The sequence below is a fragment of the Vipera berus genome (assembly GCF_964194415.1).
Source record: "Vipera berus genome assembly, chromosome: W".
Lineage (NCBI taxonomy): Eukaryota > Metazoa > Chordata > Lepidosauria > Squamata > Viperidae > Vipera > Vipera berus.
In genome coordinates, this window is record NC_138210.1 from 39867359 (window position 1) to 39939447 (window position 72089).

General features: G+C 45.5%; 1 protein-coding gene across 2 annotated transcripts; it reads right to left on the minus strand.

The window, feature by feature from the left end:
* Positions 1–14038: 14038 nt before the first annotated feature.
* On the minus strand, positions 14039–49061 carry LOC308675968 (eukaryotic translation initiation factor 1b). 2 transcript variants are annotated; one of them, XM_081341658.1, is made up of 5 exons: positions 48841–49061; positions 44200–44363; positions 18609–18710; positions 16881–16991; positions 14039–14395 (listed from the first exon to the last, which is right to left on the minus strand). In XM_081341658.1, exons 1-4 carry the CDS (start codon positions 48869–48871, stop codon positions 16890–16892), a joined length of 399 nt encoding a protein of 132 aa, XP_081197784.1. In that variant the 5' UTR covers positions 48872–49061; the 3' UTR covers positions 14039–14395; positions 16881–16889. The 2 variants fall into 2 exon arrangements, with proteins under 2 accessions (XP_081197784.1, XP_081197785.1); XM_081341659.1 differs by lacking the exon at positions 16881–16991.
* Between the last annotated feature and the right edge of the window lie 23028 nt (positions 49062–72089).

Below are 72089 nucleotides of genomic sequence, written 5' to 3' on the forward strand. Positions count from 1 at the left end.
CTCTGCTCTCCAACAGCTGCCGATAAAACTGTAATTTGATCCCCTCCAGCGCCGTTCTCCTCTATCTGTATTCCTTCAGCATCTTGAGGCTTTCCCTCGCCATTTCCCTTTACAGATTCCAGAAGTGGTAGAGGGGTTGCTTTTAAAACTTTACTGTAAAAATCACGTGCCTGAGTCACTGTAACCAGACGATGTCTTTTACCTTCGTGCATCACCACCATGCCCACTGGAATCTCCCATCTAAACTTGATGTCACATTTCTTAAGTTCCTGTGCTAGAAAGGCAAAATCTTTCCTTCTCCTTAAAATCTTTGGAGGAATCTCTTTTAAGACCAAAACGTCTTGCTCAGCAACCACAAACTTAGTATCATAAGCAACTTGAATAACTTCATCCCTAATTGCTCTCTTTGTAAAGTAAACCACCACATCTCTAGGTAGCTTCCTCTGCCTTGCAATCCATGAGTTCACACGAAAGATTTTATCTATACTTCCCTCAATTTCAGCTGCTGACTGACCCAGTACCACTTCCAAAGCCTCGGAGACCAGCTGCTTTAAATCTTCTTTAGGATTCTCTTTTAAGCCCCTGATTCTGATAGCAAACTCCATCTGATGGTACTGGACGAGGCTCAAGTCTCCATCCATTTTATCCCTTATATTTTCATTCTCTAGTACTTTTGCTTCTAATATAGAATTCTTTTGACTAAGATCCTCCACTTTTTCATCCAAGCGTTGCACACATACAGCCACACCTTCAATTGTAGACAAGATGTCTGCCCTCATTGCTCTAAACTTCTCTTCCATCTTCTCCTCCAGTTTCTCCTCCAGCTTTTCCATCATATCTGACATTAATTGTGAATGCTTTTCGAAGGCATCCTGTAAATCCTTAAGCGTCAATGCCGGAGCAGGTGCAGGAGGGAGCAAAGCTTGCAACGAAGTCTGTTGCACCGGGGAAGCCCCCGCACTCCGAAGAACTTTGGAGGCTTTCGTCGCCATCTTCCCTCACTTTCACTTGTTGCGCACTTTCACTTTAAAGCCATAAAATCCATTGAGCTAGAGAGTAAAGATAAAAGTCCACTTCACCTTGACCTCCTGTACCGCTCTGCCTGCGTCTTCATACTCAAGAGTCTTTCCTTCTGGCAGGGGTGGTTGCTAACGCTTGGCTCTGCTCCAAAAATCACGGAGCAGAGACGCTGCGCAGCCCGGAGCAAACCCAGGCTTCGGGGGGGCTCGATCCTTCAGCCGCCCAAACTTAAAGCTCAGGCGGCCCCGGAGAGCTCAACCCCTACCTGGGGACTCACCCCCTCCTCTTCTCCCGGGGAGGGGGCCTCCGAATCACCAAAACAGCTGATCGGCGCTGTTTTCAGTGATTCAACAAAGCTGCGGAGCGGACAGCCCGGAGATGGCTGTCTTCAGCGTCGCGTCGCCACCGGAAGCCAGCATGCTGTTAACTGTTGTTCTGGTTCGTGCTGTTGGACTTCAGCTGCAAGTAGCTTGGGCTAGACTGTTGTGGCCCCGATCCCCGCGCCTGTCCTAACCAAGGAAGAGGACTCTGAAGATGATGGGGAGGAACTGGCAAGGCCTCCCTCTCCGGGGCCCTCCTCTCTGGCAAGGCCTCCGTCTCCATCTGGAGGCCGAGAGGAACAGCCGGGGAGCAGCCAGGTTGGGAGGGTGCTCGAACAGCTGCAGCAGTCTAGCGAAGATGAGTCATGGCTAGACCCTTGAGAAAGACTCAGGGCCAAGCTCTGCAGCAACGTAGGTTGGGTAGGAGGGCCAGGGAGTAGCTGAGTCATTGAGCCACACCCCATAAGGTATAAAGGGGGTGTGGCTGCTCTCAGAACTTTGTGACGAACAATAGTTTAAACAACTTCTGGTCACATCTTTGGAACTCTGCTTCGTGTTTGAAACCCTGGTCTGCATTCTTGGCAACGCTTCTGTACATCTGCTACTGGACTGTTTACTTGGACGTTATCTCATTCCAGCTGAAGTTTGAGGTAACGAGCCTATTTTGCTGCCAAGGCCTTAACAGAAGGCAATTAACTAAAGTCTGTAGAATTAACTCTTGCTAGTCTTGTCTGTTTGTACTTCGGGAGGGGGGAACAGAACAACTTGTTCGTCACCACGACAAACAGACCATCTTTTTTTTTTTTTTTAATTGAAAAGTTTTAAAATACAGTTTTCCTTTAAAAAACCCCCCCTTCCCCCTCCCTCCTCCCCTCCCTACCTCCCCCCTATCTCCCCCCTCCCCCTCTCCCTCCTCCCTCCCCTGCCTCCCCCCCTACCTCCCCTCCTCCCCCCCTCCCCCCCCCCCCGACTTCCCAGAGCAAAATACAAGGTATATATCTAAAAAGCAATCATAAACAATCATATACTAACAATTATAAACTCTAAAATCCATCACTCTCTAGCTTATATAGAGTAAACCAATCCTTAATAATACTAAATATGTATAAAGAACTAAAATAAAAGAAAACTAGCGTCATTCCCATCTATGTTCTTCCACAATTCACTATTTCCTAAACATATTCTCATTTACACATCACAAACCCCTATCCCTATTAACCTCTCTAGCCAAAATAGGCTATAATAGATAATTCTTACACAGATTAACCCACATTAACCCACAAAACTTTCTTCCTCTTCCTCTGTAGTAAATTGCCCATTAATTCCAAATTAAAGATTCTGTTACCATACATATCATCCCAAAACTCTTAAAAACACAACTACCACTTGACTATCAGTATGTTGTGGAAGTTCCATAGATTTCTACTAGACCTATCTTCTTTTCTTTTTTGAGCGTTTTAAGGCAGCACGCGTCACCCTCTGTTCTCTAGGATCATCCAAAAGAGTTGCAGCTTGATCTCCTCCTGTACCATTCTCGTCTATCTGTCCATCTTCATCCTCTTGATGTTCTCCTTCTCCAGATCCCTCTGCAGCTTCCAAAAGTGTTGATGGGGTTGCTTTTAAGACATTGTTGTAAAAATCATGCGCTTGCTTCACAGTACCCAAACAGTACCTTTTGCCTTCATACATGAAGCTCAACCCAGCTGGAATCTCCCATCTGAACCTTATATCCCTTTGCTTGAGCTCTTGCACAAAAAATATAAAGTCCTTCCTTCTCTTTAAAATCTTTGGAGGAATTTCTTTTAAAACCAAAACTTCTTGACCAGCAATCACAACTTTAGTATCATAGGCAGCTTGTATAACTTCATCTCTAATTTCCCTTTTTACAAAATAAACCACCACATCTCTAGGCAACTTTCTCTGTTTAGCAATCCACGAGTTCACACGAAACACTTTGTCCATGCCTTGTTTTATTTCAGATGCTGGATGATTCAATACCACCTCAAAAGCCTCAGAAACCAGCTGCTTTAAATCTTCCTTAATATTCTCTTTTAGGCCTCTAATTCTAACAGCAAACTGCATCTGATAAAATTGGGCCAAACTCAGTTCGCTATCCATTTTGTCTTTAAAATCTTCAATTTCCAATACTTTTGCTTCTAATATAGCATTCTTTTGAGTCAGTTCTGCCACTTTGTCATCCAGCACCTCCACACATTTAGCTATTTTATGCACTGAGGACAAAATGTCTACCTTCATCTCTCCAAGTTTCTGTTCCATCCTTTCTTCCATTCTCTGCTCCAATTTCTCCAATTTCTCCTCCATCTGTGCAAATTTAACACCCATTGACTCCAAAATTAACTGGGTATGTTTTTCAAGATCCTTCGATGTCACTACATCTGGAGAATGCAACGCCTGCAGTAATGATTGTTGTTGCACCGGAGAATTTCCAGCACTCCGAAAAGTTCTAGGGGGAGGTTTAGACGCCATCTTTTACTTACAATTGTGTCGCACTTTCACTTTAAGTTTTAAGCAAAGTCCATCAAGCTCGAGAGTAAAATAAAATAATCCTTTTCATCTCTTCATCTTTCCCTCTTGTACTGCTCTGCCTGCTCTTTCCCTTTCATAGTCTCTCCTTCAAGCAGGGATGGTCGCAGACGCCTGGCTCTGCTCCATGAAGTCCGGAGCAGAGACGCTAGCCAGCTGGGAGCAGCCCAGGCTGCGGGGGAGTTCGATCCTTCAGCCGCCCAAGCTCCAAGCTCAGGCGGCCCCGGAGAACTCAACCCCTACCTGGGGGCTCACCCCCTCCTCTTCTCCCGAGGAGGGGGCTTCAAATTCGCCCGAACAGCTGATCGGCGCTGTTTCGGGCGAAAAATCACACAGCTGGGCGGCGGGCAGCCCGGGAAGGCTGTCTCCGGCGCCACGGAGCCACCGGAAGTCAGACCATCTTTTACTTAAGATGGACCAACAGCAGCAGCAGCAGCTGCAGCAGCTGCAGACAATCAACTTTTACAACAGCAGGTAGCCCAATTGTCTGCACAACTTGCTCTGCTGAATGCTCCTGCAATCCCTCCTCCCCGTCAGAAATGCCCGGTAGCAGTGCCGGATAAGTTTTCTGGACAGCCTGAGATGTTCTCGACCTTCATGGGACAGTGCCAATTGTTTATGTCTATGAGGCCGGAGGATTTCCCTGATGACCCAGCTAGGGTGGGGTTTGTAATTAGCTTTGTTTCTGCCTCTGCCGCCCGATGGGCCATGCCATTGTTAACTCAGAACAGCCCTTTGTTAACCGATTACCAGGGCTTCTGGCAACACATGAGGCTCATGTATGAGGACCCCATCCGCACTCAGACTGTAGCCAGACGCATCAAAGACCTCCGGCAAGGAAAACGCCCCCTGCAGGATTATATCTCTGACTTCCGGCTGTTGTCCCAGGACTCAGCTTGGAATGAGGCGGCATTGCTGGATGCTTTCCAAGACGGGCTTTCAGACGAGCTTCAGGACGAACTGGTCCGTGTAGAGGTTCCCCCGACGCTCGACGCCCTGGTGGTCCAGTGCCTTCACATTGATGCTCGCCTCCAATGTTGAAAGACCCGTCGGACCATCCAAGAGTTGCCCACGCTGCCATCTGCACCTGCACATCCACGTCCTGCACCAACCACGTCCCAGGTCATCCCATGTTTTGTGGCATCTGCTGAGGAGCCAATGGAGCTGGGAGCGGCCAGACCTCACTTGACAGCCCAGGAGAGGACTCGGAGACGCCAAGGGGGGGGTTGTGTTTGTATTGTGGGGAGCCCAGACATTTCGCTGCCTCCTGTCCCAGGAAGCATGGTGGGGCGCCAAAGTCTGGCCCTGGGTCTCGGGCTCAGACTGACCAGTTGGGAAACGGGGCAGGCCCGGTTTAGGGGAAACCCTAGGCCGGGCACGCACTACACCCCCGCCAGGAACAGCAGACGTGGACTCTGGACCCCCTCGACATCTGATTTTGGACACTCAGGTCTTTTTGTCTGACCGACTGGGGGGATCCAGGTGCATGCGCTGGTGGATTCGGGGGCCACGACCAATTTTATGGACCAGGCCTTTGCAGCCCATTTTGGCGTTCCCTTGACTCCGGTGGACCCTCCATTGAGGGTAGAGACCATTGATGGGCTTGTATTGGGCCCCATTAAGTCCACCACCCAACCTTTGCGCCTAGTCATTGGGGCACATGAGGAGGCGATTCAGTTTTATATGACGGCGAACCTCCATCTCCCTTTGGTCCAGGGTATGGCCTGGCTTTGGACCCACGACCCTCAGGTGGTGTGGTCACAGAACGCCATCTCTTTTCCTAGCCTGCAGTGCGTAGACGTCTGCCACACCCGTGCCGGCCAGGAAGTCTCCGCCCCTGCCATCTCCTTGCCTCCTGACCTGGTGGACTTCACGGCTGTGTTCAGCGAGGAGGCGGACCGTTTGCCCCCACACCGGTCCTACGATTGCCCCGTGGACCTTCTGCCTAGCGTGCCGCTGCCAGTGGGACGCCTGTACCCAATGTCGGAGCCCGAGTTTATCACTTTGCGGGAGTTTTTGGACAAGAACCTGGCCAGGGGGTTCATTCGGCCTTCGTCGTCCCCTCTCTCGGCCCCAGTCCTCTTCATCAAGAAGAAGACGGGGGATCTACGTTTGTGTTGCGATTACCGCCAACTGAACGCCATCACGGTGCGGAATCAGTACCCCCTGCCACTCATCCCGGAGCTGATGGAGAGGCTGCATGAGGCGACCATCTTCACCAAGCTTGATCTCCGAGGGGCCTATAATCTGGTACGGATACGAAAGGGGGATGAATGGAAGACGGCGTTTGGCACCCGATATGGTCATTTTGAATATACCGTTATGCCGTTCGGGCTGACCAACGCCCCCGCAGTCTTCCAACATCTGATGAACGATGTTTTTCGGGACATGTTGGACAGGTTTGTGGTGGTCTACCTGGATGACATCTTGATATACTCCTGGTCCAGGAAAAGCCATCTGCAGCATGTCCGCCTCGTCTTGCAGTGCCTTCAGGAGCATCAACTCTATGCGAAGCTGGAGAAATGCCTTTTCTTCCAGACTTCCATAGAGTTCCTTGGCCACATCATCTCTCCCGAAGGCATTGCCATGGACCTGAGTAAGGTGGAGGCCTTGTGTAGTTGGGAAACCCCGCGTCAAGTGAAGGATATCCAGCGCCTTCTGGGCTTCGCCAACTATTACTGGACCTTCATCCCGGGCTTCGCTACACTGACAGTTCCGCTAACCCAGCTCCTGAAGAAGAAGGTCCCGTTCCGGTGGGGTCCCCTGCAGCAACAGGCGTTCGAGGCCCTCAAGAAGGCTTTCATCACGGAACCCGTCCTTAGGCACCCCGATCCGAATCGTCCCTTCGTCATGGAGACGGACGCTTCCAACATGGCTCTTGGGGCAGTGTTGTTGCAGGCCCCGGTGGATGGCGGCACTCTTTTTCCCTGCACTTACTATTCGCAGAAACTCAATCCTACCGAGCGCAAATACACCATCTGGGAAAAAGAGTTGCTGGCTATCAAGGCCGTGTTCGAGGCTTGGCGGCATCATCTCGAGGGGGCCCGACACCAGGTGGAGGTCCAGACGGACCATCGAAACCTAGAATACCTGAAGACGGCCAGGAAGTTGAACCAGCGACAGATCCAGTGGTCTTTTGTTTTTCACCCAGTTCAACTTTCATGTGACCTACATCCCCAGCGGTCACAACCAGAGGGCAGATGCCCTGTCCCGCAAGCTGGAGTACCTCCGCACCAAGGACCCACTGCCCCCACAAATGGTGCTGCCCGCGGAATCCTTGGCTGCAGTCCATGAGCTGGTGGACCTGCGGGCTCAGGTGCGTGAGGCACAGCGCCTGGACAACTGGTCGCAACAGAGGAAGGCCGAGGTTGGTCCCGCGTCCCCGTGGACTTTGGAGGAGGGTTTGCTGAGATATCGGGGGCGACTCTATGTACCCACGGGGCCACTCCGAACCCTTGTGATGACACAGTGTCATGACAACCCTGCGGCGGGGCACTTTGGGTTTTTGAAGACCCTCAATTTGGTGACGCGGACCTTTTCGTGGCCTCGGGTACGGCACGATGTACATGCGTACGTGACGTCCTGCATGCCGTGCCAACAAGCAAAGGCCGCCACGGGCACACCTCCCGGCCTCCTCCAACCCCTGCCGACGCCAGAGAGACCATGGGGAGCAATCTCCATGGACTTCTTAATGGACTTGCCGCTGTCCTCAGGGTTTACCACCGTCCTAGTGGTGGTTGACATGTTAACCAAAATGGCACACTTTATTCCGCGTCATGGGCTGCCAACGGCCCGGACGACTGCCCGGTTGTTCCTGCAGCACGTCTTCCGTCTCCATGGCTTGCCAGACAGGGTAGTGTCGGATCGCGGTGTGCAATTCACGGCACAATTTTGGAAAAGCCTGATGGCCGCGTTGGAGGTGAAGGTGTGCTTGTCATCGGCACACCATCCCGAAACCGATGGGGGGACGGAGAAGGTAATCAGCATTCTGGAGCAGTACCTGCGCTATTTCATGAACCAACAGCAGGACAACTGGGCCGATTACCTCTCCCTAGCGGAGTTTGCCTTTAACAACTCCCAACACACCTCCACCCAGACCACCCCGTTCTATGCCAACGTGGGGTACCATCCGTGGCTCTTCCCTCTGGCTCCCTCAGATTCCCCGGTTCCCGAGACCCAGGACTTCCTGTCAGAGTTGCATGCAGTGCAACAATTGGTACGTCGCCAATTGATCTGGGCCAAGGAGGACTATAAACGGTTCGCCGACCGCTCCTGACGGGTGCCACCGCTGGCAGTCGGAGATCGAGTGTGGTTATCCACGAGGTATCTCCCAACCGACCGACCAGTAAAGAAACTGGATCATCGATACGTTGGCCCATTCCTGATCGAAGCGGTCATCAACCCTGTGGCCTACCGGTTGACCCTGCCGCGCTCCATGCGGATCCACCCGGTCTTCCACCGATCCCTGCTGGTCCCCAAAGCCCCTTCGTGTTCCCTCCGATGCCCGATGGTTCCTGCTCCACTGCCTACACCCGACCAGGATGGCTCAGCAGAGTATGAGGTGGCCAGTATTCGAGAGCCCCGTTGGCTTAAGGGGCGTTTTCAATATTTGGTTGAGTGGAGGGGGTACGGGCCTGAGGACCTCTCCTGGGTCGACACTTCCGCAGTTCGTGCCCCCGACCTCGTGCAGGCGTTTCACAAACAATTCCCATCTCGACCGCATCCCAACTGTCAGACCTGGGGAAAGGGCCCTGCGGTGGGGGATAGTGTTGTGGCCCCGACCCCCGTGCCTGTCCTAACCCAGGAAGAGGACTCTGAGGATGATGGGGAGGAACTGGCAAGGCCCTCCTCTGGCAAGGCCTCCCTCTCCGGGGCCCTCCTCTCTGGCAAGGCCTCCGTCTCCATCTGGAGGCCGAGAGGAACAGCTGGGGAGCAGCCAGGTTGGGAGGGTGCTCGAACAGCTGCAGCAGTCTAGCGAAGATGAGTCATGGCTAGACCCTTGAGAAAGACGCAGGGCCAAGCGTCTGCAGCAACGTAGGTTGGGTAGGAGGGCCAGGGAGTAGCTGAGTCATTGAGCCACACCCCATAAGGTATAAAGGGGGTGTGGCTGCTCTCAGAACTTTGTGACGAACAATGGTTTAAACAACTTCTGGTCACATCTTTGGAACTCTGCTTCGTGTTTGAAACCCTGGTCTGCATTCTTGGCAACGCTTCTGTACATCTGCTACTGGACTGTTTACTTGGACGTTATCTCATTCCAGCTGAAGTTTGAGGTAACGAGCCTATTTTGCTGCCAAGGCCTTATCAGAAGGCAATTAACTAAAGTCTGTAGAATTAACTCTTGCTAGTCTTGTCTGTTTGTACTCCGGGAGGGGGGAACAGAACATAGACGCTGGTGTGCAGCTAACCATTCTCCTGTCAGGTTAGAGGGCTTCCCCCGGATTGAATGGAAGCGCTGTCATTCCATCATAATCGGGGAACCCCTCTTTTTTGTCACCTCTCCAGGTGACTTTAGACCCATTTAGGGTCCCCTGGCAGGATGAAATCAGCCGTGGTGTGCGGAGCTCCGCAATCACCAGCTGTCCACTACGGCGCAAAAACTGGAAGTCTCGTCCCTAGTCCTTCTTTTCATTGAACTAGACATACCCAATTCTAGCAACCGTTCTTTATATGTTTTAGCCTCCAGTCCCCTGATCATTTTTGTTGCTCTTCTCTGTACTCTTCCTAGAGTCTCAAGATCTTTTTTACATTGTGGTGACCAAAAGTAGATGCATATATATTTGAATATAAAATGAGCTGAATGTGCAAATCACAGCTACAGAAGGTTATGTCAATCTGTGCAAGATGCCACACCTGTAATGAAGAACCTACTGATTTGCTCCTGACTCTGGTTACACAAGAGTCCTGAAAATCAAACACCTGAAGACATCCATAAGGCTCCTGATACAACTCTGTGTTATTCACACTTTTTTTCTGCTGTCTTTGACTGCAGCTATGTATATGTAATTCAATAACCTAGAAAATGAAATCCCAAACTATTTTTAGTCAGTTTTCCAGAAATTGTGGGGTCCTTGGTGCTTTCTGAGTTCGGTGGTTTTCTGGCAGATTTCAAAATAAGTTACTCTCTTAAAATTGAGGGGGAAAGTACATGTAGTCCTCAATTTCCGACTGCAATTGAGAGTAAATTTCTGTTGCAAAGCAAGGCAGTTTTTATGTGACTCGTGCCTAATTTTACAACTTTTTCCCACGGTTGTTAAATGAATCACCACTGTTATCATGTGGTCATTAAGCATGTCTGGCTTCTCCCATTGACTCTGCTTGTCAGAAACCAGCTGCGAATGTTGCAAATGGCGATCACATGACCCTGGGATGCTGCACCCGTCGTAAAGACATGCCATTTGCCAAGCACCTGAATTTTGATCATGTGATTGTGGGGCTGCTTTTTGACAGTTGTGTGAGGACTGGTCATAATCCACTTTTTCAGTACCATTATAACTGAATGGTTGCTAAACAAATGGTTGTAAGTCGAGGCTACTTGTGTAGGAATAAAAATACTGATAAGTCCTTGAATTATGACCAATTCAGCCCAAAATTTTTGTTCCTAAGTGAGACATTAGTTAATTGTCTTATTTTGCCCATTTCTTAATTTTGTTAGTTTTTTACCATTTTAGAACTTTTCTTTCCTCAACTGTCAAGTGAATTGGTGTAGTTGTTGATTTCGCTGTCAGAGGCCTTCTGGAAAGGCCTCTGCAGCTGAGATTTGAGCTACAGATTGAATCTGTACCTCGGTTCTTGGCTACGGTGAAATGCAGGCCGAGGGGCACTGTGCGCATCAATCCGGAGCTCCATTCTCTGCTGCAGAGGCATTTCCTGAAGGCCTCAGATGGCAAAAAGCAGGCCGGGGGGCACCGCAAAAGTGGGCCGGCGATGTGAGGCAGGTGTTGATTTATGGGAGGCCTGGCTGCAACAGTAGCGGGTGTGGGGTGCAAGGGGCAGCTCCACCCCCCCCCACACCCCCGCCCTAGCTTTTTAGGCATGCGCCTCGCCCCAAAACTAGGGCTTATTTTGGGGGTTGGTCTCACTTTTGGGGAAACACAGTAAACACACACATACATGTGTGTATTATGTATATGTATGTGTGTGTGTGTGTGTGTGTGTATAATTTGCCCTTCCTCATGCACAGAATATAAAATGAGCTGAATGTGCAAATCACAGCTGCAGAAAGTTATGTCAATCTGTGCAAAGGTTGGCACAGCTGTAATGAAGAACCTGATTTAAGTTGTGGAAATAGATCAATTATCTCAGTTGAGCATTTTAATCCTCAGGAGTGCAGAAAGAAATCACCTGCTGTCACAACTGGGCAGGTAAGCTTAGAGTGAATTTTGAGAAATGCCATTTAAAGTGGTTGTATTCTTTTAGTACCATTTTAAAAATGGTATTTTACCATATCACCAAAAGGATGTTTGGGGGTACGTGCAGATTTTTTAGACTACCTTAGGTTTGAGATACTAAATGCACATAGGAACATTGATTGGAAAAGATAAAATAGTGGGTAATTTCTTAAAACTGATACAAGATTTGTAACTCAGGATTGAGCTGAGAGTGGTGATTTTCTTGCTGAGGTTCCAGGACATCGTCAATGCTAGAAGGGAGCGAGGGAGGAGTCGGAGTCATCCTTGGTGTTGAGTTTGGTGGTTCTCTTGCAGATTTTTCATGACCCAACTAGGGAAGATCATCAGTGCTAGTTGGTAATGAATTCTCTGTCAGAAAACCACTGAGCTGAGAGAGCACCAAGGACCCCACAATTTCTGGAAAACTGACTCAAAAATAGTTTGGGATTTCATTTTCTAGTTTATTGAATTATATATACATAAGGAGTCAAAGACAGCAGAAAAAAAAGTGTGAATAACACAGAGTTGTATCAGGAGTCTTATGGATGTCTTCAGGTGTTTGCTTTTCAGGACTCTTTCCTTGTGTAACCAGAGTCAGGAGTAAATCAGTAGGTTCTTCATTACAGCTGTGCCATCTTTTGCACAGATTGACATAACTTTCTGCAGCTGTGATTTGCACATTCAGCTCATTTTATATTCTGTGCATGAGGAAGGGCAAATTACATACACATATTCATACACACACACACATATACATGAATGTGTGTATATAAAATTTGCCCTTCCTCATACACAGAATATAAAATGAGCTGATACACACACAGACAGAAAATGATGTCATCAAGACAAAAGTAAAGGTTGCCCTGGGTTGACATTTTCAGCTCGTATGCACTTATAGTCAGATATATTTAAAGATGAGGTTGGCTGTATGAAAAGCAGCAGTGAGCAAGAGACATGGATCAAATAGAGGTCTGAGGAAAGGCAAAAAAATGCAGTGTGAACTTTTGTAGTTGCTTTTCACCATTAGCAAGGCTGAAATAATTTTTATTTTTGTATAAAAGCTGTAATGCAGCCAGCTTGAATATTGAATGTTTTGGTGGGCAAATCATGGGTGTTCCGTTGCACCTTTGTAAAAAAAGAAAAAAAAAAAAGAAAACACTTATATTTGTCCCAGCAATTGCCATTCATCAACACAGACTCCCAGGGATTAAAACAAGTGTTTGTGTGTCTATGCATACGACCCTCCCCTTTCCACAGAAAAGGATTGCCTGCCTGATCCTGCAGTGGAGTGTGTGTGAGAAAGAGAGAATGCTCCTGCCTGACAATGCAGCCACCTCCCCAGTGGCTTCATGGAAGCCCCAATCAAGGATTGCCTGCCCAATCCTGCAGCGTAGTGTGTGTGTGTGAGAGAGAATACCACTGCCTGCCACCGCAGCCCCCCCCAGCACCTCCAGAGGCCCCAATCCTGGGCTGAGCGTCTGGCTGCTGCTGCCACCCCGCCTGCCACTGCCACCAGATCCATGGCTCGGTAGAGGCCCACCCCTTGGAGCCCTGATTGGCTGCTGGGAGGCGTGGCTGCTTGTCCCTTGGGGTGAATCACTGGACTACAATGATCCCTCTGCGAATCACCCACGACAGGGAAGATGGAGGTAGAGGACTGGGGGTCCATCAGCGTCAGAGAAACGCCGGTAGAGGTCCAGCTGACTCTGAATGCTGTCAATTGGCTGTGGCTGGAGGGCCAGGGTGAAGGGGGCACAAACATGTGCAGAGGTGAAAAGTCCTAGACCAAGTTAATTACATAGAGGCTGATGGAATATGATATGCCATGTTTCCCTGAAAGTTAGGCCTACCCCAAATATAAGCCCTAGTTTTAGGGCAAGGCACACACCTAAAAATAAAGCTAGGGTGGGGGTGTGGAGCTGCCCCACGCGCCAGGTACCCACTTACCTTGCAGCCAGGCCCCTCCTCACCAGCCCATTTCTTCTGCGGCATCTTCTGCAGCCAGTCCTGCATTTCTCAGTCACAGGCCTTTCCACAAGGCCTCTGCAGCCAAGAACTGAGCTATGGATTGAATCCATAGCTCGGTTCTGCAAGACCTCTGCAGCTGAGGACTGAGCTATGGATTGAATCAGGCCGGAATGCAGCTGCAGAATGAAGCTGTTCCTTCGGCCCCAGAAGAAGTGGACTGGCTGGGCGGGGCTGTCGGTGCCGAAGGTGAGTAAGACATCCCCCCAAAATAAGACCTGGTGCTTCTTTTGGAGGCAAAAAGAAGACCCTTATTTTGACACATGGTAGCAGATCAAGATTTCAATTTGGAATATATTTTTCCTTTTGAATCATTAGACACCTTTTCAATTAGATCATTCATCCATTGGTCATCAAGTATGCAAGCCTTCATGCAACTCCATGTACAGATTGCAGAACTGCTGTTCTGTACTTATAATGGGATATTTTGTGAAGCCTCACATCAAAAAGGTTTGAGTTCTTGCACACCCTATCTGGGAATGGATTTCATATCAAGCCTCAACAATGGCAGAATTTCTTGGGTATTAGCTGGATTTTACCAAATATAATTCTCATAGAAGCAAGGAATTAGTTGTTTCAATTTCACTGAACCTCTGACTGCTAAATAATCTTGAAAACTTAGCCAATTTAGCTGTACTAAATGCTGAGTATTAGCTTTTGAAGTTTGACCTGGTCTGCTATGTAGTTAAAACACTGTTTATATGCTTAAATTGGCTAAACTATATAAAGCACTCTACACACGAATGGCAACAGTTTATTTAAGCTGCAACACACATGGTTTTAATACACTTAAATCAGATAAAAATACACTGAAGTATCAGCAGTAGAACATTTCCATTGGAAATGTGTTAAAATTCTTAAGCATTTCTTGTTACCATCTTACTGCAGTTTTCTTATGTGTTTCTAGTCTATACCCCACATCTTTTGTATAATCATGCAAAAGCAAATCAGATTTTGAATGGGAAGTCCATTTACTACAAAGGATCATATTACACAGAGCCAACTTGGTAGAACAAAACCTGTAGAGTTCTTCAGGTAAGTACACATAATTCAGAAGCCATGAACTTTCAGTTGTTCCTCCTTAACAATGCCAACCTGCAGAAAATATACAAACATCAGTAAGCCCTTGGCAGTTAGGACCAGAAATGTGAACACAAAAATAAATCCACATACTAATCAAAGTACAATTGCTGAGCAGGGATGTAATGCCAGCTAAGACTGGTGCAAAATTATCTATAGCAGCAGTTTTCAGTTTACAAGTCAAGCTAGAAAATCCTCAAATGTTTCTAAAATCTTAACTGTTCAAATATATGGTATCAATTGTACTATTAAGAAAACAAAAGTGTTTGAGTCAAGTTGGTTACACTTTTCCACTCAGCCCTATAATTCAGCTCTTTATCAATTTAGAGAAAACAATAGAGCTCACATTGTTGACCTGGAATCAGAGGAAAGCATTGGAAGCATAAATTGTGAATATGTGCAAGTGGCCCTGCTATCTTTGGGTACTTGCAGAGTCATGGGTGCAGAGTCATGGAAGGTCAGCAAGGAAAACACCCAATGTCCCAAGTAACCTGAGAACATGCAGTGTCTTTAGGGAAACACCCAAAAGGAACATTTTTAGCTACTTCTGCTGTCTCCTTTCTTATCTATGGTGAGCCAGCCTTTCTGGGTGAAGTCTTCATCTTATGTGTCCCAGCTTTGCTGGGTGGATTAATTATGTAATCAAAAAGAATAAATACAAGGATTTCTTGTCATTTGGGGCTTCTCTCTTTTAGAGGGGCCTGTCTTTGTTCAGCTGAATAAAAACGTAAAGCTTCAAGGCAACTTCTGGTTTCCTATATTTCTTTATCAAGCAACACCTCAGATCCTGCACAACATTTTTGGCAAGCCAGGCTTCCAGGAGAGGTGCTTGGTCCTAGGGAGGCTCAGAAAAGGGGAAGGCACCAAGCACGCTCCGGGATTTTCTGGAGGTGCCCCCCTTCTTGACTCTTCACTGTGTTTTTTTAAACAGGAACCAGTTTTCTATTTGGTTGCCTTCTACTTGGTTCCTGCATACTCAGGAGGGCTGAAGATAAGGTAAGACACACCATTATCTTATTGTACAGGCTTGCCTCTGTGTGTTTGTGTGTGTGTAAAAGTGTGCTTGCTCCCCTGAGTCATATCCCACCGTTGACCAGAGTTGGGCGGAAGGGTTGGCCTTAGCTGCACCTAGAAACCCCCCCCCCAATGTTTGGGGGTGTTTAGAAAGCAAGGGGGGCAACCTTATACTCTCATGCTCCAACGGGTTGTTAGTGTTGAACTGTGCAAGTGGTGTGAGTGACTTAGACACATGGGCTCAGCCCAAGGCAAGCCTGTTAGAATGAATTAAAAGAAGGAATGTGCCCTCAGCCCCCTTGAGTGTGTCATAAGGAACTTTGGTAAGCTTAAAACCTGTCGGGATATGAAAATTGAAACTCTAAGTACAATGTCTTCTGGCACCAGGACATGCCCACTGTTTGGCCCACAGGGGGATCCATAGATTTAGGAGTTTTTGAAACCATGGGCGACTATGCTCAAAGAGGCATGGATAAGGATCAGCAAGCTTACTATGCACTTTTTTGGACCTTACAAAAGAATAAGCAGGTGCTTAAAGACTGTGGGTTGTGGTGACCTTCCATGGCACCAACTTTTCCTGCTTTAGCTTCTGCTGCACCAACCTATAAGGGGATCTACTCCCTCACAGGGTAGGTAGTTACTGGAAGGGGGGGACACTAGTAAGGTCCTGGTTCATACCCATCTGACCTTTATGCATGGAAGGACCAATTAGTTTCTTATACTGAAACCCCACACAAATATTCTGAATTGGTTCTGTCCATTATTCGAACTCGTAACACTAACTGGGCAGACCTCCAAGCCATGCTGGATGTCTTTTTAACAACAGAAGAGGCGCGTCTGGTAGGGAATGCTGCTAAAGTTAGCTGAAGAAAGGAAGGTCGTTTGTTCCAAAACTGACACTAAATGGGTCATTGATACTTATGAAAGCAGAAGCTATAGATATTTAAAAGGTTTCTGAGACATTATCGTCACTGCATAGCAGACTGCCCTCCCTAAACAGAAAAAATGGGCAAAATTTATAATGTTTATCAGTTGCCAGCTGAAAGCCCCAGTGACTTCCTTTAGCGCCTCTACCAAGCCTGGTGAACATGCACTTTATTGGGCAGACCGCCCCAGATATTAAGTGCAAATTACAGAAGATGGAGGGGGCTTCAGCTGACAGTAGAAAAATTGTTGGAAGGAGCTTATAAAGCCTATGTAAAATGACCAGAAGTGACAGCCAGGGGGGCTAAAAAGGATGAAAAACACAGCAGTATTGCTGGCTCAAGCACTGCAACGGGCTCCCCTAGTGGGAGGAGGAGGAAGTGGGATTCATGGAAGAGGACGGCGAGGAGTGGTAGGCCCCCCTCAAAAGAGAAATGGGACAATGTCACCCAGATTCCAGGCACCCCCAGACCACCCACTGCAGTCTTTTGCCCTAAGACAGGACCAGTGTTGTATATGTAAGAAATTTGGCCACTGGAGCAGGGAATGTCCTTTACGTTACCTTCCTGTCCTATAGGGTGCTGTTCCACAACTGCGCTTCAGATATTAGGGGGGTGAGGGGCTGGGGGGCCTTTGTCTCCCTGCCCATATGGATGATTCGTCCTCTGCACCCCTGGTAAAATTCAAACAATACCCACGTTCAGTATTAAATAAGCCCCTTGGAAACCCTTCCTCACAAATGTTCCAGGCCGTTGGAGCCAGTGGCCAATCTATGTCAGCTGCTATACTCAACCCTTTGAAATGCTCTATGGGTGATACTCACCTTATTCATCAATTTCTTTACCTTCCAGACTGCCCTATGCCCCTTTTAGGCCGTGATTAGCTTGCTAAGTTACAAGCAATCATCTTTGCTCTAACGGTTAAGCTCTTGTATCAGGCCACCACAGGCTCAAAGAACCCTTTGCATGGACCAAGAATTGCCAGGTGGCATTTGATAACATTAACTGTTCACCTTGTGTCAGAAAGCAAAGGGGTAGCTGCTGGAGTCTTTACTCATAACCTTGGTACTTGATCTTGCCCAGTAGCCTATTTCGCCAAACAACTTGATCCTGTTGCTCAAGGATGGCCAGCATGCCTTCCGCTGCAGCGGCTGCTGTTCTCCTTTTGGAGGCTGCTGAACAATTAACTTTTAGTCCTCCTATCACAGTGGAAACACCTCATTCCATCCAGGACTTGTTAGCATCCAAGGGGGGCCATTGGCTTACAGCCTCTCGTCTGGAACAGTATCAGATTGTACTCCTTGACAACCCACAAGTTCATATCAAGCGCATTGGCAAGTTCAATCCAGCAACCTTTCTTCCCCAACTGGAACAGGATGGTGATCATGATTGTGTGCAAACTATTACTGAAGTGTTTACTGGCCAGCCAGATTTAACTGACCAGCCGCTACAGTACGCGGACAGGGACCTGTATACAGACGGCAGCAGTTTATGGGTCAGGGAGAAAGGCTAGCTGGCTATGCTGTGGTCACATTGGATCAGGTAGTGGAAGCAGCAGCTTTCCCTGCAGGTACCTCAGCTCAGAAAGCTGAGCTCATTGCCTTGACAAGGCCCTTGGAATTGTCAAGACGGTGCAGTTGTTAATATATTTACACAGTAAATTTGCTTTTAGTGTTATACATGTACATGGGGCCTTGTGGAAGGAGCGTGGTTTGCTCACCGCTCAAGGCACCCCTGTTAAATATGGACAGGACATTTTAAGGCTGCTGGATGCTGTTTTGTTCCCGCACAAGGTGACTGTCATGCATGTGAGGGCCCATGGTAACGATGATACTAAACATGGAAAGGGAAATGCCTTGGCTGACCGCACCGCAAAGTCTGCTGCTTCAGGTGCCCTGTTGGTATGTTGGTGCACTTGTACCTTCACATTTGCCTGTGCCGGCTCTGACATATACTTCGTAGGATAGGCACAGAGTTTACAAACTGGATGCTGTTTATCATGGACATTGGCTGGAGAAGGACGGGAAATACCTTCTCCCAGGACATGAATTATGGGCCCTCTTATGAAAATTGCATGCCAGCACTCATTGGGGTTACAAGGCCATGGCTGAATTTCTTACAAATCCTGCACAACATTTGGCAGAGTGACTCATTAAATTCTATTTTGTTATCATGTTCAGGCCCTAAAGTGTACTAATGATTTCCAAGTATTTGTTTAACCTAAATGAGCTGCTATGTGCATTTTAATAATTGAGTCAGCTGTCTGAATTGCTAGACTTGTTGAAACTCACCTCTAAGAGGAACTGGCAAATGTTCTTCCTCTGGTCACCCTGCAACTGGATCACCTCCCCGTATTCAGGATGCTCAATCACAGTACCATTACAGGCAAATTTCTGTAGAGAAACATTGCTTTTTAACATTTTATTGAATTATAGAATAAAATACAAAGCAAATAGGAGGACACAATGGGGAGGAGAAAGGGAAAAGAAAGTGAGGGAGAGGGGGAAAAGAAAAAAAAGACACTGACTTCCAACTTCCTCTGTTGCATTAGAATAAAGCATTAACATCGAGCCACAACTTTTTACTTTTTCACAATAGTATAAACTGGCCATTTCTGTAACAACAAATCAATCTAATCAGTGAAACCCAAAATCAAAGTTTCATTTTTTTCCACCTCAATCACAAAGTCCAGAAGCAGTCTCCATGTAGAAACAAAAGTACTTGTATTCTTTTCTTTAATCAAAACAGTCAATTTAGCCATCTCTGACAGCTCCATCTACTTCTGTAGCCATTCGTCCATAGTGGGAATCGAAATGTCCATTTTTGTGCATACAGTAATCTTGCTGCCATCAACATATACAGGATCAAAGTTCCAATTTTTTTCCCAAGTCTTTTCCCATTAGACCCAAAAGAAAACATTCTCATTTTATATTTATTTTTACTTTAAGGATTTTCTGTATCAAAATGTGAATCCTTCTCCAATATTTCTTTGCTTTAGCACATGTCCACCATAAATGGTAAAACATTTCCAGCATTCATTTGAAATACCTTTATACATTCTAGACAGCTTGTCTGGTGTTAAATACCAGCGATACATCATCTTATAGAAATTTTATTTTAAACTGTAGTTCAATGTAAATTTTAAACTTTTCATCCACATATTCTCCCATTGTTCCAGCATCACATTATAACCATTGCTATATTCAGTGGCAACCAACTGTTTTTCAGATGCTTGAAGCTATTCCATTACACCAGAGGTGTCAAGCACACAGGCCCACAACACTCCCAACCGAGGCCTGGTTTAGTTAAAATGGGTCATATTTAAGAAAATAAAATAAAAATACAACAAAACATAGACATTACATTTTAAAACTAAATAACAATAAATTTAGTCACTAATCACCAAAACTGTGGGTTCATGACTTACAAAGAGTGCTACACAAGCTCACTGCCACAGTTTAATTGCAACAGCAAAGAATGCTTGGCATTGCTGCGAACTTGTGCCTTTTCCTCAGATGGCAGGCAGGCAGGCAGGCAGGCAGCCTTGCACTGGTAGGTAGCCGACCTACTCCAACCCTCAGAGCCTCCAGTGCATTAAGGAGCACCTCTCTGCAAAACAGGTTACACTGATTTCTCTCCTCCCTTCAAAAGAAGTTGAATTAATCTGTTGAGTTTCAGACTGCACAAGGTCCATGCTCATGGTTAACTTCATAATTTTTTTCAATTTTTCAATTAATAGTAATTGATTAATTTCAGAATACATACAGAAGAAAAAGAATATACAGAGAAAAAAGAAAAAGGGGCCCCTCAACTGAAGTTGAGTGGGGAGGGGGGGGCAATCTTCACAACCTAATTTTAGAACCTAATTCCAAGCAAAAACCACTAGATAACCAATCATATAATGAGGTGGGGAATAAAAGAAAAAGAAAAAAGAAAAACATAATGAAGTAGAGAGTGATGGGAAGGATGGAAATCCCAGTTACAGAAGTAGGAGATATCAGAAACATACCTAAAGGATTCAACTGCCTGTATACTAAAGCTCAAAGTTGAGGGAACAAATAGGGTGAACTTGAAGTAGACATGAAGTTAGATATGATATAGTTGCCATTACTGAAACTTGGCAGGATAAAGCTCATGACTGGAACGTACTGATGGAAGGATATATACTCACAACTAAAGCCCTTATAAGAATGTCAAGGTTCTGACTGACGAGCCCAACCAAGCAAACACCTTTGAGACATTCCGATCTCTTAATGTAAAACTTTATTGAGTACATCATTTCCACACTAATGAAAGCAAAACCAGCTGTGGCAAAACCCCACCCAAGCCCAACATAGTGAAAGCATAGAATTCTCTCTCCTCCCTCTGGATCAGGTCACAATGCCCAATTAAATGCAGCAATATTGTTAAGAGAAAGTACCTCCTGGTCTGGCCAGACACCTGGTAAACATCCTTGGTTCCCATGGTCTGCTTCCTTAAATCTTTAAAGTCTGCATTCCAATCCAACTCCCTCCCCCAAGTTCGTTGGCAAGCTAAGAAGCTGTAATTGTTGCAGCAGGAAAAAAAAACGTGCTTTGAAGCTTAACACAGAACACTGACATCCCCTAAACTCTGTTGAAGATATTACCTAGCCTGGTAACAAAATGTTCAAAAACCAACCCACAAGCTCAGAGAACGAACCTTCACCCTCAGGATACAAACTATTCAAATTATTCAAAAGAAACAGACCTAACAAAAGAGGAGGTGCATTATACAGTGCATTCAGGAAGTATTCAGACCCCCTTGACTTTTGACAATATTGTTATGCTGCAGCCTGATTCTACAATTGTTGAAATTCATTTTTTCTCATTAATCTACACTCAGTAAATAATAATAATAATAATAATAATAATAATAATAATAATAATGATGATGATGATGAAGAAGAAGAAGAAGAAGAAGAAGAAGAAGAAGAAGAAGAAGAAGAAGAAGAAGAAGAAGAAGAAGAAGAAGAAGAAGAAGAAGAAGAAGAAGAAGAAGAAGAAGAAGAAGTAGTTGTTGGAAGGGACCTTGGAGGTCATCTAGTCCAACCCCCTGCTAAGGCAGGAAACCCTATACCATTTCAGACAAATGGCTGTCCAGTCTCTTCTTAAAAACTTCCAGTGTTGGAGCATTCACCACTTCTGGAGGCAGGTTGTTCCACTGGTTAGTTGTTCTAACTGTCAGGAAGTTTCTCCTTAGTTCTAGGTTGCTTCTCTCCTTGACTAGTTTCCATCCATTGCTTCTTGTCCTGCTTTCAGGTGCTTTGGAAAATAGCTTGGCTCCCTCTTCTTTGTGACAGCCCCTGAGATATTGGAACACTGCTATCATGTCACCCCTCACCCTTCTCTTCGTTAAACTACACATACCCAATTCCAGCAACCGTTCCCTATATGTTTTAGCCTCCAGTCCCCCAATCATCTTTGTTGCTCTTCTCTGTACTCTTTCTAGAGTCTCGACATCTTTTTTACATCGTGGTGACCAAAACTGGATGCAGTATTCCAGGTGTGGCCTTACCAAGGCATTGTAAAGTGGTATTAGTACTTCACGTGATCTTGATTCTATCCCTCTGTTAATGCAGCCTAGCACTGTGTTGGCTTTTTTGGCAGCTGCAGCACACTGCTGGCTCATATTTAAGTGATTGTCCACTAGGACTCCGAGATCTCTCTCATAGTTACTACTATCGAGCAAGGTACCACCTATACTATACCTGTGCATTTGATTTTTCCTGCCTAAATGTAGAACCTTACTTTTTTCACAATTGAATTTCATTTTGTTAGATAGTGCCCAGTGTTCGAGTCTGTCCAGATCCTCCTGTATCTTAAGCCTATCTTCTGGAGTATTGGCTATTCTTGCCAGCTTGGTGTTATCTGCAAATTTGATGAGTTCCCCATCTATCTCCTCATCCAAATCGTTGATGAAGATGTTGAAGAGCACTGGGCCCAGAACAGAGCCCTGGGGCACCCCACTACACACTTCCTTCCATATAGATGCAGTTCCATTGAGGACCACACGCTGAGTACGGCCTGTCAGCCAGCTACGAATCCATCTGGTGGTGATGCTATCTAACCCACATTTTTCTATCTTATCAAGTAGTAGGTTGTGATCTACTTTATCAAATGCCTTACTGAAGTCCAAGTAAATTATATCTACAGCATTCCTCTGGTCCACTAGTTTTGTCATTTGGTCAAAGAATGCAATAAGGTTTGTCTGGCATGATCTGTTTTTGACAAACCCATGTTGGCTTTTAGTGATAACTTTGTTCGCATCAAGGTGTTTGCTGATTTGTTGTTTGATTATCTTTTCCAGAATCTTCCCAGGTATTGAGGTCAGGCTGATAGGTCTGTAGTTTCCTGGATCTATTTTTTTCCCTTTTTTGAATATGGGAATTACATCAGCTCTCTTCCAGTCCTCTGGTAGTTCCCCAATGCTCCAGGATCTTTGAAAAATATAGTTCAGTGGTTCTGAGATCACGTCTGCCAGTTCCTTGAGAACCTTGGGGTGTAATCCATCTGGTCCTGGTGATTTGAACTCGTCTAGGCTTAACTTGCGTTTCTATTCTGTTTTTTATGGCACTGGTTTTGGTAGGTTGGACTGTTTTTTCCCTTTGTGTAAAGACGATGCAAAAAACGAGTTAAATAGTTCTGCTTTCTCCCTGTTGCTTGTCACCTTCTTGCCACTTTCCCCCACTAATGGACCAATCATTTCCTTAACTTTTTTCTTGTTTCTTATATGTTGAAAGAAGCTTTTTTTGTTATTTTTGGCTTTGGTCACAAGCCTTAGTTCATTTTGAGCCTTAGCTTCCCTCACTTCATCTTTGCAGGCACGGGCTGTTTGCTGATATTCTGACTTAGTTATGTGCCCCTCTTTCCACTTCTTATACTTGTCCTTTTTATCTTTCAGTTTATCAGAGAGTTCTTTATGCAGCCATGCTGGTTTCTTTTGAAAGCTGTTATTTTGCTTCTTTGTTGGTATTGTGCTAGACTGGGCCTTTATTATCTCACTTTTCAAAATTTCCCAAGCTTCTTGAGTTGTTTTCCCCTTTAGGATTCGCATCCATGGAATTCTTCCCAAGGTCTCTCTAAGTTTATTGAAATTAGCTCTTTTAAAGTCCAAGACTCTAGTTTGGCTGTATTCTATTGCTTGTGCTTCCATAATGTTGAATTCCAATATTGCATGATCACTTCCCCCCAAGGTTCCTGTGGCTTTGACACTTACTATCATTTCATCTCATAATGACAAAGTGAAAACAGAATTTTAGAAATGTCTGTAAATTTATAAAAAAGAAAAAACTGAAATACAGGTAGTCCCCAAGGTACGGGCCTAATAGAGCCTGCCCATTAGGTTCATAATTGTCAAATGAATCAGACTCAATATTACAACATTTTAAAATCAAACTCATTAATTGAATCAAATGGGTCAATAAATGAACGTAGATTTGACTTATTATTTCCTCCTGAACTAAGACTTTTCCTGCTGCTGCAAGCTGTTTCCAGCCTCAAATCAGCTGTTTCAGGTTTTAGGAAGTACAGTATTGTAAATTGCCTCCCAAGCAGGCAGCAGGCTTTTTTAAAAAAAAAAACCATTTGTTGCTAGGCAGCTCCAGCTTCTTCAGGGTGGGGGGTGGAGGACTTTCCAAATTGCAGTTACCACTAAAGTAAGTAGCTTTAGCTTTAAGCATCTCCAGGCAGGCATAAAGAGGGAGATGGGGGAGGAGTTTATAGAACTGTCAGCTTGCAACAGTAACAGAGATGGAAGGGACCTTGAGGTCATCTAGTCCAGGACTTTTCAACCCATTGTACCACTTTTAGGATATGGAAATATCAGAGTACCACCAGTCGCCTGGCAAGGTGTCAAAAACTTGACGCAAAAAAAGGAAAAAGGTAATAAAAGTACAGGTAGTCCTTGACTTACAAGAGTTTGCTTAGTGACTGTTCAAAGTTACAACGGCACTGAAAAGTGACTTATGACCATTTTTCACTCTTATGACTGTTTCAGCATTCCCAGGGTCATGTGATTTACATTCAGATGCTTGGCAACTGATTCATATTTATGATGGCTGCAGTGTCTCAGGGTCATGTGATCCCCTTTTTCAACCTTTTGACAAGCAAAGTCAATGGGGAAACCAGATTCACTTAACCTTTTATATCAGGGGTGTCAAACTCAATTTCATTGAGGGCCACATTAGAATAGAATAGAACTTTATTACGGTCATAGACCAGCAATAGACGTTGCTTTTTATAATATATTTAAAAATAGTACTGACATTAATAATAAATAATAACATCCCTGTTACGAAAATACATGTTCTCAAAATGTTAGGGTCACTCCCTAGTTTACGTGAGTGGGAAGCCGATAAGTTTGTGAGTAAATATAATGTTCCAAAAATTGTTAGAGATATCTCCAAAAAATTGGCACAAGTTAACTATAATTCTGTAACCAATTTTTTTCTTGGGGACATTGCAGCAGCACAGAATTTTGCCACTGCATGCGTGGTTGTTGTTGTTAGCTGCGAAGTCGTGTCCGACTCATCGCGACCCTATGGACGACGTTCCTCCAGGCCTTCCTGTCCTCTATCATCTTCTGGAGTCCATTTAAGCTCACGCCTACTGCTTCAGTGACTCCACTGAGCCACCTCATTCTCTGTCGTCCCCTTCTTCTATTGCCCTCAATCTTTCCCAGCATTAGGCTCTTCTCCAGTGAGTCCTTCCTTCTCATTACATGGCCAAAGTATTGGAGTTTTAGCTTCAGGATCTGGCCTTCTAAAGAGCAGTCAGGGTTGATCTCCTCTAGGACTGACCGGTTTGATCGCCTTGCAGTCCAAGGGACTCGCAGGAGTGTTCTCCAGCACCATAGTTCAAAGGCCTCAATTCTTTGGCGCTCGGCCTTTCTTATGGTCCAGCTTTCACTGCCATACATTGCAACTGGGAAGACCATAGCCTTGACTATACGCACTTTTGTTGACAGGGTGATGTCTCTGCTTTTTAGTGTGCTGTCTAGATTTGCCATGGCTTTCCTCCCGAGGAGCAAGCGTCTTTTAATTTCTTGGCTACAGTCCCCATCTGCAGTGATCTTGGAGCCCAGGAAAATAAAATCTGTCACTACCTCCATTTTTTCCCCATCTATTTGCCAGGAATTGAGAGGACCGGATGCCATGATCTTGGTTTTCTTAATGTTAAGTTTCAACCCAAGTTTTGCACTCTCCTTCACCCGCAACAAGAGGCTCTTTAGTTCCTCTTCACTTTCTGCCATTAGAGTGGTATCATCTGCATATCTTAGGTTGTTGATATTTCTTCCGGCAATCTTAATTCCAACTTTTGATTCCTCTAACCCTGCCTTTCTCATTATGTGCTCTGCATATACGTTAAATAGGCAGGGCGACAGTATACAGCCTTGCCAGACTCCTTTCCCAATTTTGAACCAATCAGTGGTTCTGTGTCCAGTTCTCACTGTTGCTTCTTGGCCCACATATAGGTTTCTCAAGAGACAAATAAGATGGTCTGGTACGCCCATCTCTTTAAGAACTTGCCACAGTTTGTTATGATGCACACAATCAAAGGCTTTAGCATAGTCAACGAAGCAGAAGTAGATGTTTTTCTGGAACTCCCTAGCTTTCTCCATGATCCAGTGTATGTTGGCAATTTGATCTCTAGTTCCTCTGCCTCTTTGAAATCCTGCCTGTACTTCTGGTAGTTCTCGATCCACATACTGCTGGAGTCTAGCTTGTAGGATTTTAAGCATAACTTTACTAGCATGAGAAATGAGTGCAATGGTGCGGTAGTTTGAACATTCTTTGGCACTGCCTTTCTTTGGAATTGGAATGTAAACTGATCTTTTCCAATCCTGTGGCCACTGTTGAGTTTTCCAAATTTGCTGACAAATTGAGTGTAGCACTTTGACTGCATCGTCTTTTAAGATTTTGAATAGCTAAGCTGGAATACTGTCACCTCCACTAGCTTTGTTGTTGCTCAGCTTTTCTAAGGCTCACTTCACTTCACATTCTAGGATGTCTGGCTCGAGGTCAGTGACCACCTCACTGTGATTATCAGGGACATTAAGCTCATTCTTGTATAGTTCTTCTGTGTAATTTTGCAACCTCTTCTTAATCTCTTCTGCCTCTGTTAGGTCCTTGCCATTTTGGTCCTTTATCATGCCCATTTTTGCATTAAATGTTCCCTTCATCTCTCCAATTTTCTTGAAAAGATCTCTGGTCCTCCCTATTCTATTGTTTTCTTTTATTTCTTTGCACTGTTCATTTAAGAAGGCATTCTTATCTCTTTTAGCTATTCTCTGGAATTCTGCATTCAATTGGGCATATCTTTCTTTTTCTCCCTTGCCTTTCGCTTCCCTCCTTTCCTTAGCTATTTGCAAAGCTTCCTCAGACAGCCATTTTGCTTTCTTGCATTTCTTTTTCTTTGGGATGGTTTTGGTTGCTACCTGTTGTACAATGTTGCGAACCTCTGTCCATAGTTCTTCAGGCACTCTGTCTATCAGATCTAATTCCTTAAATCTATTTGTCACCTCTACTGTATATTCAACAGGGATATGATTTAATTCATACCTGAGTGGCCTAGTGCTTGCTTTTCCCTACTTTCTTCAGTTTAAGCCTAAACTATGTCCTTCTATTTTCCAGGAGTATTGACTGGTTTTTTTTTTGGCAAAAACTAAAATTTTTGATTTATCAAAGTTAAGGACCAACTTGTTCTGTCTGCAATAGCCAAGTGTTACCCTAATTGCTCTCTTCAGTCCTACAGGAGTTTTGTGAAATAATAGCATCGTTGGCATATAGGAGAATCGGGATTTTGTTTTGGGCTAGGTTAGGCAGATGCAGATCAGGGTTTTGTAAGAGATCGATCAGGAGGTTGATATAGAAGTTAAAAAGGGAGGGGGACAGGTTGCAACCCTGCTGTACCCCTTTTTGTATCCTTACTGGGCTGGTTAAAGTCCCTTGAGGATTACACCTCACTTTCAAGGTGGAATTGGCATACAATTTTTGTATGAGGAAAAGGAGGTGTTTATCGATAGTGTATTTTAATTTCTCCCAGAGGGTGTTCCTACATACTGAATTGAAGGCCTGCTTAAAATCAAGGAAGGCCACAAAGAGAGGATATTTTTTTATATATGTATTTTTGTACTAGATGGTGAAGTACCAAGATATGATCCACCGTAGATCTTCCTTCTCTAAAACCGGCTTGTTCATCTTTGATTATCCCCCCCCCCCCGAAATTAGCCAATCCTGCAGTTTACAGTTTAGGTGTTTGGCATAGTTTACTAATAACACTCAGAAGACTAATGGGTCTATAATTGCCTGGGTCATTTCTACTAGCTTTTTTATAAATTGGTATGATAATTGCCCCAATCTCTTGGCATATGGCCCGTTCTATCTATAAATGTAAACAGAGATGCTAAAAGTGGAGCCCACCAACTGGCATTATTTTTTATTATTTCTGGCAGGACATTGTCAGCACCAGGTGCCTTATTAGCCTTGAGGGCTCCAATCAACCTGGATATCTCTTCTGGTGTAACGGGGCCAGTAAGGGATTTGGTCCGAACTAATTTGGCTCTCCTTAGTTACATAATCGGGGTCTGCATATAGCTCTTTAAAATATTTTTTCCAGGCATGTATCGGTACCTGATTAGTTGGGGGTAGGGGGGATTTCCCCAATCCTCTGGTGATGTGCCAAAAAAGGGATGTATTTTTTGTCCTGACTGATGCAATTAGTCTGTGCCAAGACTCCTTCAGAGCCGCATTTTTCTTTTCTTTTAGAAGCGTCTTATATTATGCCTTCAACTGCTTTAAGTAGTAAGTGTGATCCTCAGAAGGGGCATTTTTTCTTTTTCTGTACTCCTTGTTATATATTTTTTTTAGTTGCACGCAATCCCTATCAAACCATTTTTTATTCTTTAAAATCCGGCTTTTTGGATTGAGCTAATATTCTATTAGTGAGAACAGATTTCAAATTTAAAATTAAAGTTTCAAACCCCTGTAAGTATGATCCTTCAAACTTATTCCTTAGTAGAGATGTATGTAGTTCTATGGTTTCTGGAGCTAACATCCATTTAGTAACTTCCTTCGCATTTTTCTCAGTCCATTAGTATTGTGGTTACCGTGGGGGGAGGGGTTCCTTTTTCCCTCCCTCCCTGCCTCCCTCCTTCTCATTCCCATCTCCTTCCTTCCTTCCTTTCCTTGCTTCCTCCCCTCCTTCTCATTCCCATCTCCTTCCTTCCTTCCTCCCTTTCCTTCCTTCCTCCCCTCCTTCTCATTCCCATCTTCTTCCTTGCTTCCTTCCTTCCAGCGCTGATCCTAGCGCTTCTGCTGAGCCCTGACAGCTGATTGTCGCTTCTGCAGGGCTGTCAGGGTTCAACAGAAGCGCCAGGATGAGTGCCGGGCCCCAGCTGATTGACGCTTCTGGGCGGCCCAACAGAAGCGCCAGGATGAGTGCCGGGCCCCAGCTGATTGGCACTTCTGGGTGGCTCAGCAGAAGTGCCAGGATCAGCACTGGGCTCCAGCTGATCGGCGCCCTTCCCCTGAAAACAGGCCGCTCGCTCGCCCTTCCCCCGAAAAGAGGCCGCTCGCTCACCCTTCCCCCGAAAACAGCCCACTCACTCGCCCTTCCCCCGAAAACAGCCCACTCGCTCACCCTTCCCCCGAAAACAGGCCACTCGTTCGCCCTTCCCCCGAAAACAGGCCGCTTGCTCGCCCTTCCCCCGAAAACAGGCCGCTTGCTTGCTCGCCCTTCCTCCGAAAACAGGCCACTCGCTCGTTCACCCTTCCCCTGAAAAGAGGCTGCTCACTCTGTCTCTCCTCACTGCTTTGCTAAGAAAAAACTCTTCACTTCTTGCTCTTTTTCTCCCTCTCCCGCCAAAACCTACCCCTTTTATACCTTCTCTTCTCTTTGCCCTCCTCCTCTTCTCTTCTGGGTATGCTGGAAGCTCCAATTACCATGTCATCACGTACGCCAATCCTGGGGCTTCTGCCAAGCTCTGCAGCTCCAGCTGATCTCCTCCAGGTCTGTGTGGCGCCGCTTAGCTGGTTCCCTTCCCCGCTACACTTGGCTAGGGGTCGCGTACCACCTGCCAGGTGCTAAAGTACCACTGTTGGTACGCGTACCACCAGTTGAAAAGCCCTGCTATAGAGCAACAAAAAGAATATCTTAAAATACTTACAGAAGTAATTCTAGCTGTCTACAGTACTGTAGTCCTCAAGCACAGCAAGCAACAGACCTTTCACGCAGCTCCAGGAAAAGAAAAACAAATGGTTGGTGCCGGCTGCAAAAATCACCGGATCTTGTTTGGCCATGTCACCAGGCGCAACCCCCCCCCCACACTTCCGGCTTCTCATAGGCCCAAACAGGTCCAGGCAGGTCACAGAGTTAAAATAGCCACCATAGCAACCGAGACTGAATCCAAGTCACATGGCCACAGAGGCCTGTTTTTGATTGCATTTTTGAATTTCTAATGTAAGTATCCTTTCTGAATAATGTTTTTGTGAGATCTCGCTAAATAAACACTCATATCAGGGGATTACTTGTATCACATTGGCGTAAGTATTCAGACCCTTTGCTACAACAGTTGAAATTTATCTCAGGGGCCTCTCATTTCTCTTGATAGTTGCTGACAAGTTTCTACATCTTGATTGGAGTCCACCTGTGGTAAGTTGAAATGACTGGACATGATTTAGAAAGGCACACACCTTTCTACAAAACGCCTTGCACCTGACAATGCATACTGTATCAGAACAAAATCCATAAGGTCAAAGGAAATGCCTGCAGAGCTCAGAGACAGGATTATTGCAAGGCATAGATCTGGGGAAGGCTACAACAAAATTTCTGCTGCGTTGAAGATTCCTAAGAGCACAGTGACCTCCACAATTCTCAAATGGAAGAGGTTTGGCACAACCAGGACTCTTCCAAGAGCTGGTTGGGTCGCCTGATCAAACTGAGCAATCGGGTTAGAAGGGCCTTAGTAAGAGAGGTGACCAAGAACCCGATGGTCACTCTGACTGAGCTCAAGATCCTGTGTGGAGATGGGACAGAGTTCCAGAAGCACAACTGTCACTGCAGCCCTCCACTGATCTGGGCTTTATGGCAAAGTGGCTAGACAGAAGCCTCTCCTCAGTGCAAAACACATCAAAACCCACTTGGAGCTTGCAAAAAAGCACCTGAAGGACTCTTAGAAAGTAAGGAACAAGATTCTCTGGTCTGATGAAACCAAGATTGAACTGTTTGGCCTCAATTCTAAAAGTTTATCTGGAGGAAAACAGGCACCGCTCAAATATTGTACCCAGGGCTTCCGGTTCCGGATTTTCGGTGCTCCCAGACATGTGAGGGAATCGCTCGTGTCGCCTGGATTTCTTCATCGGGGGGGGGCCCTGTAAAGGGGTCAAAACTCGCCCTGGAGGGGCGATGAGCAGGGGAGAGGTCTCTCCAGTCGGCAGTAGAAAGGCAGCGGCCCTCCCTTCGGCTTGGAGCTACTCTCCGAACCGAAGAAGAAAGGATTGGCCACTCCCATGGCCCATCATTTAGCCGTTTCCTGCCGAAGCCAAAAGCACAACAAAGCACTTGAAAACTGGGTGAGAATTGCCTTCTTGTTTTCCTAATTGTCTACTTTCCCTGCCAAAAGCTTCTCGAATTTGCTTCCCCTGCGAGGAGAGAGGGAAGAGATTTCTTTTCCCCACCCTCCTTAAGAGCAACCTTTGTCTACATTGGGAGAGAAAAGAAAAAGCCTTGTATTAAATTATACTGATTTATTGGACTTACTGCCTTTCTACTTTTGGCCCAAAGTTCCTATATTTACAGAAATGGACTATTCTACTTATTAGTCTAAAAAGGGGACAAAAAGAAATAAATAAATAAAAAGATACTGTCTGAAAAGGTTTTGAAGTACTTGTTCTGTACCAGCCTGCTACCGGCCCTGCAGAAAAGGCAGGGACAACCCCTTTTTCAAGAAGGCAAGAGGCTGGAATTACGCCTGCCAATTTATTACTACAAAAACAAATGGAACAAGACAAATCAAGAAACAGGAGCTTTAAGAAACATGAACTATCCGAGCGGTTGCCTTCAGCAAACCAGCCCTCCCAGACATTCCCCTTATATAGAGTTCAGGGCGTGGCTTCTCTCTGCCTCCTTCCGAGAAGCCCCATTGCCTTCCTCTGTTTACTCCTAATTGACTGCCTCCTGCGTCGGGCGTCCTTGAACAGGGCCAGCTGTGGGTCATCTTCATCCACGCTGTCAGGCTCACACAGCTGGGTCTCCGTGGTAACCAAGTGGGAAGGGCCTGGCTGAGGGCTCTCATCAGTAAGATCTTCAACCCCCTCAGCAAGGTCTTCAACACCCCCCTCCTCCTCCTCTGAGTCGTCCGACCCAACTGCCGAACCCACAGGCTGACCCTGAATCACAACACTATCCCGCACCGCAGGGCCTTCCCCCGGGTCTGCCGATCCGGATGCGGTCGGGATGGAAATTGTTCATGAAAAGCGGTCACCAAGGCAGGGGCATGAACGGCGGTCGCGTCTTCCCAGGTGAAGTCCTCTGGTCCGTAACCTTTCCATTCAATCAGGTACTGGAAACGACCTTTCAGCCAACGGGAAACCCTGATGCTGGCGACCTCGTACTCGGGGGTGCTGCCTCCATCACGAGGTCCTGATAGGGGAGGTTCCGCTCGGCGGAGTGGACAGGCCGGTTGCTCGGGGACCAACAGAGACCGATGAAAAACTGGGTGCACGCGCAGGGAACGTGGCAGAGTTAAGCGATAGGCGACCGGATTGATGACAGCCTCGACTAGGAACGGTCCTAAATATCGGTGATCTAACTTTCTCACCGGCCGTGTTGACGGTAGGTTCCTGGTGGACAACCAGACCCGATCTCCCACCGATAGTGGAGGCGTATCCCGTCTTGACCGATCAGCAAACCTTTTGTAATCGGCCTTGGCCTTCTCTAACTGACGTCGCACCAATCGATGGATCACCTGTAACTCTGCCATGAAGTCGTTCGCTGCCGGCTCCGGTGAGTCCACAGGAAAAAGGGGGAAAAACCGGGGGTGATATCCCACATTGGCCAAGAACGGTGTCATCTGTGTGGAGGTGTGCTGCGAATTGTTAAATGCAAACTCAGCTATGGCCAGATAGTCCACCCAATTGTTTTGCTGCAGATTGACGTAGCAGCGCAGATATTGTTCCAGGATACCAATGACCTTCTCGGTTCCCCCATCAGTTTGAGGATGATGCGCGGACGAGAGGCAAATCTTGATATCCAACGCATGCATCAACTCCTGCCAGAAGGGGGCTGTAAACTGGGCCCCCCTATCAGAGACGACTCTATCAGGGAGGCTGTGCAGCCGAAACACCTGCTGAATGAACATACGACTAGTGGCGCGGGTTGACATTAAGCCGCAACAGGGGATGAAGTGCGCCATCTTGGTCAGCATGTCCACCACCACATACACTGTCATAAAACCAGAGGATGGGGGTAAATCCGTCAGAAAGTCCATGGACACAGCCCCCCAGGGTCTTTTGGGTGTCGGCAAAGGCTGCAGTAATCCAGGCGGGGCCCCTGTCACTGACTTGGCCTGCCTGCATGGGATGCAGGAGGTAACATAGGACTGGACGTCGTGTCGGACTCGGGGCCACCAGAAGGTACGGGAGACCAGGTTCAGGGTCTTGAACAGGCCAAAATGCCCCGCCGCCGGGTTATCGTGACACTGGCTGAGGATGAGTCCCCTGAGTGGCCCTCCCGGAACGTAGAGCCGGTCACGATAATACAAGAGTCCATCCGTGACTGTCCAAGGAGAATCTGGCCCCACCTCCTCCTTCCGCTGAGCCACCCACACCTCCTGCTGCTGTGCCTCCCGGATCCGAGCCCGTATATCAACCGGCTCCCGCACCGCAGCAAGACTCGACGGGGATCACTGTCCTGGGCAGAAGCTTGTCTTCCACTCGGGAATATTCGGGCTTCCTGGACAGAGCATCTGCTCTTTGATTGTGCCCGCTAGGTATGTACCGAACCCGGAAGTCAAACCTCGCAAAGAAAAGAGACCACCGGATCTGGCGTTGGTTCAAATTCCGAGCGGTCTGCAGGCTTTCCAAATTCTTATGGTCTGTCCGGACCTCGATTTGATGCTGCGCTCCCTCCAGATGATGCCTCCAGGCCTCGAACGCCGCTTTGATGGCCAGCAGCTCCTTCTCCCAGATTGTATAATTGCGCTCCGAAGGGTTCAGTTTTCGTGAATGGTACGCGCAAGGGAAGAGGGTACCGCTGGGCGTCGTTGCCTGGAGTAACACCGCCCCAATGGCAATGTCGGAGGCGTCCGCCTCCACAACAAACGGCCATTGCGGGTCAGGATGCTTCAAGATGGGCTCCTTCATGAAGGCTTCCTTCAAAGTCTGGAAAGCCTGTTGTTCTGGAGCGTTCCACTGGAACCGAGTCTTCTTCTGCAGGAGCCGGGTGAGGGGGGCTGTCAAGGCAGCAAACCCAGGGATGAAAGTTCGGTAATAGTTGGCGAACCCAAGAAGTCGCTGAACATCCTTCACGCGACGCGGGGGTTGCCAACTCTGCAAAGACTCAACCTTACTCGGCTCCATGGCGATGCCCTCAGGAGAAAGGCGGTGACCCAGGAAATCGATGGTCACCCGGTAGAACTGGCACTTCTCTAACTTGGCAAACAGCCGATGTTCTCTGAGTCGCTGCAGGACCTGATGGAGATGCTGATGGTGCACCTCACACGACGGGGAGTAGATCAGGATGTAATCCAAGTAGATCACCACAAACTGATCCAACAAATCCCGGAAAATGTCATTCATGAAATGCTGAAACACAGCGGGGGCGTTGGTCAGGCCAAACGGCATCACCGTGTACTCAAAATGTCCATAGCGAGTACCAAACGCCGTCTTCCACTCATCACCCGGCCGAACCCTGACGAGGTTGTAAGCTCCACGCAGGTCCAGTTTCGTGAAGATCTTAGCCTCCCGGAGTCGGTCCAAGAGTTCGGGGATGAGGGGCAGCGGGTAACGATTGCGCACCGTGATGGCGTTGAGTTTCCTACAATCGCAGCAAAGCCGCAATTCGCCCGACTTCTTTTTGATGAAGAGCACGGGTGCAGACACTGGCGAGGACGAGGGCCGGATGAAACCGCAAGCCAAATTCTTCTCCAGAAAGTCCCGCAATGCAGCCAAATCGGGGTCCGACATGGAGTACAAACGCCCCACTGGGAGAGGCGCATCAGGGACTAAATCAATGGGGCAGTCATAGGGCCTGTGCGGGGGTAATTGATCCGCCTCTGTCTCGCTGAACACATCAGCAAAGTCGGACAGTTCGGGAGGCAAGGAAACCCCTGGGGAACCCTCCACCTGGCCGGCACAGATATGGCGGGAGTGGTCCACACACTGCAAGCTTGGGAAGGTGACCAAGTTCTGTGACCAATAGATCTGTGGGTCATGCGCCCGGAGCCACGCCAGTCCCAAGACCACGGGGAAGTGCAGATCTGAGGTGATATAGAACTGGATGGCCTCCACATGGGAACTGATGGCCATACATAATGGTTGCGTGGCAGCCGTAATTGGCCCAGACAGGAGCACTCGACCATCGATAGTCTCCACTAACATGGGCGGATCCACCGGGCACTGGGGAACAGCCCATTTGGCCACAAATGCTGAGTCCATAAAATCTGTGGTGGCCCCAGAGTCAATTAAGACATGGACTGGAATCCCCTCTGGCTTGCCAGGAAGGATCAGACGTGCCTCCAATATCAGATACCGTGGAGGTCCACAGGCAGCATCGGAAAGACGTCGCTCAGTGTTGTTGTGGGACACCCGATCTATCACACCGTTTAGATCGGGCTCGGGGCGTTTCCCGACAGAAAAGTAGGGGACTTTCTCGGGGCAGACTTGGTCACTGATGCCCGCTGTCGCTTCTTTGGGCAAAAAGCAGCCAAATGCCCAGGGTCCCCACAGTAAAAACACAACCCCCCCGATCGTCGTCTGTTCATTTCAGACGAGACCTGGCGGCACCCAGCTCCATTGGCTCCTCTCTTTGAACTGGGGGCTCATGCACAACAGGGGCTGTGGGGTGGCACGGCAACTCCTTCGCTGCTGCAACCGAGCATCGATCCGCAGGCAGAGATGGATCAGCCCATTCAGGTCTGAGGGAATATCCACACGGGCCAGCTCATCCAACATCTCCTCCGACAATCCATCCTGGAAGGCATCCACAAGCGCAGCCTCATTCCAAGCGGAATCCTGGCTAAGCAGCCAAAAATCGCTGATATAACCCTGTTGACCCTGCCTCAGAGCTTTCAGGCGTCGAGTAGCAGTCTGCGTCTTAATAGGGTCCTCATACATCAGACGCATATGATCACAAAACCCCACAAAGTTGTCCAACAATGGGCTAGGTTGAGCCAGCAGAGGCGTGCCCCAACGAGCTGCATCACCCGAAAGGCTTGCTTAACACAAACCCCACCTTATCCCGGTCAGTGGGGAAATCAGCTGCTCTCATGCTGATAAAGAGCTGGCATTGTCCCAGGAAAGCAGGAAACAGTTCTGGAGTGCCTGTAAATTTATCCGGCATCGCAACTTGGCATTTTCTCCTGGGTGGGGGTGATGGTGGGGGTGCAGCATGAACCTGAGCTTGCAGTTGAGCCACCTGAGCTGCCAGCAAAGTGAGTTGCTGGGTGAGCTGGGCATTCTCCGCACGTAGCTGCTCCATAATAGTAGTAAGGGGTGGGAGGCTGAAGGCAAACTGTTCTGTACCAGCCTGCTACCGGCCCTGCAGAAAAGGCAGGGACAACCCCTTTTTCAAGAAGGCAAGAGGCTGGAATTACGCCTGCCAAATTTATTACTACAAAAACAAATGGAACAAGACAAATCAAGAAACAGGAGCTTTAAGAAACATGAACTATCCGAGCGGTTGCCTTCAGCAAACCAGCCCTCCCAGACATTCCCCTTATATAGAGTTCAGGGCGTGGCTTCTCTCTGCCTCCTTCCGAGAAGCCCCATTGCCTTCCTCTGTTTACTCCTAATTGACTGCCTCCTGCGTCGTGCGTCCTTGAACAGGGCCAGCTGTGGGTCATCTTCATCCACGCTGTCAGGCTCACACAGCTGGGTCTCCGTGGTGACCAAGTGGGAGGGGCCTGGCTGAGGGCTCTCATCAGCAAGATCTTCAACCCCCTCAGCAAGGTCTTCAACACCCCCCTCCTCCTCCTCTGAGTCGTCCGACCCAACTGCCGAACCCACAGGCTGACCCTGAATCACAACAGTACTCTGGGGATATCTAGTGAATACTATTGGCAAACAAGCTTGCTTACATTTTGGACTGACCTTGGCATTAAAAACCTGAAACAGCTGGAGATGAATTTGGCTTAGACTTGTGGAAGTGGACTCTTACTGATTTTTGTTTGAAAAATCGCCTCCACCAAGGACTATTTATAATTATTACAAAATGGAGAAGGATCAGCCACAAACCTCGCTTGACTATAACCTTATACTTGAAACAATCTACAGTCACTGAGATGTCTATCTCCAGATTTAATAATTTACATGCCAACCTTAAGTCACAAATTGAAACCCAGACTGCAACTAAAGAATTTACACTTCTAATATAACAAAATTGGAAGATATTACTATTGAGACAGAGGAATATAAGCAACAACTATCCAAAGAACCGACAACTTTAAAAGTACAAGGAACTATCATTATGGCAAATAACCTTAAGGACCAACAACATACTATGGGAAAACTTAACTTGCAAGATAGTGATGCTAACATAGAGGACGTGGAAGATCAACAAAGACAGTTTCCTGAAAGCCTGGATAGGCAAGCATTAATTACAAAATTGGATAAGACTATTTAAAGCAGATGAACCCAGACGGAAGAGGAATCCAGACCGAACTGAAGATAAAGTTTTTAGAGCAAATACAGAGACTAGAACTAACAAGGCAACAAGATGATTACAATTGGTTTGGTTTTTGTGGACCACTGATGGCTAGATGGCCTCCTTCGATTCAAATAATATGTATTGGAGCGAAGGGAGACCTATCTGGCAATTCAAAGGCCTTGGTCTGGAAACCTGATTGGCAAAAAAAAAAAGGCAGAGTTAGATGGTTATCCTTTTAGTAATCCTTTAGTAATACAAGAAAAATATTTATATTCAACCTTGTATATATTGAAAGTATTAAGAACTGTATTTGCTTAATGTTGATAAAAGGAGAATACTATTGGAACAAGAGAAGTTCAAAGAAATATATCATTAATTGATTGATTAGGGAATTATAGAAATTATTATTGGATGTATGAACCCGGACAACACGCTGTTTGCTAAGTACTAAAGATTGTTATTTTAAAAAATCAATAAAATATATATTTTTTAAAAAAGAATATGTCTGAGAGTTCCGGAGAGTTACTAGTCGTCTGGGAAAGTGGCCAGAGAGGTCCACTATTTCAAACAAGCACTGGACTGTGACCTGCTCCAAGCATGCATCTACCAAGGGATTCCGAACCACCTGTGAGAGTGGTATAACACGACAGTAACCTTGGACATCGAATTGGACCATGTCAAGAGACCAACTGCCACCAAGCCGAAGCCGAGCTGAGGCCCAGAGAAGCACCTGTTTGGACGGCGACCACAAGCCATTTTAACCACTGATGCTCCTCAAACAACTGCCGGGGCTCCCATCAAGTGCTTCTGATGTGGGCAGCAGAGCCATCGTGCTGCTGAGTGCTTAGCCCCTGCCCCCCAAGCAAAAGCCTCATCAGTTTCAACTACTAAGCCAAAAAAACCACCACCACGAGCAAGACGGGAGAAGTCTAATTGGGCCAAACAGAAGCAAGATGTCCAAATTTCCTCCCTGCCCCGGGGAGAAGCAGGAGCCCTACCTGAACACCTGCCCCTACCGGCGCCTTACCATAGCGATGAGGATGGTGAAGACGACCCGATGGTAAGTCGACCCATCCCACCTTTCACTATTGCTGCCAAGATTGTGGTGCCAAAAAAGGGGCCCAAACCGATTTAGACACTTTAATAGACTCAGGCTGCTTAATTATCTTGCCCACAGTTCTTAAGTTGGGAATTCGCACCAAATTGTTGCACCAGCCATAAAGTTTGAATAGGCAGATGGGTCACTTATCAGAGGTTCCCCAGCAATGCACCTAACAGAGCTGTTGCATCTGGAAATGGGACAGCACTGGGAGATCATTCACCTCGTGGTGGTCCCTAAGATGAAAGAGACTGTGATTCTAGGTTTGGCTTGACAAGTGGTGTCCCAATTATTTGGTGGGAGAACGACGTGCAAACTCTGAGATTAGCCAGAGGACCTTTCTCACCAACCAACTTCATTGAGATAAAGGGGGCTGCTTCTATCGGAGCTCATGGGGAGTCTACTAAGACGTTAAAGACTGCCGTGGAACAATTGCCAGGGATCCAACTTATCCCCGACGAGCATCACAATTTGGCAGACGTTTTTAGTGAAAAGAAATGCGACACCCTCCCCCCTCATCAGGCTACCGACTGCGCAACTGAAATACTACCAGAAGCCAAGCTCTCAAAGCCAAAAATGTACTCTATGATGCCTAGGGAGATGGAGGAACTGCGAGACTATATTGACAAAAATCTTGCCAGAGGTTTCATCCAGCCAGCAAAATCGTGCATGGCTGCCCCAGTGTTGTTTAAAGAGGAGAAGGATGTTCTGTACGAGCCTGCTACCGGCCCTGCAGAAAAGGCAGGGACAACCCCTTTTACAAGAAGGCAAGAGGCTGGAACTAAGCCTGCCAAATTTATGGATACAAAAGCAAACTGAACAAGACACGAACCATGAAACAGGAGCTATTCAAGCGGTTGCCTTCAGCAAACCAGCCCTCTCACGCATTCCCCTTTTATACAGTTCAGGGTGTGGCTTCTCTCTGCCTCCTTCCGAGGTGCCCCATTGCCTTCCTCTGTTTACTCCTGATTGACTGCCTCCTGCGTCGGGCGTCCTTGAACAGGGCCAGCTGTGGGTCATCTTCATCCACGCTGTCAGGCTCACACAGCTGGGTCTGCGTCGTGACCAGGTGGGAGGGGCCTGGCTGAGGGCTCTCATCAGCAAGCTCTCCAACCCCCTCAGCAAGCTCTTCAACACCCCCCTCCTCCTCTGAGTCGTCCGACCCAACTGCCGAACCCACAGGCTGACCCTGAATCACAACACAGGATGGGTCTTTGAGGCTCTGGGTTGATTTTAAAGGGTTAAAAGCTGTCAGCATAGAAAATATGTACCCCCTCCCCCTGATGAAAGACATGTTACCCCACCTAGCCAAAGGCAAAAACTTCACAAAGCTGGACTTGAGGGAAGCCTATTACCGAGTGCAAATTAGGGAGGGAGATGAATAGAAGACAGCGTTCAATTGCCCTTTAGGGAGTTTTCAGTTCAAAGTGATGCCTTTCTGAGTCCAAGGAGCTCCTGCAGTGTTTATGCAACTAATAAATCAAGTGCTGCATGATCACCTATACAAGGGGGTTTTGGTTTACGTTGACAATATCCTCATCTATACTGAAACTATGGAGGAACACATCAAGTTAGTTTGGGAGGTGCTCAAGAAACTGTTGAAAGCTAGTCTCTATGCCAAACTTTCTAAATGTGAATTTCATCAGATGCTCCTCGACTACTTAGGCTACAGAATCTCTAGTGAGGGAGTGGAAATGGACCCTGCCAAAGTCAAAGCCATGCTGGAATGGGAGCCTCCACGGACCCGCAAGCAACTTCAAAGCTTTTGGGGGTTTGCGAATTTCTAGCGGTAATTCATCCCCTTCTTTGTGGAAATCGGTATGCCTATTACTGAACTGTTAAAAAGCGGAAAAGGGGGGGGACGTCCCAACCTTGTCAGCCCTTACAGCCAGGCTGCATTTGAGCAGTCAAAGAGACTGTTTGCAGCAGAACCGGTTCTTAAACACCCTGACCCTGAGGAATCTTTCATCATCCAAGCCGATGTCAGTGATGTCCCTAGGGGAAATCTACAACCCTGTGCCCATACTTTGAGAAAACTTTCAGAAACAGACGATGGGCTGTGTGGAAGAAGGAGGCTTTTACGGTGAGATGGGCTTTACTAACTTGACGCCATTTCTTGGAAGGGAGTAAAGCGTCCTTTGAGGTATCGACTGATCATAAAAACTTAGAGGCACTGAAAACCCCTCAAAAGTTATCTCCTAAGCAAGTTAGGTGGGCACAGTACTTCAACCATTTTAATTTCACTCTCAAATACCTCCCTGGGGGAAGAACTTTCTGGCAGATGCTCTCTTTAGAATACCCCAATATAAGAACCGCCGAGAGGTGGTCATTAATTCCCTCATTCCTCTGCCCCAGTCAACCTCTCAGGTAACCAGAAGAGGCCAAATGCAAAGGAGATTGGACAGACCTGATAGTCAACTAATGCAAAAGCTCAAAGAGGAACTAAAAATAAGACTCTTGGTTCAACAAAAATAAATTGCTATTGACCCATTGAGATGGTCTAGCCTGGAAGGGCTCCAAGTTGTACCTTCCAACATCCCTCAGACTTCAAGCCCTTCAATGTAGTCATGATGCAAAGCAAGCTGGTCATTTTGGATTTTTAAAAACTTTGCATTTGGTGCGCCGGCACTTTTGGTGACCAGGCCTGAAAAAGGACATTGAAACTTATGTACAAAGCTGTGCTACCTGTGCCACTATGAAAAAGGATCCTAGCAAGCCTCCTGGTCTGTTACAAGTGGCAGATCCTTCCCAGCCTTGGGAGGAGATAACCATGGACTTTATTGTAGAATTGCCAGAAAGCAGGGGAAGCACAGTGATCTGGACTGTCATTGATCTTTTCTCAAAGCAAGCTCACTTCATCGCTTGTTCAGGACTTCCGTCTGCCCAAAAGCTAACCAAGTTGTTTTTAAAATACATCTATTAGCTCCATGGGGCGCCAAAACGGATTATATCAGATAGAAGGGTTCAATTGACTGTAAAATTCTGGAGGGAGTTTGTGAAACTCATTGAGTCTACCCAGGGGCTTTTATCTGCTTTTCACCCGAGTACGAATGGATCAGCTGAACATGTGAATGCAGTGGTGGACCAACACCTCAGACTAATTGGGCAGATTTCCTGCCTTTTGCTGAGGTGGCGTACAACAACACTGCACACAGTAACTCTGGACTTACATCGTTTAAAATAGCTACTGGTCGGGATTTTGTCCCTATGCCTGAATACCCCCAAGAACCTCCTGCTTCGCAAACCTTAGATCAGTGGGTGACCTCTTTGCAAGCAGTTTGGGCCAATGTGAAAAAACCTTTAACCCAGGCTGCAAAGACATACAAAGAACAGGCTGATCAAAAGCAATCTCCCCAGAAGCCACTTCATGTGGGGGAGAAGGTTTACCTTTCCACTAAATATCTAAGATTAAAATTACTGAATAAAAAATTGGGACCTAAGTTCCTTGGTCCTTTTCCCATAGTCAAAATTATAAATACTGTCACAGTTCAGTTGCAACTCCCACGACTATTAGGGAAAGTTCACCCCGTTTTCCATTGCAGTTTGTTAAAACCGGTCACAGAATTGTCCTTGAGACTGATTCCCCAAAAAGCGCCCAGCCCCATTCTGGTAGAGGAAGAGACTCATTATGAGGTAATGCATATTCTTGACTCTAGATTGTATAAGGGTAAATTACAAATCTGGTCCAGTGGAAGGGCTACCCTTTATCGGAGGCTACCTGGGTAAAAAGTACTGATGTGAAAGCAGACAGATTGATTCAGAGGTTTTATGATAAATATCCTTATAAACCCAGGGAGGATTCTTAACTTGCGTTTTGTTTCGTTTCCAGGACTTGCTTTCTTCCTAGGGGGTCTGACTGTCAACTCTATAACGAACCTGGCTGCAGCCATTTTGCTCGTTCTAGGTTGCCACGAGAATGGGAGGGGTGCAAAGGATTTTTACTAGTCTAAATATTTTACTGTCCCATGGGAACCAAGGTCATTTCTATCTGTTAGATGGGGGGGGTGAACATTTAGTTAGAAAGCCCACCAATCTTTTCTATTGGGGAATGTAGCTGATTGCATAGCATTGGGGTGGGAAGTTCAACTTTGTAATATTGATTCTCTTTGAAGGGGATTTCACGCTTGGCTTCACTTTTGACCGTGCTGATACTATGTAACCAATAAACATGTTCTTTGAGGAAATTTCAAGCCTCGGAGTTCTGATTTGTTTGGTCTTGTCTATCGGAACCTTGACAGCAGTTTTAACTTCAAACAGTTGCTAAATGAATGGTTGTAAGCGGAGGACTGCCTGTAATGTTTTTCTTTCATCTTACATTACAGTATCAAATTAGAAAAAGAAAAGGAGAGGAAGAAAGCTTACAAAATATTGATTGCAGTTGAGTTTATATTATGTCAGATTAGAAACCAGGAGACAGTGAGTTCTAGTCCTGCCTTGGTCATGAACCCAGCTGGGCAATCTTGGGACAGTCACTTTTCTCAAGCCTAGGAAGAAATAACTACCAAGTCACTTCTGAAAAATGCTGCCAAGAAAAGTGGAGGGGGCAGTTCCCAGAAGTCCAAAATGACTTGAGGACACAACTTTCAAGCAAGTATGTGACATACTATACTATTTTCTATACTTTAACTATGAAATAAATATTTAACATGTCACTATTACACATATTTGCAATTTATTCATACACTTGTATTGTGTACAAATTTTTACTTGGTTTGGGAAAAGCTACACAAAACATTTTTCCACACATGGGATGTCAGAAGTTAAAGGGAACATTGCAGGGAGGTGGTATATGGGAGTAGGAGGTGTGAAAGTGGTTTGTGTGATAAGTTGGCCAAAGGCCAGGAAGAAACTCAGAGTGAGGTGGAGGTGAGGAAATATATATGTATACTCTATACACAAATATATAGAAATACCCACAAATACTGAAAAGAAATAATCAAATTTGTAATGTTTATTTTGAAATGTTTTTGTTATATCTAGTTCTTGTTTGTTGTGTTGATGCATTAATAAATGAAGAAATATCTAAACACGTGTGGTTTTCAGAGTCAATATGAGGCCTGCAGGAACCCTTATGTATGGTTTAGCTTAGCAGCTCCCATTTCTATTTGAGTTTGACACCACTGCACTATACAATGCAATTCTGATTTAAGGCATAGCTCTAAACATTCAATTGAATTTTGCTAGTAAAAGGTTCTTGCCAAGGCACCAGTATATTTAAGATTATAGTTCTTAACTAAGCTAACCCCCCAAAAAAAATTTGTTAGGGTTTTCCATGTTATAGTTCTACATCTAATTATCACTAGCTATGCAGAGTACTGTTTGTTCTACTTCTCTCCATTTCACATCTTCCATGCAGCCTTCATATTATATCTCTTTACTCTCCATTTTAGTTCATTCATATCTTTGATTTCTCATTATCTTGAAAGGCAGGAGTGAATATTGAATTTAGCTTGATTTTAATCCACATTTTCCTGAAATAACCGTTACTAGCAAAGAAGCAGATTAGCACAATATTGAGGAATATTCCAGGATCAATTGATATTAAATTCTGATTATCTTTTGTAGTATTTCTACCTGTAAGGGTTAGATCCATTTTTAAGGACCTTAATCTTTTCCTAAATATGGCAGTTTTAGGAGACGCCATGAAATCAACTTTATCATTAGTACTGCTCACAAAAGATTGTTTTTTAAAAAAATCAACTAGGAATCAGTTTCTTTGAAAATGTTTACTGTTTTTGCTGGCTGAGATAAAAATTATTATATTGGCATAACACAATTTCAGGACTACCATAGCACTTTTAAAAAAATATATGTAAATACTAAATACCTGTAAATGTATGTATATTCACTTTGGATGTTCCTAGCTCAAACATTTAAAAATCCAAGAAACACCAACTTTACCTTTTTGAATGCTTTCACAAGTTTTTTTTTGTCATAATCATCAGCAATCCCCTGAACAGTTGTTAATGTCTTTCTACCGTTTCGTTGCTGGATCCTTATATGGATGTAGTCTTCAGTCCCTGCCGGGAGTAAGTCGTCACCCTTAGTTGCATCAGCAAAGGGGTCTGAAAAGGGGAAACCCATATAATGAAAATGATTTTTTCATAGCCTGAATTTTCTAAGTAAACAAATATAGGCTATTGGTACCTTAAAATGCATTATTTGAGTAATAGCAACTTTACCTTTTATCTAAATGGAGGTGTAATCATACCTCCACATGGATTTTCATGGTTTGTTCTCATGGATTCCTTAGTAGCCCGTAGTTGGGTTCTCCACAGTTCAATACTGCGGTACTGATTAGGTTTTCTGCAGACGTTCTGCCCACATCCCAGCTATACTTCCTAAGTGCAACTGTTCAGAAATAGGGAGTACCTTGTAATATTTATTGTCTGTGTAAGAATTGAACTTGGGGAGAGGGCATCAGTTGGTGATTTGAGGTTACCTGGGATGTGGTGATTAATTAGTTGCCAAGAATGTTTTCTCCATTTTGATTGGTTGTCTTGTCTGCTTGAGGCCTGGATTAGGTGCCTGCCTGTTCAAGAAGTTACAGCCCAGACAGTTTTTCTATTATTTATCATAGGCCAATACAAGCTCTCATTTTAAGAATTACTCAAACACTGATCAAGAATACCCAAGGCAGACTATTGGTGTTGATGAGAAATTTTACTAGAAGCAATATATCTAAGCTACAATTTCATCAGACACTTTTACAGTATTTCTTTTAAAACTGCATTGCCCATTCTTACATGCAAATCCACCAACTTTTTAAATGCAAACATTTCACTACCTGCTTAAATATAGCTGTTTTCCATCAAGGTTCTGTTTGATGTTCAACCTGAGGAAGATAGTTTTCCTGATATCATGCTGGCCAGCAGCCACCTAAAAGGTACCGTATCCTACCTTCAAAGAATTTTTTTTCCTGTATTGGTCTATCTAGTGCAGGGCTTTTCAACCTTTTCACAGATTGTACCACGTTTAGGACATGACAATATTTGAGTACCACCAGTGCTTAGTAAGGTGTCAAAAACTTGACTAAAAAAGGGGGGATTTTGGGTTTTACTGATTAGATTCATTTGTTGTTATAGAAATGGCTAGTTTATAATATTATGGAAAAGTAAAAATTTACTTAAAGACACAGGAATCAAGTGCAAAGCAAGGAAATAAAATAAACACAAACTCTTTTTTTCCTTTCAGCTGCCTCAGGTGTTACAATGTTGCAATGCTCGACTGAAAGGCTCCGGCAAATGCAAAAAGCTTTAGCTTTAAATTAAACCTGTGCCATAGACAGACTCAATTAAAGGGAGTAAAACTAATTACATTTGTTTAAAGGGATTAAACCTTTCCTGTTGTCTTTTTGTTCCCTTTCCTGCCCAAACCACCACCTTTTATAGCCTCTCCTCTCCTCCCCCCCTTTTTTTCTTCAGTTCACCTCCAGCTCCATGCTGCTTCCGGAAGCACCAATCAGCTGGAGCCAATCAGCTGGAGCCCTGCCGGCTCCTGGGGCTTCTGCCAAGCCCAGACAGTCCTGCAGCTGCAGCTGCTTCTCCCTCAGGCTTGAGTTGCTTAGGCTCATTCCCCTCCCCTGCTACACTTGGCTAGCAGTCGTGTACCATCTGCCACGTGGCAAAATACCACAGGTGGTATGCGTACCACTGGTTGAAAAGCCCTAGTCTAGTGTACAATTCTTGCACACTATCCAAGTAGATCCTGGTATCATTTCCATGATATACTATTGGTTCACAAAGGCACTGAAGAGGCTTGCTGCACTTATTCAAATATTACAGTTACTCCCAGGCAGTTGCACATTGTATCTAGATAGGCCAGTGGGTGTTGTGTTTGGAGAGCTATATGCTGCCACTTCTGTAGAAACTGAGCCAAAGCAACCTTCCCTGCCATTTGGAAAGTTATAATGTATAACTCTGTAGCTAAAACAGTTACTCCCAAAACATTTAATTTTAAGAGATTTGGGAGCTGGAACTGCATAAGAAATTGAGTACAAAACTGAAGGATCTCTATTCAACTGCCAGCTGTAGCACAAATTACAGAACATTTTTCTAAAATAAGGACTGAGTATATATCAAAGCAGGAAGTAACCTAAGAACTTCCCCTCCTTTTATATCCTCTCTTCTCTCCCTTCTTTTATATCCTCTTCTCTTCCCTTCTTTTATATCCTCTTCTTTCCCCCTATATCATCTCTTCTCCCCCCTTTTATACTCTCCTCTTCCCCTCTTTTATATCCTCTCTTCTCTTCCCTTTTTATATCCTCTCTTCCCTTCTTTTATATCCTTTCTTCTCTTTCTTTTATATTCTCTCTTCTCTTCCCCATCCTCCCTTTCTGTTCATTGCACCTCCAGCTGATTCCTGTCAAGGCTGCACTTCTCCGTCTCTCTTTTGCAGTCCCCTTCTCTTTCCCACATTGTCTTTTTTCTCTCTCCCTCTCCTGCCAAAACCTTCTCCTTTTATAGCCTCTCCTCTCTCCCCGTCAACGCTGCTAACATAGGATGTTCTTGCTTTGACAACAGATGAAGAAGCAGCTATATTATATTTCTACTTGTGTATCACTTTTAGAGTTAAAGTTAGATGAAGGAGGGGGGAAGGAAGAATGCATGGGGAATTAGTTAGACATAATAAACAGTAGCAGAGTAGTTTCAAGGTTGAATGTAATAAGAGGCAATAAGAAAGAACTGGGGGTTAAGCTAAGGAGGGAGAACTTACCTTTCAAACTAATTGGAGAATGTGATTTATGACAGCAACAAAAGGAAGGAACTGTGTTTCAATATTATTGTGCTAAGGGGAGGGGAATCCAGATTCCAGCTTTACCCAAGCATCGCCAATGTTATATTGCTCTAATAAAAAGACTTTTAAGGTAAACAATGCCTCAGAGTTCTTTGAAGACCTCATGCATCAGAAACTTGACACCCCCCTTCTCCTTTTCTCTTCCGGCTGCACTGGAAGCGCTGGTCCTGGGGCTTCTGTCTTGCCCCCATAGCCCTGCAGAATCACCGATCAGCTATAGCTGCCCACACCAATCCTGGGCTTCTGCCCAGCCCCCATAGCCCTGCAGAAGCGCTTGTCAATCCTGGGCTTCTGCCTAGTTACCGTAGCCCTGCAGAAGCGTGCACTGATCCTGGGCTTTTGCCCAGGCCCCATAGCCCTGCAGAAGCACTGATCAGCTGTAGCTACGTGTGCTGATCCTGGGGCTTCTGACAGCCCTGCAGCTCCAGCTGTCTCTCCCTCAGGCTTGTGTGGTGCTGCCACCACTTCAACTCATTCTCCTCCCCCACTACACTTGTCTAGGACGTCACATACCACCTGCTAGGTGCCAAAGTACCACAGGTGGTACCGTGTACCACCAGTTGAAAAGCCCTGCATTAGAATACCAAAAGGGCACACTGAACCTCAGGCCAAAGTTCATGCCACAGGAACAGGAACAACTCCAAACACAAAAGCCCAAGAAGGTATAAAAACCACCCACTCCCAGCTCCATGTGGTCAGCCACCCCAGAAACACATGCTGTGTCACTGAAGTTTCTGGCAACTCAATAAAGAACCTTTCCAAAGAACCTCCATTTTGTTTATTCCCGGCTTGGACTGGACCCCAATGAAGATTTTTCTTTCAACAATACTATTGCAGAAGGCTAGATTTTATACTGAAAGAAGACTGCAGATATTTTACCAAAAGATTTGTTCCCTATAACTCACTGGCAACCAAGTCTTAGTAAGACAAATAGTTTTGAATAAGGTTAAGCAAGCTATTTTAGACTAAAAAATGTAGGTATCAAATTTTAGCCATGTATACATTCTACTGTTTCAGCTAATAAGTGTAATTTGTCAAGGAAAATGGATTTAAAAAGAAAAAGTAGGTGGCATTCATTTTGGTCTATTTTGATGTCTTACAGCACTAAAACTTAAGCTCCTAAGAAGACATAAAAGGGCTGATTGAGCTCAATTAACTCTTTAAGTAACCGATAAACAAAAGCATTTCCGTCACCCAGCATGTCATAAGAGGATCCGGGGAGGGAAGTGTAGCATCCTCCTCCAAAGGGTGCTGGGCAGTGAAAAGAAATATTTGCTTCATCAGTGGCAATTTGTTATGGGGAGAAGGCAGGCGAGCTTTCAGGTCAGTGCTCTTTATAGTTCCCTATTTCTCAACCAAGACATTTTGGAGACAAGAGGTCTACGCCAATATTAAACCCGCAGAGTTTCAAAAAAAGCGTTCACTCTCCATCGTGAATCCCACGCCCAAGCCAAGACATTCGTCCTGATAAGGCTCAAGGTCAGCGGTGACAGATCTGGGAAAGGAAGAGACCAATCTAACAGCAGTCCACTGGTTAGAGCAAGCGAGAAACAGAGAAGGGAAAACAGCCGACGACGGCGCCGTCCCAACAAACGGCTGGAAAGCGTAAATAGGAATGAGGAAGGCAGAAACGAGGGGGACAATAGCCCAAGTCGCGAACAATTCCCCTCTGAAGGAAAGCCGCAGCCCGGTGTCCATGCAGCCTCTGACACCGAGACGAGGGACAAAGGGGAGCCCGTTTCTTACCGAAGGATTGGAGGTTCTGGATAGTGGACATGCGCTTCTGTGGCTGGGCGCTGCTCGTGGGGAAAAGGCCGCGGCTAGTTTCGCCCGGGACTCCCAGGTTCAGTAGTGGGGAAAAATAAAGGAAAAAATGCAAACCAGCAAAACCTGAAGGGCAGAGAAGACGCAGCTGGGGGGGAGGGACCGGGGGAGGCGGCGGCAACAGCAGCGGCTACAACAGCGACAGTCGCTCACAAAATGGCCGACGCCTCGTATTTCGGCTGTCGTTTTCCCAAGATAGGCCACGTGATTGTAATAGGCTTTTCACGGAATCCTGGGAAATCGAGTCCTGGTGAAGAAACTCAAAGCCAACTTTGCACAAGCTACAACTTCCGAAAGGCATGGCAGAACAGGGTGTTTGTTTTTTGCCCTCTGCTAGCCTCCCCTAATTTTCGTTTCTTTCTACCCCTGAATATATCTGCTGATGAGACTCTAGTGGCGGAGCGACCAAGGCTAAGTCAGTGTTATCTCATCCTGAAGTAGGGGAGGAAGTATAGTCACCGGGTTCACATTGCTCTGAAACTATGTTATGGCTCGTTTGATTTAATCTTAGCATGTCATTTGAACATCACATATGGGTTTGTGTGTTGAATAAACAATGGTGTTAGATTTTAAATAGAAAAAGAACATTAGAAGTTATCATTTGATTTGCCCCAGGTGGAAGACTTGATCAACGTTCCGTCCCCAGCGAGATCAGCAGCCTCCTTCCTCCCGCCTCCTGCTAGCCTGGTCTGGCGGAGGACAAAAGGCCTGGAGCAATCCGTCAGTTGTGAGGAATTGCTGGCGGCAGAGACGCTTCGAGCTAGAGAGCTCTGATCTCTAAAGATGAGTGGCCGGCTGAGAGGAGCAGACCAGACAGCGGAGCTGAGCCGACTGGAAAGCTGAACGGAGGCCTCACCAGTGCACAGACGAGCACCGAAAAACAGAAGGGAGCTGGCAGAGAAAACAACAAGAGGCCGGAGCAGCAAACAACCAAGTGAAGGCAACAGTTAAGTTTGAGGTCCCAATAGGAAGGGAGGGAAGACCCCCAGTAAAGAATAAAAATACAGGACAAATTATTGGAAGAAAAGTCTTCATCATGGTTCATCCGAGCTGGAAATAAACATGGCAACTGCTTTGGGAAGAAGGTTGTAGTTTATTGGAGAGGTGAGCAAGACAGGAAGATGGTCTCGCAGAAAAAGGACTGAGCACATGTAGGGAGTGGGTTTTTATACCTTCTGGAGCCTTTTGTTTGGAATTACAGTATTTCCTGTTTCAGGCTTTGTATTTCCTGTGTCAGGTATTCTGACCTGAGCCTGGGTGTGCCTTTCTGGTATTCTTGATGGTGGTGGGTTCATCCTATTATGTCCAAAGGTCATGTCCTGCTTCCCTGGGGCTGGGCTGAGTTTGGGTGAGGTATGCAGATTTTAGGTGTCTTTGTCTTCTTAATCTCCCAGCTGGGGGCCTGCAAAGAGCCTTGGTGGAGCAGTGGGCTAATGCCTCCTTAAGTAACACCAGCTGCCTGCAATTAGTGCAGGTTCGAATCCCACCAGGCTCAAGGTTGACTCAGCCTTCCATCCTTCCGAGGTAGGTAAAATGAGGACCCAGATTGTTGGGGGCAATTAAGCTGACTTTGTAATAATGCCGCTTGGGGTGTGTGTGAAAGCCCTAATAAGCAGGCATATACATAGAATGAAGGCTACTGCTAAGCTTGTAAGCCGCCCTGAGTCTTCGGAGAAGGGCGGGATATAAATGGAATTTTAAAAAAAAACCTTCCTGGATTTACATCTGCATTTGTACAGAACTGGTTTCTGCTTGGGGGAGGGAGACTTGGGGCTATCAAGAAAAACTGGGCATGTTTTCCTGCCTCTTTAAGATCCTTTGAGGAAATATATTTTTCTGCCCTTTTAATATTTCCTTCTCTGGGAAGCTGACTTCCCACAGATAAAACAAAAGCTAAATAAATAGGCAAATAATAAGGACAAGAGTGGAACATTAGAAATCAAGGAAGAATAGGACTAATAAAGAGGCAAGTTTTAACAAGGCAAATTTTAATAAGGTAGGGAGGAACTGGAGTTCAAAAACTTTTTTAAAAAATAGAGGGAAGAAAACAATAAAACTAACACAATAGTAAGAAGGTTAAATAAATAAGGTAGAAAAATGAGCACAATCAGGCAGAAAAAAGGACAGGGGGAAAAACTAGGCATAATTACCTAGAACAGAGAAGGTAGAAACAAGGCTAACAGCAAAGGACATTCACCAATGAAAAAGGGATTTTCAAACAACAATCTCATGGAACAGGCGACTGATACTATCGTGATATGCAATACATGTTCCATGTATGTGCTTATGCCCAAAGAACACTCAAAGTATACATGCATTAAATGTAAACTATGTGTATTACAGAGGAAAAAGTAAGGGACTTAGAGGCAACTCTAGCCAAATTTCAACACCTACAAAAGAAAGCTATACCGGCTTCTGGTTTTCAATTGCAGTCCTGGCAGACATGTGGAGAGATTGTCTCCCCCACCGTCTGGTTTTCTCCCGCCGGGGGACCCTGAAAAGGGTCGAAAGTCGCCCTGGGTGGGTGACGAACATGAAGAGGACCCCTGAGTGATCGCGGAAGGGTGGCATCCCTCCCGTTTGATCCCGGGCAGCTCTTTGAACTGACGGGGAAAAGATCGGCCATTTATGACCCATCATTAAGCTGCAGACAGCTAAGGCCAAACTTACTAACAAGCACTTGAAAACAACGTGCAGAAATTGGGTGAGATTTTATCTTCTCTGCATCTCAAGTATTTTTGCTGTTAAAAGCTTCTTGAAAATGTATTCCCTGTTGAGGAGAGAGGGAAAGAAATTTTTCCTCACCATCTAAAATGACAGCATCTGATTACTTAGAGGAAACAAAGCTTTGAAAAAATCAACTTAATACAACTGGATTTTATTTTCTGTTTGGAATTTGGCGACCCAAAAAATTCCTATTCTTATTGGAATCTGTCACTTTGTTTTATTTGCAAAAAACAATTTAAAGTGGATACGATTTTAGTTTGGGATTTAAAAAAGACTCTAAATCCTATCGGGGATATTTTGTGGTGAGCTTGGCACAGCAGTTTTATTACTTTATTACCCTGATGAAGAGACTTGTTTACAGCCCAGGTCTGACTTTGGTTTTATCTACCACAAACTTAGCTTTGAGAGAACAGCTGGGCAGTGAGACTGGCTTTTAGGAATAGTGGAGGTGAACATTTACTTTCTTAATAAATAGCCTCCACCGGAAAGATCATTTTTAACTACGTCAGAAATGGAGGACGACTTCCAGATTCGGGATATGTTTAAACCTATACTTGAAGCTATTTTTCTAAATATTGACAAACTTAAAGCTAATTTGAAAGACAAAGGTGCCAGCTTATCTCCAGAAAGCAAAACCCTGACTGCAGCTAGAAAACTACTAACCCAAAAAACAACAGGAGTAGAACAACTGAACACCAACGCAGAGGGCTCTACAGAACAACAAACACAGTCTACTGAAAATCCAGATAATGACACAATAATTTCAAAACTGGAAGTAACTTTCGACGAAAACAAGAAGAAACCTGAGAAAGAAAAAGACCAGATCGAATTGAAGACAACTATACCAGAACAAACATGGGGATCTGGGAGATTAAGGTGACTTAATGATTATAAATGGGCCAGACCTCTTAGAAAATTAGCAACTAGATGGTCTCCTTTAATCCACATAATATACACAAGAATGAAGAGAGACCTATCTGATGATTTAAAAGCATTGATATGCAAACCTGGCTGGCAAAAGAAGAAAGCTAGAATTAGGTTGAAAAACTGGGCCCCCCTGTTTTATTAGAGAGGATCCTAAACTGTCAGTGGACTAAAGGGAGATTTTGAAATAAAAGGAAATTTGAGTACTAGATTTTAAATCATCAGAAAGTAGTAAAAAACAGGGGATTAATTGGTTGAATATTGAAGGTTTAGATAAACAAGGGAAATTTAAATTAATTATAAGAAAATAGGTTTGAATTATTGATTAGCCTAGTGTATATAGATGATGGATCTGAACTAATGCTCTATTATTAAGGCGGTGATCTATTAGGATGGGAAGTAGAAAATGTTTATGGAATAGAATAAGAACATATTTAAGTTTTAATAGGTGTATTTTAGATATTATAATTTTTGTGAAATGAGATAAAGGAAATTTGGGTTACCTGAAAGTTAAATACTATGGATATTAAAGGTTAAATTGGAATACTGTAGCTAAAAATTAAAATTGGTAAAATTTTATAACAGGACATTGATTACCTATTGAGATCTATTAAGATATGTATAAGCAAAAATAAAAAATGTATTTATAAATGAAATTCTGAAATTTTTACTGAATTTTGATATAATTAGAAATTTATTAGTATAAATATGAAATAGCAAATGTCAAAGGAAACTGAGAAGAAATATTTGATGGTGTAACCTGAAATACTCATGATTGTATTACTGACCTATTGTTTAACCCAATTACCACATTGCCTTCTAAAATGTTATTCTTAACCCTATAAAAGCTAATAAAATCTTTTTTTAAAAAAAGAAAGCTATACCCAAACTGAACCAAATAATGAATGAATAACTCCCAGAGGATTTCACCCTACTGATAACCCTTGGAGGAAGACAAATGGAGGTATTCATACATAGAAGGAAACACAATAATCAAAGAAGCAGCAGACATCTATCAAACTCCTACTGCCCAATCTAACCCAACCAGAAGTAGCCCCATTAAAACTGAGCAATTGATTTCTCCCCCTAGATGGAAATGCGCAGACCCACAACTTCCCCCTGAAAGAAAACATGCAGACACCTAGCAAAGAAACAACACCAAATAACCCTAAAACAGACACATCAAAACACACCTGAGATAAACAGAAAAGCACCCCAGACTGCACTCTCCCAAAAAAGGAAGGCAAGTGTTGGTAATAGGAGATTCTATTCTCAAAGGAACAGAATCAGCCATTTGCAGACCGGACATACAATCCAGGGAGGTATGTTGTCTCCCTGGAGCAAAAATCAAAAGATGTGGCCAAGAACCTAACCAAAATAATTAGGCCTACAGATTACTACCCTTTCCTCCTCCTTCACATTGGGATGAACGACACAACAAAGAACCTGAATACAATACCTGAAACACTGAAAGAGCCACTTGGACCCATTTCCCTCACAAAAGAAAAAACTGGGAGCCGCAAAATGTGCGTGTGCATCCGGCCCTGCCTCCATCCAGCTCTGGTATGGACGGCTCCGCTGTCCTGGCTTCTCCTTCCCTTGGAAAAGACTGCTTTCCCCCTACCTCGTGCTCTCCCTCTCTGGGACTTTCTTCTTTCTGTCTTTTGGCGTGAAGGTTCCGAGGGAGTGGAGGAGGAGGCTGATGGGGAGAAGGAGCTGCTGCGGCAAATCTTCCAAAGCAGCAGCAGATGGCCTCTCAGGCTCACCTATCTCAGCCTGCTGCGGGAGGCCGGAGTTGAGGCTTCTGGCTCGCTCTGGGAAGGATGCTCCGTTCCTCCTCTTTGGCTGACAGATGGAGGAAAACCCAGCCGGAATCCACAGACTCAGAACCGGTGGTGGGAAAGGGGAAAGATGGAGAGGAGTTTGCAATCTCAACCAACTGGTTTCTGGAAGGGGTGCTCGGAAAAGAGAGGATGAGAAGCGGAAAGTGGGAGAAAGGACGTCTTCCACCTCTCTGGGGTTCTTTCGCTGGGAGGGCAAGGAAGCAGCAGTTCTGCTCCTTGGGAGGTGGGAGCAGGCAGTGTCTCCTTCAAGTTTTGCCAAGTGACTCCGGGAGCGAAGCGAGGTCTGAGTCCCCAGAATGTGAACTTTGCGAAAGAAGGAGGTGGTGGTGGGATTAAAATAAAATGGGGGTGGGCGGAGGTTGAGGAAACCCAGCAGACGCCTACATCAGAGGGTGAGCAAGAAAGGCAAGATCGGGGAGAGGAAGAAAGCTTTCAGGGCTTGCCCAGCAGGCAGCTGCTCCCCGCTCTCAGAAATTGCGGTGGGAGTGGAAAGAAGTGGGGGAGCACCTCTCTCCCCAGTCAGCCAAGCAAATGAAAGAAAAGTCGAATGCAATGGCTGGCAGGCAGGGACCGTGAGGAGCAGCCAGGATTGGAGGAGCAGAAGTCAACACTGCCAAAGAGGAGGAAGGAAAGGAAAAGTGGGGGTCTTTAAATAGTGATGCCCACTTTTCCCCCTTTTTTCCCTGTTTTTGCAACGACCGGTTGCAGGCATCCACATTTGTATGCGTGTCAGGTTTGGAAGCCTCTGTTTAAGTCTGTGCATGTGCACAGACATAGGCTGACTTCTCGTCTCCTGCCCTTGCTGTATCTCCTGTGAAGATGTGTTTGCGTCTCTCTGCCTCTCTCTCTGCCACTCAAAGCCATCCTGCTGCTCGATCCTTGAAGCGGTTTCAATCGGCCCATTCATTGCCAAGCGTCCCCATGGAAGTGAATGGAGGTCTGCGGTGACTCAAAAGGCCAGGAGACCCACCTGGCTGAATTTGGACAAAAGATCAGGCAAGGTCCCGTTACAGCCATCGCTACTTTGAAGAGGAGAGACCTGCACTCTGAATCATTAGCCAATCCTCCTGCTCAGTGGTCTGTGTTGACACCAAAGCCGAGGAGGAGGCGGTGGCTTGCCGGTAAAACCAATGGATTTGGAGGCGCCGTGGCTGGCCTTTCGAGTGGCCGTGGACCTCCATTGATTTCCATGGGGATGCTTGGCAATGAATGGGCCGATTGAAACTGCTTCAAGGATCGAGCTGCAGGATGTCTTTGAGTGGCAGAGAGAGACACAGAGAGACGCAAACGCATCTCCACAGGAGACGCAGCAAGGGCAGGAGAGGAGGAGGAGGAGGCAGTGGCTCGCTGGTAAACCAACGGACTTGGAGCTGCCACGGCTTTTTGGGACACTTTCTGTGCCACAGTGCCCCAGTTCGCCAGAAGTTCAAGCTCAGTGCTGTTTTACGAGCGGCAGAAGAGTGAAGCCCAGTATATGTAGCTTCTCCTCTTTGCTTGATAGTCACTTCTCTGCCTCGCTCGCTTGTTCTGTAAGTCACCCCCCCAAAAAAAAAATCACTTGGCAATTCACAGAAGCGGCAGCCCCACGCGGGCAATACCTGGCCCCATGTGCTCTTTTAGCTTCCCTGGAGTTGCACACCTTGTGCTTACCGAGCCTTCCTCCCTCTACCCTACCACAAAACTAGACAATAGAAGAAGAGGACCGAGGACGAGGAATCATCCTGGCAGCTGCTCTGGCTCACTTGTCTCCGCAGGAGACGAGCGCCGGTGGAGAGCCTGCCCAATAAGAATTTCTGTGGTGTGTCAGCTTGTCAGAGAAGAGCTGGCCAGGTGAGCAGATCAGAGAGAGAAAGAGAGAGGAAGAGAAAAACACAAGTGTCTCTCTCTCTCTCACACACACACACACACAGAGGGAGAGAGAGAGAGAGAAAAAGGGAAAGAAGGAGGGGGTCTGGCAGCGCTCAAGACTCCATATGCTGGTCAGAAACACACACCCCACATTCCCCATCTGACTGCCCCACTCACCTTTCTAACAGTCCTTCCAGCTCTTCCTCCGCTGCCACCACGTGCAGTCCAAAGAAGAAAAGAGGTTTGTGGGCAGTCCCACAAACAGCTTGTGGGCAGTCCCACAAACAGCTTGTGGGCAGTCCCACAAACCAAACAATTTCAACCAATCACTTCTCACTTTTTCCCGTGAGAAGTTTGAATTGATTGGTTGAACTTTTTTAGTCCCACTTTTGGGGGGGAGAACTGCACATGGCGGAGGAGGACTGGGAGCCGCAGGAGACGGCTGAAAGAGCCACATGCAGCTCTGGAGCCACGGGTTGCCTACCCGTGTACTAGGCAATAAAGTTAAGGAGCTAGGAGCACAAGTAGTGTTCTCATCAGTACTCCCAACAAAAGGCCAACCCCCATTGAGGGAAAAAGGAATTTTAGAAATAAACCACTGGCTAAAGGGTTGGTGTTGCCAAGAAAACTTTGGTTTCTTGGACAATGGACTGCATTTCCTACGCAAAGGAGTCTTGGCAAGGGATGGGCTGCACCTCACGAAAACGGGAAAATGTACTTGGAAAAAGACTGGCCCAACTCATTAGGAGGGCTTTAAACTAAAATTCAGGGAGAAGGGTGACCAATCTTTAGAATCTCTAGAACACAAAACCAGTCATAAATCACAAGAAAACAAATCAAACAATGAGGTAGAGAGTGATGAGAAAAAAGAGAAGAAAAACTCAAACAACAATCAGGAGATGCAAAAAACATATACACGGACAGGCATAAAGGTCTTAAATGCTTATATACAAATGCTCAAAGCTTGGGGAACAAACAGAGTGAACTAGAAGCAATAGTACATGAGGGCAGGTATGACATAGTTGGTATTACAGAAACCTGGTGGGACAAAACCCATGACTGGAATGTACTGATGGATGGATATAAATTGTTCAAAAGAAATGGACCTACAAAAAGAGGAGGGGGAGTTGCACTATATGTAAGAGAACACTACATTTTTACAGAAATGCACATGATCAAAGATACAATCCCTCCAGAATGTATATGGGTCAATATAAAAGGGGGAAAAGGTGACATTGCCATAGGTGTATATTACAGGCCACCCAACCAATCAGAAGAAATAGATGAACTCTTTGCCAACTAGTTAACAAAAGTATGTAGGAAGCATACCACAGTAGTAATGGGAGACTTCAACTATCCAGATATCAACTGGGAGACAAACTCTGTAGCGAGTGGGAGATCAAACAGATTCTTAACCAATCAGCCGACAACTTTATCATCCAAAAGGTGGAGGAGGGAACTAGAAGTAAAGCTATACTGGACCTAATTCTTACTAATAGAAAAAAAGTGATAGAGGGAGTTGAAGTTGTCGGAACCTTGGGTGAAAGTGACCACGTCATACTGAAATTCAATATAATGCAAACACAAGTAATAGAAAATAATCCAACCAGAGTCTTAAACTTCAAAAGAGCTGATTTTAACAAACTCAGAGAGAACCTAGGAAAGATTCCATGGATAAAAATCCTAAAGGAGAAAACAACCCAGGAAGCGTGGGAAGCTCTGAAAAATATGATCATAAAAGCCCAGTCCAGCACAATACCACTGAAAAAGAAAAACAAGAAATTCAAGAAGAAACCAGCATGGCTGCACAAAGCTCTCACAATCTGAAAGACAAAAAAGACAAGTACAAAAAATGGAAAGAGAGACACATAACTAAGGTTGATTACCAGCAGACAACCAAAACATGCAAAGATGAAGTCAGGAAAGCAAAGGCTCAGAATGAACGAAGACTTGCAACAGAAATCAAGGACAATAAAAAAGTTTCAACATATTAATAACAAGACAAAAGTCAAGGAAACTGTAGGTCCACTAAAGGGAGAAGATGGCAAGGAAGTAACAGGCAGGGAGAAAGCAGAGCTGCTTAACTCATTCTTTGCATCAGTCTTCACACAAAAAGAAATTATAGCCCAACATACCAAAAAAACTACTGCAAAAGACAAACTAGAAACAAAAATTAAAATAAGCAAGAAAATGGTAAGAAAACACCTATCCCACCTTGATGAATATAAATCACCAGGACCTGACAGATTACATCCCAGAGTTCTGAAGGAGTTGGCAGATGTTATCTCAGAACCATTGCACCATATCTTTCAAAAATCCTGGAGCACCAGGGAAGTACCTGATGACTGGAAAAGGGCTGCTGTGGTTCCCATCTTCAAGAAAGGAGGAAAAAAACAGACTCGGGAAACTGCAGACCAATCAGTCTAGCATCAATACCCAGGAAGATCTTGGAAAAGATTGTTGTGATTCAGCATCAGCCTGTGATACCGGCAGCTGAGTCTGATGATTCTGAAGAGGAGGAGGAGGAGGTGTTTGGAGAGCCTTTGGTGTCAGAGGGAGGCTCTGATGCACTGCAGGACTCTCAGCCTGGCCCCTCCCGTCATGTTCCTCATCAGACTCAGCCGTGTGAGCACGAGGTATTGGACATAGATGATTCACAGCTGGATCTATTCAAGCACGTTAGGAGCAGGAGGCAGTCCAGCAGAGTAGAACAGAGAAAGGCAATGAGGCAACTCGGTGAGAGGAGGAGAAGGCAATGAGAAGCGATGCCTTGGGACTGCTGATAAAAGGGGAAGGTGTGGGAGGTGCTGGTTGCTGAAGGCAACCATTTGAAGATCTTCTGCTAGAGTCCTGGTCTGTTATTCCTGTTTAACTCTTGTTTGAACTTTTGGTTTAACTCTTGTTTGAACTTTTGATTTCTTTGTAAATAAATTTGGTTTGGTTTTTCCAGCCTGTTGACTATAGAAAGGGGTTGTCCCTGACATTCAAACAGGGCCGGTCGTAGGCTGGAACAGAACAAAGATAATCAAAACACAAATCTGCAAACAACTAGAAGCAAACAAAGTTATAACCAGTAGCCAGCAAAATCTGTCAAAAACAGATTATGCGAAACCAATCTTATTTCATTCTTTGATAAAGTGACTAAATTAGTAGACCAGTGAAACACTGTGAACATAGTATACTTGGGCTTCAGTAAGGCATTTGACAAAGTACACCACAACCTGCTGCTTAGTAAGCTAGAAAAAGGTGGAATAGACAACAACACCATCAGATGGATCTGTAGCTGGCTGACAAACTGTACTCAGTGAATAGTCCTCAATGTTACTACATCCACATGGAGAGAAGTAAGCAGTGGGGTACCACAAGGCTCCATCTTAGGCCCAGTACTCTTTAATATCTTCATAAATGACTTAGATGAGGGAATAGCAGGGGAACTCATCAAATTTGCAGATGACACTAAACTGGCAGGAATAGCCAACACCCCAGAAGACAAGCTCTGGATCCAAAAAGATCTTGACAAACTTGAACAATGGGCCCTATCCAACAAAATGAGTTTTAATGTGGAGAAAAACAAAGTTTTACATTTAGGCAGGAAAAATCAAAGGTATAAGTACAGATTAGGTGAGACCTGGCTCAAAAACAGTAACTGTGAAAGGGACCTTGGAGTCCTAGTACAAGGCTTTTCAACCTTTTCGCAGATTGTACCACTTTTAGGACATGACAATATTTGAGAACCACCAGTGCTTAGTAAGGTGTCAAAAACTTGAGTACAAAAAGGGTGGGTGGGTTTTACTGATTAGATTCATTTGTTGTTATAGAAATAGCTAGTTTATAATATTATGGAAAAGTAAAAAGTTGAGGTTCAATCTTAATGCTTCCTTCTACTGCAACAGAGAAAGTCTGTTCTTTTTCCCTTCTTTCCCTCACTTTTCCCCCCTTTTTCCTCCCCACTGTGTCTTACTATTTGCTTTTGTATTTTTGTATTTTATTCTATAATGTAATAAAATATTACAAACTGTAGAAAAAAAGAAAAAAGTACCACTTTTAATTTCTTCAGTGGCTGTTCCTTTGCTGAATCACTTTCCCTTTGCACTGACAAATGTATGATGAATTTATACATGTTTATTAATATGCACCACTACCAGCTAGCTCAGGGGTCTTCAAACTTGGCACTTTTAAGACTTGTGGACTTCAACTCCCAGAATTCCTCAGCCCTCATGGCTGGATAAGGAATTATGGGAGTTGAAGTCCACAGGTCTTAAAGTTGCTAAGTTTGTAGACTCCTAAGCTAGCTGGTCGGCCCTTTTTCCTCTCCCTTCTGAGCAATTCCACAGTGTAGTAAGAATGCACCCCCCCAATCCCTTCCCTGTACCCTTAAAGACACAGGAATCAAATGCAAAGCAAGAAAATAAAATAAGGAAACACAAACTTAATTTTTTTCTGTTTCAGCTGCCTCAGGTGTCACGTGTCACAATGTTGCAATGCTCGACTGAAAGGCTCCAGCAAATGCAAAAAGCTTTAGCTTTAAATTAAACCTGTTTACCTTTAAAGAAAACTTTCTAAAAGCCACAGACAGACTCAATTAAAGGGAGTAAAACTAATTACATTTGTTTAAAGGGATTAAACCTTTCCTGTTGTCTTTTTGTTCCCTTTCCTGCCCAAACCACCACCTTTTATAGCCTCTCCTCTCCTCCCCGCTTTTTTTCTTCAGTTCACCTCCAGCTCCATGCTGCTTCCTGAAGCGCCAAACAGCTGGAGCCAATCAGCTGGAGCCCTGCTGGCTCCTGGGGCTTCTGCCAAGTCCAGACAGTCCTGCAGCTGCAGCTGCTTCTCCCTCAGGCTTGGGTTGCTTAGGCTCATTCCCCTACCCTGCTACACTTGGCTAGCAGTCGTGTACCACCTGCCACGTGGCAAAATACCACAAGTGGTACGTGTACCACTGGTTGAAAAGCCCTGGTCTAGTTTGTTCCGGCTTTGGCTCAGTTTCTGGAGGAGTCGGCTTCTTATAGCAAGCAAGCTCGATGTCTAGCTTCACCGCCACTCGGTACCACTCTTGTAGTTGATCAGGAACTCCCTGAGTGATGCAGGCCTGGGATAGATGGTCTTCTAGTCCCTCTTTGAAGTGATGCACCAGGGAGTGCTCTGGCCACCTCTTAATCTGACCTGCCACCCTCCGAAATTCTCGCACATATTCCAATACAGGCCTGCCGGCTTGCTTCACCTTGTGAATGTATTTTTCAGCTTTGAGAGCTATGGACTCATCCTTGAATCTGGTTCTCAAACCTTGGATGAAGAGATGGAGGTTCCCTAGTTCTGTCGCTTGTTTGTTGTACAAGTTATTTAGCCACTCAGATGCTTCCTCCTCTAAATTGGCTGCAACAACATCGACCAGGGCAGCGGGGTCGGGGTAAAAATTGGCATTTTGGTTCATATGGGAACGCACCTGATTGAGGAAGAAAATCAACTTCTCCAGATCGCCATCAAAAATGGCCTTAAAAGGTGGTGCCATTATGGGTTGCTGCCTGCCTAATTGCTGCTGTGTGCCTGGTGGTTGCTGTCTGTTCAACAGATCGTGCAGTCGCCCCAGCTGTTGAACCAAGTCACATTGAACCTCTACATTCAGGTTGGCTCTAAGCGCAGGTCTCTGGCTAAGTGGTGATAATCGGGGCTGCGTGACCGATAGTAGTAACAGTCAGGGCTCTCACAGTACCAGTAGCGATCAGGGCTTCGATGGTATTGGTGATGGTCTGGGATTTGGTAGCATGGGTGTCTCTCGGGGCCGTCGTAACGATCCTGCCGTCTGGAGCTTTCGCGGTGGTGATGTCTGTCAGGAGACCATGTCGAACGATGCCGATCAGGGCTTCTCCAATAGCCAAGGCTGTCACGTCGCGAGTGTTGTTCTGGACTCCTTGATGCTCGATGACGGCCTGGACTGTCACCCTGTGACTGACGGTCAGGACTTCCTTCCCACTGGGCTTAAGGTTGATGCTGGTAGCTCTGAGTGTGGAGTACCCTCCCGAGCTCTGTCACTGGGGCTAAGGCTTCTTCTGGACATAGATTGGTGCTGATGTCGCTGTGTTCTGTTCCAGCAGAAAGGCAGGGACAACCCCTTTACAAAAGGCAAAAGGCTGGAAGTAAGCCCGCCAAATTTATTTACACAAAACAGATCCAAAACAGAGCAAACTGAGCAAAACAAAATACGAACCACTAAAACAGAAGCTATTCAAATGGTTGCCTTCAGCAACCAGCCCTCCCACACATTCCCCTTTTAAACAGTTTCAAGGCGTGGCTTCTCTTTGCCTCCTTCCGAGATGCCCCATTGCCTTCCTCTGTTTACTCCTACTTGACTGCCTCCTGCTTCGGGCGTCCTTGAAGGGTCATCTTCCTCCAAGCTGTCAGGCTCACACAGCTGGGTCTGAGTAGTAACCAGATGGGAGGGGCCTGGCTGAGAGCTCTGCGATGCCTCAGAACTGTCCTCTGCAGGCTCTCCAAACCCCTCCTCCTGCTCCTCCTCTGAATTGTCCGACCCAACTGCCGAACCCACAGGCTGACCCTGAATCACAACATGCTGGTCATCATGCTTACTAGTGGGCAAGCAGCGGGTGACCTGTCCCTTGCCACATCTAGCCCCTCGAACCTCTCCACCCACTTCACTGATCGGCTACAGACTGCAGACAGGTAGTTCCACTCATCTGAATCTTCTGCCGCTGCCTTTTTGTTCTTCTCCGATTGGGGGAGCGTGATTTCCATGAGCCACCCACTTGCAACTCTGACTCAGCTACTCTCGAAGAACTCTTCCTCGATTGGGCTGCCTCAGGATAATTAGGGTCTCCACTGGGCAGGGTCCACTCTGAGGGCCACAATAGCTCCCACGTTTTGGGTCTCGCTCCCGCTACCAGAAGTTCCCAACTCAATTTCTCCAATAATGCAAGGGCCTGCACTCCCTCTGCTCAGGCAGCTGCCGTGGTTCGGGTGCTGGTTGTGGGTGCATCTTTTTTCTCCATGCTGAATCTTCCCTGAATCTTTGTCTACCTCCCCTCTGATTTGGGAAGGTGACTGGAGCTCAGGACCCGAAAGGATGTTAGAGTAGATAGGATTCTTGGGTTAATGTCATGGTTCCGATATATGAAACCAGTAAAAGAACTTCAAGGCAAGAAATCTTCCTTAAAGAACATTCATTTAGGAAGCAGAGTATCAGCACTTACATAGTTGAACCCAAGAATGAGATTCCCTCCTCCCAGATACAAAGTAACAAATTGCAATTCCCCAATTAGCACAAAACACAGGCTTTCCTCTCCGGCCCCTCAACCCGCCAAAACCATATCAGAACTCGTCCTTGAGTTTCCACACTTCTACATTGTTATGGCTAGCTATATCCTCAGGCATTTATCCCATCCCCCCTTCTACATCTGAACTCTAAAAGAATAGAAAGGCACATTAAAAGCGAAAGTAAATATTCTCAGTTGTCAGAGTGACAACATCCATTGTCACAGCGTTGACAGGTGCCTTATTGCTGGTTTCCCACAACAATTTAACACCTATGGACTGGCTAAATCAAGCTGTCTGGTTGGATACTGGGGAGGGGTTTTGAAAGGGCACTTTTAATTTAATGTTTCACATGGGAAATCTTCAGATCCTGCCTTACCTTCCTGCTGTCATTAACTCTCAATAAAACTTCCTTTTGAAACAATGCCAGTTTCAAGAGTTCTGCTTTCTTGGGAGAACTAATTGAGGCAGGTCCTTACATTAGGCCAGATCTGCAAAGTGGTCAACCTGGAGGGAAAACCCCTACTGTGAGGACCATGCACACGGTTGTCTAACCATGGCAATGAATGGGAAGAGACCAAGCACTAGGGGGGAGCCTCCCTGAAGCCTTGCCTGAGCAACAGCTTCTCCGACTCGGGGGAGGAGGATGCAACCGATGAAACTGTCAGGGAAATAAATTAATACTTCCCTATCAGAGGGCGATGAACCATGGTTCATTTGATGCATGGTAAACATCAGGTAAAAATAAACAAAACCGAGGCATATTCTACTGTATATAAAACTTTAATTGGAAAGCAAAAGAAAACTCCTGACTACATCCTCTCATCAGATAGAAAACAAAGAGAAGAAAAAAGGTAAAGTGAGAAAACGTTTGTAGACATGTGCAGTTAATAGCAGTTCTAGGCATGAAACCATAACATGGCTGGACATGTGACAATCACCTTGGTTACATTGATAAGATTACTATGCAGCTGGCAGAAAAACAGAGTGAGACGTGCGTAGCTGACAAACAGAAAAAAACGCAGTGACAATCCCTTCTTTGTCAGTAACGCAGGACTCAGATAAGACACATCTTGTTGCGCAGATACCCGTGCTGAGCTATAGGAAGTGGTTTGTTCAGCATATCAGCAATCTGATCATGTGTAGGCACATACTGCAATTTTACAAAACCTTGTTTAACTACTTGTCTTATATTTTGATAATGGATGTCAATGTGTCTAGACCTGGAACCTGTAAAGCGATTCTCAGATATATAAACCACCGATTCGTTGTCTTCCATCACAGTGATCGGTCGAATCGGATGTGTCCAGATATCTGTGACTAAAGCATCAAACCACGTTAGAGAATTACATGCATCTGAAACACAAGCATATTCAGCTTCAGTAGAAGAACAAGAAACAAAATTATGTTTATGCACATGCCAGTAAACAGGACATCCATTAAAAACATCATATAACTTGAAGTACTTTTACGTGATTTCTTATCACTCGCCCAATCAGAATCTGCATAACAACATAATTCTGCATAGTCAGTATGTGTGGGTTCTAACAACAACTTCATGTTTTTAGTGTGTTTTAAGTATCTCAATAATTTCTTAACACATGTCCAATGAAACTGTTTTGCCTTGCCTACGTGTCGTGATAGGAGATTAACACTAAGTGCAATGTCGGGTCTAGTCCAACTACTAATATACAGCAGCGACCCAATGACTGAGTGATAAAGTGTTTGATCTTCGATGTTGTGACTCAGGGCCAGCCTGTGGGTCCGGCAGCCGTCTCAGATGTCTCGGATGACTCAGATGAGGGGGAGGAGGAGTGTGTGGAAGACGAACCGGCTGATGATGGTTTGGAGGCTTCGCAGAGCCCCCAGCGGGGCCCTCTTCTCAGCTGCGTGAGCCCGATAGTGCGGAGGATGATGACCCACAGCTGGCCCTGTTCAAGGACGCCCGACGCAGGAGGCAGTCGAGCAGGACCAAACAGAGAAAGGCTGTGGGACTCCTCGGGAGGAGGCACAGGGAGGCCACGCCCTGATCTCTAAATAAAAGGAGTGTTTGGGGAAGGGCTGGTTGCTGAAAGCAACCCTTCCGTTTGAGGATTCAAGTTCCAGTGTTTTTGTTTCTTGTTCTGTTATTTGAGTAATAAATCTTGGCAGACGCTTTCCAGCCTTAGACGCTCTCCAGTCTCTACTGTTTGAACAGGGGTTTGCCTTATTGCAAGGCCGGTAGCAGGCTGGTTCAGAACATTCGAACTCAGGACTTGGTTCATGTCTCAAGTTGTGAAAATTGGTTTCCATGGGTATACTCACTGGTTTAGCATCCTTCATGTTGCAGTGATGCAATAGTTGTTCAATCTTATCTTCTTGTGTAAGACTAAACCCCTTCTGAGTTTTGACAACTTGAACACCCAAATAAGTGTTAATAAATCCTAAAGATTTCAATGTGAAAAACTGTTGTAAAGCTTTAGCAAAAAACTCACTCATCTGCTTATTTGGACCAATATAAACGATATCATCAACATAAACAAGAATTATCTCATATCTATTATCAGATCTTTTTGTAAACACGCATTCATCTGTTTCGGTCTTAATAAAGCCCATTGAATTTAGTTTGTCAGAAAGACATAAGTACCACATTAAACCAGACTGTTTCAGACCATAAAGACTTTTGTGTAGAAACCAAGTATCCCCTTCTTGTTGTTGGAAACCTGGAGGACCTTTCACATAGATTTCTTCATCAAGATCAGTGTGTAGATAAGCCGTTTCAACATCAAACTGGAAAGCCTCTAAACCAAGGATAGTTGCAGTGGCTAAGGCGATTTTCACACTCTCAGTCCGCACTGTGGGTGAATAAGTATTTGTATAGTCCTCAGGATAATGTTGAGAGAAACCCTGGGCTACAAGACTGGCCTTATACAACGACTCACCATTTGGCTTCTTTTTAATTCTGTAGACCCATCGAGTGCCAATAACTTTCTTGTTTGCTGGAGGGCTTGCAGGCGTAAACACTTGAAGTTTCTTTAGAGTGTCCATTTCAGCCTGCATTGCCTCAAACCATTTATCTTGCTCTGATTCAGGAAGATGTTTGATTTGTGTGAACTTATCAGGAGGAAGTGTAACATTACAAATCAAAGGTAAAGGTGCTTTCGTTACTTGCCACGAATACCGTTTTGGAGGGATTCCCTTTGTGGTCCTCTTGGAACGTCTCGGAACAACCGTCCATTCTTCTTCCGTTTCGTCCTCATCTTCATCATCATTGCCAGCGGCAGCATCGGCAGCTCACGAAGGTGGAACAGTAGGTTGAGAAGAACTCGTGGAAGGAACATCCGCCTGTGCATCTTGATCATCAGGCTGCGTGGCATTAGCAGCATCATCTCTAGGAAAATAAACTCCAGGATCGTTAGAATGAATCCTGGACCAGTCAGCATCTTCCTCAAAAGTAGCGGATTGGGAAATCACAATCACATGGGAAGAGTCGATGTATTTGCTCCATTTTGAATTATCATCAATACCCATAAATCTCATTCTTTTTGCTGCAGGACCCCCTTTCCTTCTTTGAGCTAAAAGAATATTCACCATAGCGTATGAACCAAAAATACGGAGATGCGAGAGATCAGGCTTGTGTCCATATAACATGAAATAAGTGGTCTGATTTATTACACTGCTCCAAGTACGGTTGATGATATGATTAGCATATTTAATAGCCTCACCCCAGTATGGGAGACTGAGATTAGCATCTTCAAGTAGGCAATGCATCATTGTTTGCAGAACCCCATTTCTGTGTTCTGCCACTCCGTTTTCAGCCGGAGTGTAAGGAGCTGAGGTCTGGTGTAGTATGCCATTCCTACGCATCCAGTCCTGAAAACGCTGAGACATGAATTCAGCACCGCGATCACTCTGAATTCTGGCGATGCTGACTTCATGTTGAGTATAGACAAGAGCGGCAAAGTCTTTAAAGACCTGAAAGGTCTCAGATTTTTCTCTCATAGGAAATACATATCCATATCTAGAGTAATTATCAACAATTGTCAAGAAATATCTTTTACCACCAATTGTTGGTGTAAAAGGACCCACTATGTCAGTGTGTACCAAATCAAAAATGCATGTTGACAGGCGTGTAGCGCACTTTGGAATTGCTGCTGCTTTGGATTTGGATTTTTTGCAGACAGCACAATCCAAGAACACCTTACACCCCTTTAGATCCAAAGCTCTTGCGAACTCTGGCATCTTCTTCAGAACACGGAAACTGGCATGACCCAATCTTCTATGCCACTTATGAATACACCTGTAATGCAAAGGTTTACCAGTTAGTGAATTCTCAACATTAGCATATTCATTAGGAACCTCAGGCTTGCCGTGAGCAACCTGTGTCTTGTTTGTCTTCTTGTTGGCTTTAGGAGCCTTTGAAATAGCAACAGGATCTCTCTCTGGGACATCTCTCACTGGGCCTGCGCTTTCCCTCTTTGGAGCTTGTATACTTGCCTGCTCTTGCTGCTTAGACTTTGGCTTTAAGTAATAAACACCACCAATCAACATGGTTTCAGCAACAATATCTCCGTCTTTAACTACATAACTTGCTTTTTCAAGATGATGTACCTGGAATTTTGATACCCTGGACAAGTGACTCTGACTAAGCAAATTACTATTAGCTGATGGTACATAATAAACAACAGGAATGTATGCATCGAGCTCTTCAATGTAAACAGTTCCTTTCCCCATGACCTGAACAGGATGATTTGAAAAAGAGTAAAGTTCACGAAGTTCAGGTTCAGGCTCGTGCATCTCTGTATAAAGCTCTTTTCTATAGGTAACATGTAATGCTGCTCCACTGTCCAAAGTCCAAAGACGTCATCTGTCGTACTCTGGTTGAAGTTGTGGATCGTTGGTCAAAGCCAATGTGGCAAGTGGAGCTTGCGGATCACGCCTGGGACCACGACCTTGTCGTCCGCCTCTACCTCTGCCTCCTCTGGAATCTGTTCCTCTGAGCTGGTAAATGGCGGGCGCTGGAAATCGTTCGGGACAATCCCGGGTGGCATGTCCCACACGATTGCAGATGTAACATCTTGGCATCCTTGGAATGTAGGCTCTTCCACAGAAGAGACACCTCGCTGGAGCTCTTGATGCAGGTGGTCCTCTTAGATGTGGCGCGGCTTGCATAAGTGCCTCTTCTTCGGTTAAAATTCTGCATACATGATCCACTGTGCGTTGAGCAATGGGCACTTGATTAATCTTGGTAATAGCATCTTTCCATTCATAGTTCAATGAGTTAATAATAATTCTGATCATTTGAAAGTCAATAGGATAGCCTTTTTCACCCAGTTCTTTTCTTATTCCTTTCATTTTAGTTAAGTGTTCTCCAATATGTTCACCAGGTTTTAATCTAGAGCCATGGAACTCGGACAAAAGCAAACATGTAGACTCAATTGACGTAGGCCGATAACATGCTTCTAATTGAGTCCAAATTTGTTGGGCAGTTGCATCTTGTGAAAACGTGAGCTGCAATTCAGTGTCCATTGACATCAATAATGTTGTGCATGCTTTATTATTTAAGTCCCATATGTCAGGAGTCCATGGCTGGTCAGGAGGATTAAATACCATGCGATGGGTACCTTCTCTGCAAAGCAGAAGTCCAACTTCACTGACCCATGCTCTGTAGTTTTGTCCTGACCGCTTCACTTTTGAATCACCAGCTAGTGGTACAATAGGAGATGCCTGTTGAGGAACATAAATTTGAGGTGCTGGCTGTGCAGGTTGTACAATTTGGACTTGGCCTGCAGGAGGCGCCTGTGCCTGGACATGCGGCAGTTGAATTGGAGCTGCCGTGGGTACTGGTGCTGGGTGTGGCTGTACTAGAGCTGCAATTCCACCCTGGCCAGCAGGAGGCGCTGGCACTTGAGCTGCTACATTAAATTGGCCTGCAGTTAGCACTGGCCTTTGTATTTGAGAAACCAGTGGAGGCTGCACTTGTGCTGAAGGCTGCTGTGCTCCATCTGGAACAGGAACCTGGATAGTAGCAGTATTAATAGGGATTCTAGCTGGAGCACCCGATGAACGTGGAGGTGTTACAGCTTGGAGCAATGCTTGATGAAGAGACATCTGTGAAAATGCGTACTGCATTCTTTGAAATGCATTTCTCTCTTGTAAAACAGATTCACCAGCAGATGGTGCTATAACATTAGATTTAGGCATCATTGTAGCCCGGTGTGTCATTTGAGAGAGAAGAATGATTATTTGGGCTACCAAATTTCACATGAGGGGGTGGAAATGGACCCAGAAAAGGTGCGAGCCCTTTTGGAATGGGCTCCACCACACACTCGAAAGTAGCTGCAAAGTTTTCTAGGCTTTGCAAACTTTTACCAGCAGTTCATCCTCTACTTCGTGCAAATCGCCCTTCCCATTACTAACTGTTCTGAACCAGCCCTCTTCTGGCCTTGTAATAAGGCAAACCCCTATTCAGAAAGAAGAGACTGGAGAGCGTCCAAGGCTAAAAGGCATCTGCCAAGATTTATTACGCAGTTAACAAAAACACTAGAGCTTGTCTTCTCAAGCGGAAAAGTTGCTTTCAGCAACCAGCCCCTCCCCAAACACTCCTTTTATAGAGAGCTCAGGGCGTGGTCTCCCTGTGCCTCCTCCCGAGGAGTCCCGCAGCCTTTCTTTGTTTGTTCCTGCTCGACTGCCTCCTGCGTCGGGCGTCCTTGAACAGGGCCAGCTGTGGGTCATCATCCTCCGCACTTTCGGGCTCACGCAGCTGAGAAGAGGTCCCCGGCTGAGGGCTCTGCAAAGCCTCCAAACCATCATCAGCCGGTTCGTCTCCCTCCTCCCCCTCATCTGAGTCATCCGATACATCGGAGCCGGCTGTCGGACCCACAGGCTGGCCCTGAGTCACAACACTAACTTGCTGAAGACTAAGGTAGAAAGCAAACCAAAGCCTAGCCAACCCCTGAAATGGACTATGGAGTGCCAAGCAGCATTCGAGAAACTAAAGAGACTTTTCTCCATGGAACCGGTACTAAAACACCCAAACCCAGACAAGCCATTTGTCATCCAGGTGGATGCCAGCAACGTGGTGGTAGGAGCAGTGCTACTTCAGGAAAATCAAGCAGGCCAGCTGCAGCCTTGCGCTTACACCTCAAAGAAGCTAACAGAGATGGAGCAACGCTGGGCTATTTAGAAGAAGGAAGCTTACAGTGTGTGATGGGCTCTCCTCACCTGGAGGCATTTCCTAGAAAGGAACAAGGTCCCTTTCCAAGTGTGGACCGATCATAAAAATCTTCAAGCGCTAAAAACCCCTAGAAAGCTGTCACCTAAACAGGCTTGATGGGCCCTGCATTTCCATTTTACTCTCTGGTACTTACCCGGGGGGGAGGGAGAACTTCTTGGTGGACGCCTTGTCACAAATGCTGCAGTACAACAGCATGAAAGCAGAGATAGTCAAGCCACTGTTACCTAAACAGCACCTGGAAGCTCCAGTATCCACTAGAGTGCAAACTAAAACCCCCTCATTGTTGGACAATGTGACAGCCACTGAGTTCAGACAAGCCCTAGAAAAAGACGAATGGTTCATCAGTCATAAAGCCCTCTGTTCGATGCGAGAGGGTCTGTCACAGTTCCGACAGAAGAAACCAATTAAAGCAGAACTCCAAGGCTTTAGTTTTCCTCTAAGAACATGTTTACTGGCTACAAAGTATCGGTACGGTCAAAAATGAAACCAAGACTAAAATCCCCTCCCAGAAGCAACAGTAGTACAAAGTTAAAGTTCCCACCCCACTGGCTATGCAATCAACTACATTTCCCAATAATACATCCAGGTGGGCTTTCTAACATTAGGCTCATCCTCCTCAGCTGAGGGAAACAGAAATGACCTTGGTTCCCATGAGACAGAAAACTGTTTAGTCTAGTAGAAAACTTTCCATTCCCCTTCTTGTGGCAACCAAAAATGAGCAAAATGACTTCAGCCAGGTCCGTTGCAAGGTTGATAGTTGGATCCCCAAAAGAGAAAACAAATCCTGTGGAGAAATAAAAGGTGACATTAGGAATCTCCCCAAGGTTTCTGAGGATATTTATCGTAAATTTTTTTCAGCAATTGATTTGCCTTAACGCCTGTGCTTTTTACCCAAGTGGCCTCTGACAAAGGATATCCCTTCCACTGCACTAGATACTGTAATCTCCCCTTGTATAATTCTAGAATCAAGGATTTGCTTAATTTCATAATGAGTTTCCCCCTCTACTAAAAGAGGACCAGGGGCTTCCTTTGGAACTGGTCTCAATGAGAACTCCCTAAGAGGCTTTAACAAACTGCAATGGAAAACAGGGTGGATTTTCCCTAGTAAGCGAGGAAGTTTCAGCTCAAAAGTAACAGAATTTATAACTCTAATTATAGGAAAAGGAAGGGCCAAGAAACTTTGACACCAACTTCCTACTGGGTAGCTTCAGTTTTAAATATTCAGTTGATAGACTTTCCACCCCACTCGAAATGGTCTCTGAGGGGACCGCTTCTTATCAGCTTGCTCCTTGTAAGTTTTAGTGGCTTGTGTTAGAGCTTTTTTCACATTAGTCCAAACAGTTTGC

What these genes read in the sequence shown, in the direction of transcription:
- LOC308675968 (XM_081341658.1), bottom strand. Translation starts at nt 48,871, where the DNA reads ATGTCCACTATCCAGAACCTCCAATCCTTCG. An exon ending in CCAGAACCTCCAATCCTTCG is followed by an intron (nt 44,364 to 48,840) that starts GTAAGAAACGGG and finishes TCCCCTTTTCAG; the next exon opens with ACCCCTTTGCTGATGCAACT. An exon ending in TTGTGAAAGCATTCAAAAAG is followed by an intron (nt 18,711 to 44,199) that starts GTAAAGTTGGTG and finishes GTTTCTCTACAG; the next exon opens with AAATTTGCCTGTAATGGTAC.